The 72,089-nt window shown below is 41.9% G+C and overlaps 1 protein-coding gene across 1 annotated transcript; it reads left to right on the top strand.

The window, feature by feature from the left end:
• Positions 1–46,681: 46,681 nt before the first annotated feature.
• On the top strand, positions 46,682–66,595 carry LOC131815654 (octapeptide-repeat protein T2-like). Its single transcript, XM_059147428.1, has 2 exons — positions 46,682–46,840; positions 66,089–66,595. Exons 1-2 carry the CDS (start codon positions 46,682–46,684, stop codon positions 66,593–66,595), a joined length of 666 nt encoding a protein of 221 aa, XP_059003411.1.
• The last annotated feature ends 5,494 nt before the right edge of the window (positions 66,596–72,089 follow it).

Genomic DNA, 72,089 nt, shown 5'->3' with positions numbered 1-72,089 from the left:
ACAAGCCAAATCCCAGGGGCTTAGGCTGAAACAATATGTGACGGGAATGTAATACTCCAAATGGTTTTCAGTTAGTTCTGGTTTCCATTTATCTTTCTTTCTTGGCAGGTAGGGCAAGGGTGAGAGGAAAACAGGACAGGTGGAGAGTGGAATTTGATTGAATTACCTGCCAGGACTTCAGAAACCCACACAAAGGAAACTCACAACTCAACTTGGCATCTCTTTAGGAACCGTTCTTTGAAGGCTGCTGATGGGGATGCTGGTGCTTCAGAAAGCATTAGGCTGTGCTCAGATAATTCACGTGACAGCATGTGTGTAAGAACATATTGTTCTTGGCGAAGGTGTAGAGCACCCGCTGAGATCGGGAGGCCGATAGGGGTCTTTCCCCAGCCTCCCCTCTGCCTGATGGCATTATTTACAACCCTGCCTCCTGGGTCCCTCGGCAGCAACGCCACGGTTTTCTGACCTGTGAAGGTTTGGGATTGCGATACCCATGCAATATTTATTCCTCTCCTTTCTTTCACATTGAACACCTTATCTTGGGCAGTGAGAGTTTGTAACTATTCCCCCTGTTTGGCTTGAAATCTATCATGTAGTGGCTGAGGCCATTCTCCCGACTGTTTGAAATATACAGCTATTACTGACACAAGAATATTTCACCATTATTTCAATAAGATTAGCACGCCCAAATAGGTCAGTCTGTTTCCTCTGTCGTCTGGAATCTGGGAAAACTGATGATTTCTGACATGGATTCACTCAAAGTCCCTCCACCACCCACTAATTTGTAGGTCTTTACTGAGCAACAGTCTCAGGCTTGGCACTTAAAATCCAATCCATGTCTCAACCGTCATATTGTCCTTTGTCATTCCGCACAGCTGTACTACTGGACATCTTTGTATCACGATTCCATCTCAGTGCAGGGGACATAGTAGACACACACCAAATGTATATAAAAAAAATCAATCCATCCACAATAGCCATACTATGGAAAGAACCTAGATGTCCATCAACAGATGAATGGATCAAGAAGATGTGGTATATATACACAATGGAATACTATGCAGCCATCAAAAGAAATGAAATCTTGCCATTTGCGACAACATGGATGGAACTAGAGCGTATCATGCTTAGCGAAATAAGTCAAGCAGAGAAAGACAACTATCATATGATCTCCCTGATATGAGGAAGTGGTGATGCAACATGGGGGCTTAAGTGGGTACGAGAAGAATAAATGAAAGAAGATGGGATTGGGAGGGAGACAAACCATAAGTGACCCTTAATCCCACAAAACAAACTGAGGGTTGCTGGGGGGAGGGGGCTTGGGAGAAGGGGGTGGGAGTATGGACATTGGGGAGGGTATGTTCTTTGGTGAGTGCTGTGAAGTGTGTAAATCTGGTGATTCACAGACCTGTACCCCTGGGGATAAAAATATATGTTTATAAAAAATAAAAAATTTTAAAAAAGGGGAACTACTAAGAAGAGTTATTTCTGGAGGATATTAATAACAAATAAAATATCTTGGACAGAAAAAAAAAATCAATCCAAACTTCTCTCCCATCGTCACATCACGAATAAAGACAGGATCACAGTATCAGTGGTTAATCCAAATAACTGTGCTGATTCTGGGGCCCCCTTTCAGTATCAAAACCTCCAGTCCTATCTATAAAGTAGTATCCTCCATGTTTTTTTGGGAGTTTCCAGGGGATGTCTCATGGGATTCTTAAAAGAAGTTCTGTTTCCTTTGCACTTATGGGTCGCATAGTCCCCACCGGAACACTGCTGATAGTCAACCAGCTGTCTCTGGCATTTCCTTGCTCACTTTCTAAGTTTTACCAGCCTTGAATCCACAGACCCTCCCTGCATCTCCCATAACAACCAAGTGACAATGCTGCCCTACTGCCCTCAAGGTCCGGAAGTGATGAGTGGTCTCTGTGGGTTCTGGTCTAGAGATCACACAGTACTGTATGCCACTGCATTTAGCAAAGCCAGTCTTTTTTTTTTTTTTTTTTAAGATTTTATTTATTCATTTGACAGAGAGAGACAGTGAGAGAGGGAACACAAGCAGGAAGGGTAGGAGAGGGAGAAGCAGACTTCACGCTGAGCAATGATCCCCATGTGGGACTCCATCCCAAGGCCCTGAGATCATGACCCGAGCCCAAGGCAGACTCTTAACTGAGCTACCCAGGCACCCCGCAAAGCTGCTCTTTTTCAGGTAAACAGCCTTTGTGACTAGAACCCAGAACAACTGTGAGATGACAGACAGAAGGGATAAATCAGTTTCATGATAAGCATTCGATTACATTTAGGAAGAATTTCTACACATGTGATATTTAAAATATTTCTAGCAATTAAAAGAGATTGGCACATCGACTAATCTGACAGAAAAGTCTTATGATCCCAGTTTGAATTGTATACTGAGTAATTGATTTTAGATATGTAGCATTTGCTGTACTTGCGTACAATTTTGGAATATTTAAGAAAAATTACTATTTTCTGTAATTATATTTAACTTATTGGATTTACTATACTGGGGGAGGTTTTCATTATCAGAGGCATATATTCGATGAGAAAGTCAAATCTACTTAATTTATAAATTCAGTTTAAAGTATTTAAAGGGTTTTAACTAACTACCTCCAACAAACATTAATCAAAGCCTCTTTCAAGATGCTTGTTAAAATAGAGTAGATTTTATAAGAAGGATTGGAAGATTTATAAGTTATATTCAAGTCCTCAGTGAAAAAAAATTGATGTTTAAACCTGTCATTGAAGTTTATTCAACAAATGTTACTGGGTGTCCTCAGTACATACTCCAAGTGCTGGGAATGGGCACTCAAGGAGCTGATATTCTAGTAGGATGACAGACATACACAGATACATGGTAGAATATTTAGCAAGGTAGAAGATGAAAAAAACCCAAAGGGGAGAAATAAACAGGGCAGAAGACATAGGGTTTGCCACGTGGCCAACGTGAGAAGAGGACTTGCTGCTTTTATAGAAAGAGGTCGGAGAGATGGTCTCACCACCGCTTGGGTGACTTTTGAGGGGGAAACTCTAAGAACTGAGGGAGGGAATCATGACGATCCATATTCAAGGAAGACATTTTCCAGGCAAAACACCCACCCCCCTGGGAGCGCCTGGGTGGCTCGGTTGGATAAGCGTCCAACTCTTGGTTTCTGCTCTGGTCATGGTCTTGGGGTGGTGGGATTGAACCCCGCCTGGGGGGGTCTGTGCTCAAAGTGGAGTCTACTGGAGTTTCTTTCTCTCTCTCTTTCCCACTGCCTCTCTCCTTGCTTTCTCTCTAAGATAAATAAATAAATCTTAAAAAAAAAAAAAGTTTAAAATTTGAGAATAAAAGTACTCCTCATGGGGCGCCTGGGTGGTTCAGTGGGTTAAAGCCTCTGCCTTCAGCTCAGGTCATGATCCCAGGGTCCTGGGATCGAGTCCCACATCAGGCTCTCTGCTCAGCAGGGAGCCTGCTTTCCCACTTTCTCTGCCTGCCTCTCTGCCTACTTGTGATCTCTCTCTGTCAAATAGATAAATAAAAATCTTAAAAAAAAAAAAAAAAAAAACACTCCACATGATGAAGTTTCTCAGGCAGGGACTCCTTGCAGAAGGGGACCTGTCGGGCAGGTAATCACACTGATTGTGTCCTGAGAGCTGATGCTCTTACACCTCCAAGAGGACAGAACCCATCTACCGCCTTCCAGTGACTAGCCTTGTCCCGCTTCCCTACACACACGATTCACCTGCGACCCAAGACCTTAGCTCCTTCTAACTTCCTCCAGAAGCTTCTCCTGAAGAATCCAGCTGCTTCTTACAAACTCTGCCTTTCTAAAATCGGTTCTACGTGACCGTTCCTTGATTGTTCTCACGTGTGTAAACCTGTTTCTCAAATGAGTCACCAGCCACCTGCTGAAGGATCAAGTCTGTCTCTATCAGGCAGGACTCAAGAGAATTAGCCAGTTGAGACTTTTTCCAAGAGGAGGTCAGGCTGATCCTAGGACCGAGCTTTGCTTCAAGAACACTGCTTGCAAAGCACTTATAAAAGTCCTCAACTCTCGTTCAGTGCTGTCCTTCTGATCCTTCCAAGTGTCCCCACAAAGGATCAGGAATTTGTCTCCCTCTTTTGGTAGATGTGTGGGGACAGGCCCAAAGACTATTTGTTGCTAGTGAATTCTGTTTCCTGGGCCAAACAAAAACAACCCAATATTGGTTTGGTTTACTACCCACAATAATTCCACGACCCAAGCAATACGTTGGAACGTATAATTTTGGCAGGTTCCGTTAACATGCATTCCTCATACACTCCCCAAACCCTTATCAGTGATGGGGCTTGATCAATTGCCTTGACTCCATTTTCTCCTTTAATTAGGACTTTCAAAGAAGGTAACAAATGGTTTTTCCAAAGAGGGTAACAGGAGGGACAGGAGAGGCAGGAGGACGTGTGCTGCCTATAGAAAGTAGAATGGACGGTAGTGCTCTGGCCAGCATCTCAGTTTTCTGCATGGATTATAAAATCCCTTAACAGCAGTGGGAAGGGAGTTCAGAATAACTAAACGTTACCATGTGTCACTAATGAGGAGGGTTACAGCAGATTCCATCCCCATTAAGTTATATTACATTGGCGTTCCATGATCATTAACTAAGTGTGCTAGGGGCGCCCGGGTGGCTCAGTGGGTTAAGCCTCTGCCTTCAGCTCAGGTCATGATCCCAGGGTCCTCGGATCGAGCCCTGCATTGGGCTCCTTGCTCAGTGGGGAGCCTGCTTCCCCCTTCTGCCTGCTGCTTCCCCTGTTCATGCTCTCTCTCTCTCTCATTCTCTCTCTTTCTGATAAATAAATAAATAAATAAATAAATCTTTAAAAAACAAAGAGAGAAGAGAATGTCTTCTAAATAAAAATAGACCAAAAAGGCACCACTCTAAACCCCCCACCCCCTTGGTTTTGCTTTTCCCAGCCTTCTCTGAGCATACACTTAAATTACACCAGTATGTGGTGCCCATGACCTGTATACCTTTTGGGTCATATAGATCAGAGTAAAAGATAATTAGTGACTCCTTGTATCTGAGTGTGTATTTTATACTAGAATTTTGGGATAATGAGTGTCCTTTTCTAGAGATTAAGCATTTTTAGATAGTTCTTTATAATATTAGCTTAATATCACTTTTTTTTTTTTTTAAGATTGGGAGAAGTTGAAATCCTAGGGAGTAGGCTGTCTGACTAATCCAATTACATGTCTTTTCTGCCTTTTCCAACTCCAGTCCAACTCTAATGACCTTTCTGACCAGCAGTGGAACTCATGGAGGGTTAGGTGGAGGAAAAGGGTCTGCCCTGCTGCCCATGTGTCAGGAGGGGCTTGCAGTGTATGAATATAGGAAGTTGGCACAGGACAGTGCCCCACTGGACTTGGTAAACATTGAGAGACTGTCAGAGGGAAACAATTTAAGCCTCAAGTGATTTGCTGGAAAGACCTTCACCCGAGAAGCTCCATATACCCTACAGTGGGGTGAATGGTGGCCCTCCAAAAGATACGTCCATGCACAAATCCCTGGAATCTGTGGATGTTATGTCAACTGGAGAAAGGATCTTTGTAGGCATGATTAAGTCAAGGATCTTGAGATATGATTGTGCTAGATTACCTGGGTGGCCCTAAATGCAAAGACAAGAAGAGACAGAAGAGAAAATGCAGACACACAGATGGCAATGGGAAGGTATAAGGAGAAATTATAATGATGTGGCCACAGGCAAGAAAGCCATGGAATGCTGACACCGCTCAAAAGCTGAAAGGATTCTTTCCTAGTACCTCCAGGGGGTATGTGACCTTGCCAACACCTTGATTTGGGACCCATGGCCTCCAAAACTGTGAAGATATTAAGCCACCCAACTTGGGGGGCTTTGTTATGACAGTCCTAGGAAAGTAACAAAGAGCTCATGGAGAAAGGCAGCTCAAGAGGCCGGTGGCCACCAAGGAACTGTGAGGAACCGAGAATTCCTCCCTAAATGCACAGCCCTACAGCTGAGGAGACCAGGAAGCAGAGAGGGGTACCTTGGGACCCCAGAGAGAACCAACAAGTACCAGCTGGTAAACCACCAGCCCAACGGAGAAGGAACTGACATACCCACTTCCTAGTTCCCCAAACTCCACTTCAAGATCCTTCCTGAACTGTGCCCTGAGGGGAAACAGAGCAAAGAATAAGGTCTTCGATCAGATTCTCTGGAAACAGACTCTGAGATGGGCTGTTGCATGCAGAGGGTTTATTGGGGAGCGCTCTGGGGAAACATACCTATTAGGAAAGGAAGGCAGGAAAGAACAGAGGAAAAATGTGATTCTCACTGAGGCCTCAACAAATCCTCTGAAAGCTGAAGCTGAAATGATCCCTCAGAGTCTCCCAAGTGAAAGCAGGGGGCCCAGATCTTCCTTTCTGACAGACAGCGAGTTGTCATTATTGGCCATGAGGTCCTCTTGGGAGAGGCCATGATTTTGTTCAAAGCAGTTCCCTGTTGTTGCAGGGGAGTCCCAGTGAGGGGCAGGGCTGGGAGCAGAGATGCACGCGCTGGAACGGGATGGAAAACACTCTGCCACTAGCAATACTGAACTGTTTTCCAGACCTAGAAGCTGGGGAGTGCGGGAGGGCGGGGGATATTGTGGCATGGCAAAGTAAGATGATTCCAAACCTTCCTGTGTGGGGCTAACTACAATCAGAAACAGCAAGGGAATTCAGAACCCAGGAGGAGTAGATAGCTGGTAGTTTGATTTTATGCAGTAGTAATTGCGCTGGATATGGGAAAGCAATCATGGGTGGGAAGGAACTGCAGGGCACGCTTCCCATTGAACAAGGAGAAGAAAATTGGAGTGGTTACCAGTTTGATCAAATAGCCAAAATAATAATCACTTCTTGGCCTTTTGGCTACGATCAAGTGCAAATAGCCAAAATAAGGGGGAGGGGAGCAAGAAGAAAACAACAATTGAAAATTACCAGTTGATGGAAAATAAAATAAGAAGCCTAATATCAAGGATGTTAGTTGCTCAAGAAAAGGTGGAAAATCAAGTTTCCCCTATGAAAGTGGCAGAGATTGTTAAAATGGGTTATACACATACATACTTGTTCACTGCTGTTATATGAAATTTATGAGAAACACACGTGTGGGGTATCTCTTATTTGCCCATCCTGATTCACTGTTCCCTTTCTCCACTTTGCAGTCTTATCTGAGGGGCTGACCTGTAGAGATTCCAACATAGGGCTCCTTTTTTGCCTTGTTTCCAGTTCGTTTCAGCCTCTGGGAGGAGTAAGGAGAGATCAGGGGGAGGCAGGGGAATGGGGTCCTTCCTTCTAAGGTCAGCCTAGACTGCTATGTGAAATTCCTGCCCTTTCCAAGATAACTGGTGACTCCATTCTCTATTCTTCCAAATTCCAGTACTCTCTCCCCCTTGCCCCTCTGGGTCTAGGGTTTTAAGAAAGCCTCTACTCTCTCTAGGTAATCACTCCATGCTTGTGATTCCCTTACACCCATACCTCATAAAGAATGTGCCATCTGTTTTCCTATCTGGATTATCTTGTTTTAACTGTATCACCTGTTTTCTGCTGGGACTTGGATGATAACTGGTTCCAGAAATGGCGCAAGAAAAAGGCCCTCAAAATGAACTGGGTTGGTCATATATTCAAGGGGTGCAGGAATATCTTTGTTGCTGGATGAAAATAGAATATGAGTGAACTATGGAATTCAACAATTCAAATGATCACTGGTGGCTAGAACAGGCCAAAAGGAAGGAGACAGAGAGGCATTGGGAGCACATGAGCCTGTGATAAATAGGAATAGTAAAGATAATGGAGAACACACGCTTCCTCTTACATCTTAGGGAGCATCCACAAAGAAAGGAGGATCCTGGCTGGCCCAAGCAGTAGAACACATGAAACTCTTGATCTTGGGGTTGTGAGTTCAAGCCCTGCCTTGGGTCTAGAGATTATTTAAAAGTAAAATGTTAAAAAAAGAAAAACCAACCTGAAAGTTCACACAGAGAAAAAGAGAAATAAAAAATCATGGACACATGAGAACGTTCCTGAAATATCATGGACACACTGAGAATGGTCATGGAAAATCAGGTGGCTCTCCAGCAGTTCTGAAGGATGCTTCATGTCCTGTGGTCCTAGGAAAGGTGTGGCTGAGGGCTAAGCCCACAGTATGAGCATAGAGCATAGGAAGAGCTCCAACTAAATGCTTTAAGCACAACCAAGCCGTTTAGACTATGGTAAGGATACTAATACTGAGACCCTAAGATCCCAACTGGGATTAGCAGTTTCAGTGCCAGAATTTATTAGGAAGATCGTCCTGCAGTAACAAATCTCAGGGAGAAGCCAAAGGCCCCCACTGCAAGCTGTTTTTATGGGCTTAAAAAATTCAGTGCAAAGACCAATATTCAATGTCGCCTTGAGCTCTTACAAGGCATACAACAAGAAAGAACAGGACATCACAATCTCCTCCATGAACCCTTCTATTTCCCCATCATAAATAGTGAAGAGTTCTTTTCAGAAGAAAGAAGGAGAGTTACGTCACAAGAGCCTAAAATGAGTTCACTATTCAGGTGCTGACAAAAATACACAAAGGGAGATAGAACTCACAGTGTTCTTAACGTACGGGACAGACCCGGAGGGGGGTAAAAAAAGGACAGCACAATTAAGATGCTATGAGTCAAAAATTGGCACCATCGCACACTTTGGAAGACAGAAATATCTTTCACATTACTCCTTCCAAAATATCATATGGAAGGTGCCAGAACTGCTTGATGGGAGATTTCTCAGAAACTCTTCTTAGTTCCCATGCTTTGGACTGTGGACCACAAGCCTGAAAATCTGCCTGGCATTCTACAGCCTGAGGTCACCATGATGTTTTCCTGGTCTCTCATATTTTCTCTGTCTATCCTCCTTTCCAATAGATCATTGAGTCTCTGCTGGAACCATGTGCCTAGATCTGGAAGCATAGTTTTATTGTGAGCAATTGCTGCAGGGCGAGGGTGATACTTGTTTATTTGCCAATCCTTTAGGGTGGTCCAGATTCTGTGATAGCTTACAATTCCTAACAACCCTCAATGACTATAATAATGTAGGACACATCCAAAGCCTTTGGTTTATTTTGCTCTCGATGGCTTCATATTTTACTCAACTTGGCCGAAGATGGCCAGGGCTACCACTGCTAAAAGAGTAATCTTGGCTTACCCCAGACATTTTTAAAAGGCAGCTGCTTGAGAATGAACAGAAGACGAAATTTCAAAGGACAAAAACTTCCATTTATTTCCGTGAGATTTTATTTGAAACTTTAATTTTTCCTTAGCAAGTAAGTAACAGGTGGGTGACCATATTCAAAATGTGTGTGCATCTTTTATGTCTGCCATTAAATTGTTTGGTTATTTTGGTGTTCTTTGTACCCATTCCATAACACTTTTAGCTGATACAGGTCTAAACTACGTTAGACAATGTGGCAGAATGTAATGAGTTCACTGAGCAGGAAATAATCCCTTTCATTGTCTGTACGGCTGCTCTCGTTCAGTATCATTTAGTTCCACTTGCAAGGTTAGCTCACTTTTGATCCATATGCTGTGTTTCTCCCTATTACACTGCTCTTTAAGGCAGGAATATTGTTTCTGTATTTTTGTAACCCCCCCAAATTGACACAGTGCCATCCACTAAAGGGTGAAATGAACTCACTCAGACAAGCGAGACGAAGCACCTGCAGTCTTTAGAACGACCCGTGGCACAGTGTGAGCCCTGCTTCCCTGTAGATCGGACGTGTCTGTTGATGGTGGTGATGCCTGTGAGTGGCTGGACGGTGACAGTGGTGACAGACGCAGCTGGGAAAATAGGACTCAGTGGCAAACACAGTCCAAGAAACAGTCAGCTGCAGACACAGACGTACTGTTTGCTTGTGGTGGAATGGGATTCCCAATCCGACCAGGAGCCTTGCCTCGCGCTCTGCATGCCTTCTTTTTTCCATCATTTATCACACGCAGGAGGCATGGACTTGGGACTCACCTGCCCTTACCTGCCATGCTTAATGCACTTGGATGTGGGGCGAGGCCCTAGCATGGTGCTCTACCCTTAGGCAAACAGAGACCCGTGAAGGAGGAGGGAGGCTGGGGAAGGAGGGATTTTGGCAGAATTTTACTTGAATATGTGCAGAGTGCTTTATAATATTTTTCTTGGCTCTGCCACTCAGTAGTTACCTTTAAATTTACTTTATGAGGAACCTCACCCTGAATAACCATTTCAGGTGGAGTTCAAACTCACAAACTTTGCATTACCTGGTCGGCCTGCCCACTGACCCCTGCCAAAGCCATGGGTCAGACTGCCACCTGTCCTTCTGACCCCTTGAATTCTTTGTTTTTCTCTAAGCACTCACCTCATACATAAGCTACACACACACACACACACACACACACACACACACAGCGCCTCCATCCCCAAACACAGTGATTCCCCACTTTCTCAGTGAAAGCAGGCTATAAGGTCAGTCACTGGAAATGCTGACAAAAATTAAAAGGGAAAAGGAAAATCTTTGTGCATGCTAATTCATCAGGTCCATATGATATTTAAAAGTACGTACACTACGAAATAATCCTTTGATACAGAAATATTGCTCTTTTGCTCGCACATTGAAGGAAAAATGGTATCCAAGCTTTTCCCAGAAAACAGCCCCTCTGCCTGCTTTCTGAGACACAGTTCTCTTTGAAGCTGTGTATAATGACGACTCAGAAACACCAGGACATGGGTTTCTGCCCTCATAACACACAGACACTTCTCTCCTTGCTTGCTGGTTGTTCCCATTCATCCTCGAGGGACTCGTGTGTGTTTTCTACCACACATTCACATATTGTTTGCCTTTTTAAAATAATACTTCAGTGGTTTGATTTTTTAAAAATCTGATTACCGTCCACCCCCCACCCCGGGAATAATCACTGCACCTGTTTAGACCTCCTTGCCTTTGAAAAAAAAAAAAAATAGATGATGTCAGGTGCCCCTTCTAAAAATCCAAATTAACACGACTTGAAGTTCTTTTTTTTTTTTTTTTTAAAGATTTTATTTATTTATTTGACAGAGAAAGATCACAAGTACGCAGAGAGGCAGGCAGAAAAGCAGGCTCAGAGTTCGATGCAGGGCTCAATCCCAGGACCCTGAGACCCTGACCTGAGCTGAAGGCAGAGGCATTAACCCACTGAGCCACCCAGGCACCCACAACTTGAAGTTCTTTTGGCCAATGTAGCTTTCCCCAGGGGCATGCAGCTGTTCAAATTCAACTGGTTGAGAAAGCAGGCGCGATGTTAGAGAGTGTCAGGATTCAAAAATACCACAGCACTATCTTTTCCACCCGATCATTTAGGAGGACAAAAGAAATGAACATACCTATGTAGAGGTTCTTTTTGTTTCTTCAAAGACAGAAGCTTAACTCCGCCTCACAAAACATATGCAGAAACTTTGTGATTCAGATAAATAAGAAGCAGGGACAAAATGCGTTCGGGAGTGACGAAATCTTAATAAAAGAACCTGAGTGGCTCTTGATTTACTTCTCATCCTTGGGTCATCTCTTGATCAGCTTACCCCTCTTATCTCTCCTTGGCTCTGTGTTGGGATTTTTTTTTTCTCTTCCCCTTCAAAGTTCTTCTCCACGTGGAAGGAAACAAAGACCAGAGAGCTACAGCCTTATACCATTCTTAGTTAGAAAGTCTGTTTCTACCCACTCAGCATATAAAAAGCCCCAAGAGAAGAGTCTGCAGTTTCCTCCTCGGTTTTCTAGACTCTTCCGAGCTAGTGAGCGATATTAATGGACCCAGACTAGACCTTGCTATCTTCTCCTGAGGACACTGCTGCATGCCCACCAGCTCCCCCAGAAGTGGGGAGCGGTCCTTAAGGGAAGAGGAAGGATGCTTGCTACAGAAGAATGGAAAAGTGAATTCTGGGCGTACCAAAACCACAGAAGCTCACTGTGGACATTTTTGTTCATTTAAAAGTTAACGAATCTGAGGAAAGTGTCCTTTAACTGAAATATTCAGAAATTGGTTTACTATTTAAATAACCAACTACTCAATGCACATTTCTTGAGTCTGTGTTATAATTGCATCAACTTGATGACTATTCTGAGGAACAGATTTCTGCTTTAGAAACATGACTAAAGGGGCGCCATGGTGGCTAAGTCCTTAAGTATCTGCCTTTGGCTCAGGTCATGATTCCAGGGTCCTGGGATTGAGCCCTGCCTTGATCTACTTGCTCAGTGGGGAGCCTGCTTCTCCCTCTCCCTCTTCCTGCTGCTCTGCCTGCTTATGGGCTCACTCTCTCTCAAATAAATAAATAAAATCTTCTAAAAAAAAAAATGACGAAAATTAATCGTACCACATGTCTGTATTTGAGCTGTCCTAATAAGACCACCAATTAATAAATTCATTCACTTTGCTCCTAATCCACTGTTTCAACTATCATTATGTGTGTTTTTTTCCCCCAAACTTTTCCACTGCTTCATTATTTTTTAATCTCCTATAAGAGAAGTAAAGCTGACATGTGCTTAGAATTCAGGGTGGGAACAAAGTCCTAATCACTATTTTACCCTACCAGTAATGGAAGGATCTTCCTTAGGCTATGAATAGTGATGGTTCATGATGAAATAAAGTTCTGTCCCCCTGCTCTTTGCAGAAGATTGCCAATGGCCTACTCTATCTACCGTAACTGCTTTTCCCAGCTGCAGGGGATTAAACAGGTTATAAGATTTTCCTAGCAGTAAACTTTCTGAACAAATAGAACAGGTTTTCATTGCAGTGTTTAGGAATTTTTCAAAGCTTTAATTTTTTTTTTTTTTTTTTTTTTTTTTTTTTTTTTTTTTTTTTTTTTTTTTTAGTTCTTTTCCACTAGGTTTTAATTTGTAAAGTTTTATAAGCAAAATTAACCAGGAGAATCGGATTTTGATTTACAAAAAGTTTCCAATTAGAAAGCCTTAATTAAACAAGGCAGCCTGACCCGCCTTCTTTCCTTTCAAACAGTATGTATGCAAGTATGCCAAGGGGACAGGAGCGGGCTTAGAAAAATCAGAATGAGATTTTCGAGCTTCAATATGGTGAGAGAACTAATGGTGTCAAATGGGTATAGCGTGAACCTTTTTATGAGCTCCAAGTTCCCGTTACAGCCGGGTCACCTGGGACTTAGGGGAGCAACAGGGGTATGCCTGAAAGTTACAAAGAGAACAGTCTTTGCTACAGTAGATCTGAACTAAAACATTGTCTACCAAAACCTTCCCAGCAAAGAGCTGTAGGAGTTTCGGAGTGACGTTAAAAAGCTTGCATCTCTCAAGTCACCTAATGGCCGGCTGTCTCGGGAAAAGGTTAAGTCCAACTCCCATAATGCCTAGCCCCCTCCGCAGAATCCGGTCTCCCACCTACCACTGCCTAACTCAGCAAATCAATATCGAGGACACCCAGTTACAGCTGAATTTTAGATAAACGACAGAGAGTACATTATTCTAACAAGTCGTGTAAGGACATCCCGAATTTTCTCTGGCCGCCCAGCTGCGAGCCATCTCTTCCCATTCTTCACTTTCACCCATTCCATTTGGGGTTAAATTCTAGCACTTAGTGCAGTCCACTCAGGCTAGAATTCTCTGCTCCCAGGTACTCACGTAGCCAGGGATGCCAGATTCAGCAAATAAAAATTGGACGCCCGGGACACCTGGGTGGCTCAGTCGATTAAGCTGCTGCCTTCGGCTCAGGTCATGATCCCAGGGTCCTGGGATCGAGTCCCATATCGGGCCCCTTGCTCAGTGGGGAGCCTGCTTCTCTCTCTGCCTCTGCCTGCCGCTCTGCCCGCTTGTGCGTGCTCTCTCTCTAGGAAAAATAGATAAACAAAATCTTTAAAAAAAAATTAGGACGCCCACTTTTATTTACATTTCGTACAAACAGCAGGTAATGTTTTGGTGTAAATATGTAGCAGGCATGGTATTTAAAAACTTATTTTCTATGTGCAGTGCAAGCGTCAACTGGGTATCTATTATTTGCCTGCGATGCCATAACAAAATACCATAGTCTGGGTCCCTTACACAACAGAAACTTATTTTCTCATGCTTTTGGAGGCTGGAAGCCTAAGACCAAGGTGGTGACCGGGCTTGTTCCTCATGGGGCCTCTTTCCTTGGCTTATGGCTCACATCCCTGATGTCTCTTCCTGCTCCCAGATGGACACGAGTCCTGTTGACTAGGACCCCTACCTTTATGATTTCACTTAATCTTGATCACCTCAAGACCCCACTGATAGTCACATTGGAGGTTATGCTGTCAACACACGCTTCATTTCACCACAGAGCTACCCCTTTCTATGATCTATTATTTGTTTTTTATTTGTCGCCTCCCACTTGAAGGTTAGCTTTGGAAGAGCAAGGGCATTTATTTGAACTGTATCTCTCCCGTGTGTGTGGACCTGGGCGGTGCCTGCCGCATGGTATGCTCTCAATAAATCCCTGTTTAATGTGAATGGTTGACCAGTGGGGAGGAGGACCCCCTTGCTGCAGGCTGGTGGAGCTAACGGGATGAACAAGAGGAGTAAAATTTTGATAACTGTAGAAGATTCTGGAACTGCCTCCAACTTCTGATCACCATATTCTGAAATACTTGAGCAATTCTCAAAAGTCCGTGCATCTGGATGATAATGTTAATAATCTAGCTCATAATGAAGGTTCCTGGGCTCCAACCTTGGATATCCGATTCAATTAGATAAGGATTGGCCATGGAAATCCGCACATTTAAAAAACACCTCAGCCAATCCTGACACAAAGACGATACGCTGAGAGACATAATGCCAGGGTGAGCTCCAGAACCAGTTCCCACCAGGACACGAGGGTGATGGAAATAGCAAGGGGAGAGTGGGTCAGAGAGTTTCCCTAATTACAAACCCTTTGGCTCGCACAAGCTTTTTTTTTTAATTGTTGCTTTTGCCTAAAGCTTGTCACTCAGACGCTTCATTCCTCAAAATCGTTTGCCTGGACCCTGCTGAGTCCCTACCTTCACTTCCCCGGAGTTTCCTCCCAGAGCCCCAGCTGGGGTCTCACGTCGAAGATCCACAGCTGTTTCTGAAAATGGGCAGGGTTGGCCTTCACCTGTGGGGTGAGCTCCACGTGGATAATACCCACTTCAGGGGCCAGGGGAGCTCATCCAGTGAGGGAACTCCCTGAAGGCAGGCAGAGCTAACCAAGACCCAAATGGGCTTGAGGTCTTGAAGGCAAAGACAGGGAGCCACTAAGGCTGAGACTGTATGGAACCTCAGGATGCTGCTGGGGACACAAGACTGGCTGACATTACCCTGAGTCTAGAGCTCTGGTCCCCCTTACTTCCCACCAGGAGGTCCAAAATGATATTGGTTTGTTCTCTTGAAACTCCTCTCTTGCCTGCAGAATTGCAGGATTCCACCTTATCTCATCTGTAGGAACAGACCAGATGTCCTCCCTCCACACGCAGGCAAACACGGCTTTGCTGATTTCTTCCAATTTCGTGTACATTTCTGCATCGCCCTGTCAGTTACCTTCACTTTCTCTCTCCCCTCTGCTGGACCACATCTGGCATCTTCGGGGACTATCCTCTGGAGAAATCTTTTGTTCCCAATCAGATGCCTGAATTGAAGAGAGAAAGAGTGTTCTGATTTAGACCTGCTGGTAACAGATCTCACCAAACTGTAGGCAAACACTTGAACCCTACCTACCTTTTAAGGTCTTATTTGCCTAGCAAATGCAAGACATTTGCCTCCTGTCCACACCCAACCCAGGACCATTTGTTTCTTCTTTACAATTTCAAGTCATGCTTTCGTTTTAACAAATGCCTTGCCGCTTATCAAAAAGGATTTATACCAGCTTCCTGCTCATTTTTGTAGTACCTGTCATTTCGTGTAGCTGTCTAATGTGGGCTGCTTGTGGAAATACTATATTTTCCTCTCGATGTAGTCTACTTAGCTAAAGTCAACATTAATATTTTTAATTTAATGTTTTAAATGGTTTCTTGTGATCTGTAGAGTCACTTTGTTAAGTCGGTTACTAGATTAAATGTAGAACTTCCCCAAACATGGTTTTCTTTTAAATTAGCCATTCAGATTCCACATATATATAATAAAATGAACAAGTAAAGAAAATTCCAGGAAAAAAAAATATTTCCAAAGTATGTGAAGGGGGAGTCCTGCTTTATGAATGCCACATGATCAAGAAATATTTGTTAAATTAATAAAATGAGGGAAATGAAAGCATTGGGTGGTTAGCCACTCAGCCACTAATATGCTTTATGACTTGGAGTTAGTCACTTCACTTCTGTGAACATCATTTATTTCTTTCCCATTATAAAGATTCTGTGTCATGAATAATCAGAAAATGCTTTGAAAACATTAGACTGCAAATGTAATTACTGGTGCCTTTTTTTTTTCTTTCCAGAAAACAGCAAGATGAATTCTTTTACTTGTGCTAATGGCTATCCCCAACAACTGCATATCTCTTTTGCTCACCGCAGATGACTCACCTTTGAATCTATGTACTGACCCAAGGGACAATGCTGGGGGGAGGCTTTGTAGGGATGCCAAGCAATGGGTTCCCAGAGATGCTATGCGGGTGGCCGGATCCTCCGTCCCTCTGATGTCAATATCCCTATTTCTGCTTCCTCCCCAGAATCTCACCCATCTAGATGAAGGCAAGAAGCATGTGTCACTTGCAATCTGTGTCGACTTGCAAAGATGGGAGCTCTCCACATCTTTTCTGCCTGTGAACAGCAAACCGGGAAGTCACTGACTTGCGGTCTCTTTCCTGTCAGACTCCACACACCATTGGTATGTTTCCTGTTATAAGCAAGCTAAGATGGAATGCTAGAGAACCTCTCCAGGCCAGTGGTCAGTCATTCAAGCATGCACACACAATTAGCTCCTGAATGATATGGTTCTCACTTAAAAAAAAAAATAGCCTTTTCATATTCAGATTCCATTTTCAGTTCATGGTGGTGACATAGAAATCCACACGTAATATGATCAGAGTCTTCAAAGGATGGATCATAGAGGAAGGCTATTGGAAGAGAGGCCGCCGAGGAGAAAAGTGGGCATGATGCTTCGGAGAGGAAGGAGTTCCAGATTATGATGAAAAGCAGAAAAGAGAAAATCACTTGCCCTTCCTGTATCAGTTAGGTTTTTTTGCCATATAACAAACCACCCCAAGGCCCAGTGATTTCAAACAGGAAACATTTATTGCTGATTACCACCCAACCAGTCTTCTGGGAGACCTGCCAACTGGTGACTTGTACTAGGTTGACTCAGGCAGGTCATGAAACATTGAAGAGTTGGTGTGCATCACTCAGGGACAGGTTGAGGATGGCCTCACTCAAGTGACTGAGGTGGGTTGGCTATTCCTGGGCAATGGGTTGACTGGGCCATCCATCTCCTGGCTGTTCTTGGGCAATGGGTTGACTGGGCCATCCATCTCCTGTTATCCTGCCTGCTAGCCTGAGCTTCCACGCATGACACTGCAGATTTCCGAGTGAGCAGAAGTGCACAAAACCCTCGGAAGTGTAGGATGGGCCCACCAGCACTTCTGCCTATTGGCCAAAGTAAGTCATAAGACCAGGTCAAATTCAAGAAGTGGGGGGTAAATTCTACCTCTTTACAGGAGGAGCTGTGGCATCCTGTTGCACAGGACATAGATCCAGGGAGGGATGAAAGATCGTTCCCCTGTTTGCCGTCAAGGCACTGTACTTGCCTTGCAGAGGACACGTGAAGGTTCTGTGCCCATTCTTAGGAGCTCCTTTCTATCTGCTAGATGGGATGCTGCCAGATAGATTGGATGGGGGTTCTGTAGAGTACACAAAGTTAGAGCTATGGCTTCCCATGCAAGCCTTGTGAGAGGAGATTGAAAAGCATGTGAGGCAGATTGTAGCAGGAGCCTCTGGGAGGTCTTCAACATATTAAAAAAAATTTAAAAAAGCAAAACAAAACCTACTGGAAAACCCCTTTGTCCTTTATGATGAAGCCTGGTATTTAAATGTCAGGCAAGTGAGCATTTACCTACGTGTCTGGCCCTGGGGGTACAATGGGGAGCCTCACAGCATTCCTGATGTGGGACTAACGGAGGAAAAAAAACGATTACATACGTGCAAACAAAGCAGAAGTCCTGCTGTTTCCCCAGAACTGACCCTTAGTCTTAGCCCTTACAGATTACAGATGTACATTAAACTGCCTGGGCTCTGTCCCATCTTGGCGTGGCTCACACTGTCTTGTCACTCCATGCCGATCTCTCCCAGCAAGCTCTCGAAGGGGTTCTGAACAGGTCCCAGTAGCATGAGGATTATTTTAAGCTGAAGACATTTGAGGATCAACAGCCAAAGGAAGAAGTTTCTTCTGAATTCCCCGTATCCACCTAAAAGCAAAGCCTCCCGAGAGAATTCATCTGCCTCTTATGGGGTTCCGATCATAGGACCCCAAGTAGGGCACCTTGGCATATTGGCTTTTAAGCTGAAGAAGCTTGAGTTGTCAAAAAGAGAGCAAATTAGAGTCACATATGCTAAGCCCCGTGTCACCGAACTGAGAAAAACATATAGTCTCAGCGCTCCCAGCAAGTGAATCTTAAACCAGTCAGGAATCACCTGATCGGCACCAGTGAGGCCACCTACCCGGTCATCCCCTAAAGGAAACTGACCTTGCAATAACCAATCCACTTTTCTTCCTTCATATGACTTCCTTGTTCCCACTCCCCCTACGTATAAAAGTCTTTTCATTTTGTACAGCTCCTCCGAGCTCCTTTCTCTCTGCTAGATAAGATGCTGCCCGATTCATGAATCACTGAGTAAAGCCAATAGGATCTTTAAAATTTACTTTAAAATATAAGATTTGTTTTTCAACAGAGAAAACAACAGAGATGGGGACATCGCTCTGACTCACCCTTCTCCCCTAAAAGAGGTCATAAAACCGTCATGGGAGAGGGGTCCTCCTTATGCCCGGATGAAAAGAGCATCCTCAACTCCCAAGACAAAGGGGCTCTGAGAGGAATTGCTATAACCCCACAGTGCTGCTCTTTCTACACAACCGCCCACTGTTCATCAAACTTAGCCCCCGAATACCCAGGCGTAACTGCTTCACTGTTTCTTCAAGTCCTCGTGTCTTCACGAAGGTTCTCGTGTCATGTAAAACCTATATTAAATAAATTTGTATGCTTTTCTCCTGTTCATCTGTCTTTGTTGGTTTTAATTTTGAGACCCAGCCAGGGACACTAAATAGGTCAAGGAAAATTTTTACCTCCTCTACAAGGTCTTGAGGCAGAGTTTGAAACTCAAAGGCCAATGGGGACCAGGCAAGAAGCCTGAAGGACCAAGACAGGTAGGATATAGGAAAAGTCAGCTTAGCTGTCTTGAAGCTTCTTACAGAGACATCTATATTGGAAAATCTTTTCTTCCAAAGGTGGAAAAATCAGTTTAAGGACAATGATAATGGCTAATGACACAGCCTCAGAGGTGAGGGGGAGGGGAACAGGAAAACACAGTTTCCAAGGAACACAGCTGCTCCCAGGAGCCCCTATAGCATCCGGTGGAACACTCAGCCAGTTTTACCGCATCTCCCCATTTTCGGAGAGAAGCTAGACATGCATATCCTCCTGTGAAATCTCTTCTTTTTAAATGTTGATTAGAGCTTTTCAAGGATCCCACTCTAGGGCAAAGAGGTCTCAAGTGAAGCCTGGAGGGCCAGTTTGAAACCTTAGCTATGGAGACTCTGACACAAAGGATATTATCAGCGGTGTATTTAGAACATCATTTACAATCATTCCAACCTTACGTATTTTTTCCAGCAGATGCATTAGCCACTTGGATGTGGCCATCTTAGGCATTTAGGCCAATGGGAGGTGGTTTGCTTGGTTTAGGAGGTGGTTTGCTTGGGAAGTCACTAGACCACGGCTCTATGCAAGATTGTAGAGACTGAAAATTTGCCCTTAGTGTTATTACCTCTGCAAATTCTCCTGGCTGGGCCTCCATTCCAACAGGGGCCTGGGCTGAGTCTTCCTTTTGGTCCCAGCTGGATTTCAACTAATCATGCCCAAAGACATTAGCTGATAATGGCTTAAAGCCTTACATTTCCAAGAGATATTTAAATTTTAAATGAAGACCCAAAGACGGAGATATCATCTTTTTTCTTCACCGTCCTACTCTTGAGAACCAGAGCATTATTAAGTGAGGAAGCATGGAAGGGAGGAAAAGTCCTCAATAGATCACAGTGACACCATACATTCTTGGATTTTTGAGGTGCATAAGTAAATTAATTTCATCATAACATCACTTTGTTCAGATTCTGAGGGTTATCAGGAATCCCTATTAGTACTCTTTATGACATCCTGCTTTCTTAAGAAAATAAAGCTAATTAATGGGGGTATGTGTGAAATTTCAAAGAAAGAGATTATTTTTTTCATTACTAGGAGCACTGACTTCGTTTACTGGAAAGATTGTGTTTTAATGTGGGCCACTCACACAGATGAGGTTGATTATGAAAAGAGAAATTGTTTGGTTCATTAGGCTTTAATTATAGAGATGAATTATTATGGATGAAAAGAGGGAGCCACAAAATTATGGAGATTGAATTCCAGTTCAATAAACAACTTCAAATATCTTTACTGGAGACATAAGCTAGTCATGTTCTTTTTTTGCCAATTTAATTTGATGTCTGCTGACAAATGATGTTAGAACGTCCCTGGAAAAATCTTAATATCTACAGAGTGTTGGTGGCTATCATTTAAATTATACTTTTTTCCCTAATTATATTTTCTGATGGTAGTATGGAGATAGATAGGTCTTATTTCTGCTTCGATTTATTTTGCGTAATAATGACAAAATGTTATATCCCTGTTTGGCATTCTCCATGAAGCCAAATTGCTTTTATAATAGCTCAGTGGCCTTCAGTGGTCCCCAATGTATGCAAAGATAAGCTAAAAAAAACCCTGAGCTTGACATCTCACGACTCTCCAGATCTGATCCAACCGAAATATCTGTATTCTCGTTCAGTATTGTGTCTGGTTACAAAATTTGTGCTGTACACAAATGCTCTCATCCCCATCCCACACCAACATCATCTGGTTTGCTTCTGAGATTTTAGGCACAGCTCTCCCTACTCTGTATTTTCCCTTTTAAATTCTACTGCCTGAGTCCTCATTTTCAAGGCCCTGTTCGAATTAGGCATCCTTAATCTTCTTTCCTGAGCATGGTATTCTGGGGTGACCCTGCTGCCTGATTTTCTAAAACACATATGACCTACCACATTCTTCTTTAAACCTCTTGCATTATTGGTAGTTTGTACTCTGAACTCTTCCAAGCAGGTTTTAAAACTCTAGTCACAATATTGTCATAATCTTACATTCCTTAATACTTTAAAATGATGGTTTTACAAAATACAGTGAACTCATGACATCTAAAGATTGCAAATTTGAGAGTATCAGAGACTGAATTTTTTTAGGTATGATAATAGTTTACTGTTATGTGGTTATATATTTTTTTAAAGAGCATTTCATTTTTATAGGAACATAACAAATACTTATGAGTGAAGTAATGTAACGTCTAAGATTTGCTTCACATTAATATGGGAAGGTGGTAGGGTTTGGATGAAACATCATTGACCATAGCATCAAGACTGACCATGCTGGGACGCCTGAGTGGCTCAGTTGGTTAAGCAGCTGCCTTGGGCTCAGGTCATGATCCCAGCGTCCTGGGATCGAGTCCCACATGGGGCTCCTTGCTCGGCAGGGAGCCTGCTTCTCCCTCTGCCTCTGTCTGCCACTCTGTCTGTCTGTGTTCGCTCTCTCTCCCTCTCTCTGATAAATAAATAAAATCTTTAAAAAAAAAAAAAAAAGACTGACCATGGTGAGTCAACAAGATTGACCCAAATTGACCTGCCATCATTGATAGTTGTTGAATTAGGGTATTAAGGACTTGTATACTATTCTGTCTACTTTCATATATGTTTAAAACTCTCCAGTATGAAAAAGTCAAAAAAATTAATAAGGAAGATAATAAAATTAAAAATCTTCCTGGCAACATGAGAACACCAGAAGGAGCTGGTGGTCTCAGTCTGGAATGACCACTTGGTCTTCAGTAAGTCACTCAGCTGTACTGAAACTATTTCACTGATTAACTACATTCACTGAATGAAGACATTCCAGCAAATGCTTGAGCCACTTCCAGCTCTAAAACTCTATGAATGTAAGTGTTTAGAAATCAAAGACTGATTTTTGGTAGGTGGAAGGTTATATTAACTAAACTCTCTGGAGTGATCACTTTACCGCCAATGGAATATAACCCCTTTGGGGGGATTGGGAAATAAATACATATAACCTCAGTGGGGCAGAAGTGGGAGATGGCCCAGCAGCTGGGGACAGTGTGATGATGGGTGCTGGATGGATAGTCACAAGCTAAAGGGCCTCCAGTATTGAGTCTGAGAGCAGTGATTTGTCAAGAAAATGTCCTCTCTCTCATGACCAGTAAGCTATAAATGCTTATGGGGACTTGGAGTTTCAGCTCAAGTTCAGCCATGACTGGGGTTCCAAAGTCACTCTGGACGCATGGCCATGTTAAATCTGGGAAACAAAAGAAATGTTGAATTGCAGTGTGGGAGGAGACTCTGCAGACTAAGCGAGGCAGGTGAAGGCCAATCCAACCAGAACAGGGCTGCATTTGATTTTTGGAGAGTCCCCAGCAAATTTTCACTCAGAGACCAAGATGCCCATCTGAGAGCTTTCCTTTCAATTTCAAGCCGTGTCTTTCCATTGAGCCCACTGCAGACCCAGGGAATAAACAGTGTGTCAGCTTCATGATCATCAAAGTCCCTTCAAATCATTGAAGGCAGAGAACAAGTTATCTTGGGACTTGCCATGGTTAACCAGCCTCTTCAAGGAAGGCAAGTTCACACAGATAAACAGCAGAAGACGAAAAACAATACTTGAGCTTCTCTCCGCGTGGTCAGAACGGAGGTATTTGGGTTTTACTGAGCACAAATGTAAGACATCTGGAGGGCAATGGCGTTCGCTATACTTGTCAACATGGTTGACTTTTATAGATCACAAGCTTTGATTACTATAGTCTGTTCTTTAATATGTTAGCTATTACTCCAAAGCACTGCTGAAGCCCCCATGTGCTGGATACCATTTACTGTGCTTACTGGAAAACAAAGTAAAATAAAATCCATTACTCTAACTTTGGATATGTCAGCAGCTAATAGTAGGATGAATAACTATAATTTGTTGAGCACCTGCAATGTGCCAGAAGCCTTCAAAAGATCATCTTTACTGTTTTTGTGCCTTCCTAGGTCTTCTCTCTGATTTCCTGATTCTCTAATGCTCCCTGTTTGCATACTTCCTAACTACAGTTTTTGTCCTAAATGTGGACTCCAGCAAATATGGGGCGGGGGGGACAGTCATTATTAAACTGTGTCTACTTTTCATCTATTTTAAATTTTCCATAAAAAAGAACTTAAGAAAATTTAAAAAAATAGAACAAAATACTTAAATGAGTCTGAATCTGGCTCTTCTATTGAAGGTATGCATGGTCTAATTCTCAAAATCTTTTCCAGTGCTTTGGGTCTTACATTTATTATGATAATGTTATTACTGAATAAATCTATTCTAAAACTTCACTATCATACCTAGTCACCGGATTTACCATTTAATTACTCAATTTTTACTTGGGAACAGCCCAGGCGAGAACCTTGCTTTTACTAACATTAATACACTATCTTAAGTGTATGTCGCAAGAATGCAGACTGATAAATTTAGACATGTTTATTTGTTATAGATCCCTTTCCCTGTCTTAGATATGATGTCACAGGCAGTTTTTGCTAAGGGTCTCATTATCTACAAGGCTTCAATGGTTTATTGTGCTGCTATCTTGAGGAGAATGATCAGACCTCCTTACCCTTCTGAGTCTCTCGATAACATGCATAATGAGAGCAGTAGTGGATAGTTAGGGTTTAGGATAATGGCACCGACAGCTCATAGAATCATATAAAATTAGTTCTCCAGGGTCCTTGCCAACAGCTCACTTGGCAGATTTGGCAAATGAGTTCAAGCTGGGCAAGTGGATGAACTTGCCCAAAATGTCATGGGTATTAAAGCAATGCACACTATCTCTTTCCTGCCTACAGGTGCCTTTTCATAGAGTTCAGCTGTGATCAGAGGTTATGACAAGACTGGGAGTGGAGTGGGAACAAGGATCACGGCAATGTGAGGAACTTGCTTTCAGAAAGAACAAGTGTTATTGGGCCTTACTTCAGTAGGGTTCTTAGACCCGTGGTTTGCAGACTCGAGCAAGCATCAGAATTACCTGGAAGACTTGTTAAAACACAGATCTATGGACCCTCTCCCAGGGTTTCTGATTCATATCCTGATAGAGCCTGAGAATTTGCATGTCTAACTAGGGGACCACCCTTTAAGAACCAGAGCCTCAGGTGGCCACATTGAACTCATGATTCCCAATCATTACCATTGGTAATAATTATTTCATTGCTGTTGACAATATCCTCAACCACAGTTCTCTTCTTGATTGCTCCCTGGGATTCCACAAAGCTCTTTATATGGCATCCCCTAACTGGGTTTTCTCCTTTTTCGTTCTGCTTTTTTCCTGGACTTCTTCCCCTCATCACTGAGGCCCCAGTGAGGTATCTAATTATGAATGGCCCTCTGCTTGGGACTCACCATGCCAGAATGGTTCCTGAACCCTAGGCACCCTAAATGGTAGGAATCTCAATAGGGCTGTTTCTGCTCTGCGATGTGTCGGGAGAGGTTAACAATTGTTTGTGTTTACGATCCTCAACCAAGACAGGCTATATGAATGGTTTCATGCTCTTTGGATACGTTGTTCACTCTGATTCACTCATACGTGCTCCAGCGCTGACTCAGTATGAAAAGATACCCAAAGAGAAATGTTACCTGGTAGTATGACTGGCCCAAAATTGTCAGGACACTGATCAAGAAGCTGATTTGAAGACTGTTTTCCTTTGATGACAGCTTCCTGACCCCCTTCTCTTACAGGGCCCAGATCCAGATGAAAATGCCTCACCTAACTGGCGTGTGTGTTGACTTCCATAGCAAATGAAATTCCAGGTCGGGGACAAGAGGCATGTTGCCATCAACTTTGTCTTTGGTAATGCATGTGGGATCCTGTTTCCACTATCAATGAACCGTGTATTTCAATCTGGCCAGGTATTTTATGACGTCTGTCCAAAGGAAATATGATGGACACACTCCAGAAGTTGTGAATGGGCTTTTCTTTCTTATTTTTTTTTTTAATCCCCTACCCCCGCCAGTGCTACAAAAATCATCACATTCAGAGTAGATGAGAAAGGGATAGATTCAGTCTCCTGGGGAGAAACATTCCAACCCACATAAGAAAAAAGGCCAGTTGTTGAGCCATAAATACTTAAAAATCATAATACCTGGAGATTCCGATTCTTCTTTAGTTCCTTGACTTCTGAACTTGTCGTATGGTTGAATGCTATTTTTTTCCATTGCTTCTCTTCAAATTCAGCCATACTGCACATTACCAAGACTCTGCCTGTGTCGCAGCGCTCTTGAGCAAACTCACGAGTGCACAGGTGAGATGTGGGGTCTGAAATGAAGAGCTGCCAGTGATGGCAGGAGGGGTCACGTTTGAAACAGAGCCTCTCCCGTCCTTCCCCAGACAGCCTTTTCCCCCATGGATCACATTGTATCACTTCTTAGTCATTTTTCAGTCTCTAATTTTTTCCAGCTGTGAGCCAATCGGATGGCTGACACCCCTTTCATGTTTCTTACAGCGTTATCTGGGGATTCATTACTTAAGAAGTCATTTTACCCGTGTGTGAATGTGTGTCCACTCGGAGAATAAAGTTCCTCTTGTGCTATTTGGTATGATGTCAGGCGCAGTTTCTCATTCCCTTCTACAAAGCTTCCCTTCTTCTGATGCAGCAATTAGTCGACTATTAATAAAAAGACATTAGGTTATGCTTATTTATTTTTAAGGAATGACATCATTCCCTGCCTTAATGTCTAGCAATGGAGCAATTCACAGGTCTTTCCATTTATTACATCATGGAAGCAGATTGAACTTGGCAATTACCTTGTAATTTTCACAACAGTGTTGAAAGGGGTGCTGAGAGCGGGGTCACTTGCAAAGGTCTGAATAAACATCTCTGTGGCTATGTGTCTTCTTATTTTGTTAAGCAAATTTGTGCCCAGTGAGAGGTACGTGTGGAGCCCAGTTCAGAGGGCAAATATCTTCACTTTATTCCAGAACAAGGCTACAACTCTCAGTCGGAGAGAACAGACTTGGTAATAGACTTGGTAATTTCCAGTTAGTTAGCCCAGCTGTCAGAAACCATCCAGTAATGAAGGCGCACTAACTGAAACCTACAAACCTCCCATTTCCAAGCTGAACCCATGTAGGAGCTCAACGAGCTGAAACACTCTCATAGATTCATAGGCTTTTGAATGGAAAGGACTTTGAGGCTCAATTTTAGGCTTAAGGGAGTTGAATCCTATGTTACCGAGGAAGTTTGATTAATGCTGAACAGTTAGCAAGTGGGAAGACTGTCTTTATTTCCACTCTGTAATAATACCTCTGTCTTAAATATGCCACCGCTGTAGATGAATAGAGATTTCTCTCCACAAGTGGAACTTAGGATGCCATACTTGAATTATCTAGCTCTGTGTATTGGTTTAAAACAAACTGTCTCTCGTTCCTGGAGGACAAGTCATGAGGCTGCTTCTCACAGTGGATAACTTTGTACCTGTAGTTCAAGGTTCAGTAATAGAACTGTTCATTCCATTGGTGTCAGCACATTAGAGAAATAGAATCACATCCCCTCCCCCCTTTTCGAAAGACTCCATATTTTAAGGGCACAGATTAGTCTTCACCAAAGGGATCAATTTCTTTTTCCCTCAACTCTCGTTATGGTTGAGTGCAAAGCAGTGGCTTTATCAATAAAGGGTCTGATTATGTCAGTCATTAAGAAGATAATCAGATCTATTGCTCAGTGATGAAACTGCCAAAGGTCTAACTAATTGGATATAAAGACATGGCCTTTGACCAAAGCCAGTCAAGAAAAAACTTCTTTCTCACAATCACAGCTTCTGCTTATAGTAAGACCTTGCTGTGTTGGGTAATGACCAGACCCAGAAACTGGTCATTGACTTTACCAATATGTACGTGTCCCTAGAATTGAGACTCAGATTGAAGACATAGATGGAAGTATTTACCCAAGATTGCAAGTGTAAAGAAGGAAAAAGCTTTCTTCGGCCCTCGTAGGGTCTCTGACTAGGTCTGGCATTTAAACCAACAAGGACAGATTAATAGGAGAAAAGCACGTACATTTTATTGAATTTTATGTGTACATGGGAACCTTCACAAAAGACTAAAGACCCAGAGAACTGACCAGATCAAAAGCTTTTATACCTTTTAGACAAAGAATTTGTGAAGAATTGACAAAGACAAAGTGGTTTGGGCTAAGGATAGCAAATAGAGAAGAAGTAACTAGGAAGATAAAGTTAGTTTAACAAGGTTTGTTTATGCAGCCGTCTTGGCCCCCAGGTTCCCCATTTCTGGTGATAAGAATGTCTTCTTTCCTCCTAGTACAGGGAGGGTACCTTTCACTGGGAGTTTTATGACCTCTTTCAGAAAAGAAGGGGGCCTATCAGAGTGGGCTTCCCACTTCTGCTGTATTCTCAAATTCCTTCAGTTTATGGTATTCAGTATGCTAGGGTCCCATATTTTGGGACAGTGTGTCTTGAACCCCATCACAAATAATTACATACTATGAATATGCCTGGAAGATTGTCATCCATCTTAGTAACCTATCCATTTAAAAGATCTGAAGAATTTTGAGTACTCTCATTTGTATAGGACAGAAGAAGATAACTGAATTTATTTGTGACACAGAGATACCACTTTTTTTGGGCAGAATTTTTATTGTTTGCTTTATTGTGATGTTTTCCCATCCACAGAAGAGGAAGCACATTGCCTCACATGAAGTGGACCCACATGTATTTGTGAATGAAAATGTCAAAAAAATTCAAATACATTCTATTACTCAGCCCAAACCCCACATGTCTATAACAAAATGTAATTCATTGGATCAACATGTCAGAGACAAAATCTCTTTCTTTTTCTCTTTTTTAAGATTTTATTTATTTATTTGACAGAGAGAGAGAGATCACAAGTGGACAGAAAGGCAGGGAGAGGGGGAGGGGGAAGCAGGGATCCCAGGACCCTGAGATCATGACCTGAGCTGAAGGCAGAGGCTTTAACCCACTGAGCCACCCAGGTGCCCCCAAAATCTCTTTCAATTGGTTCCCACACCATATGCATAACTAGTGACATCATGTGTTATGGTCTGGGTGTTTGTGTCCCCCTCTCAAATTTCATAAGGTTAAACCTAATCCCCAAGATGATAGTGACAAGACGTGGGGACTTTGGAGGGTGATGTCCTCACAAAAGGGATTAGTGCATTCAAGAAAAAGAAGCTCCAGAGAGATCCCAAGAGCCTTCTAACAAGAGAAAATACAGTAAGTCTGCAACCTGGAAAGGACTCTCATCTGACCATGCTGACACCATGAGCTTGGACTTCCAGGTTCCAGAACTGTGAGAAACAAATATCGGCTGTTAATAAGCACTCAGACTGGGGTATTTTGTTGTAACAGCCCAAACAAATTAAGACACTACACATTGTACTATTTGTGGATCCACTAGAAATTTGTCACTCAAGGAGGGATCCAAAGAGACACAGTATCGAATTTGCTGAAAGCTTATGAGAAAACCCAGAATATTGGTTCCCAACCAAGACCTACTGAACCAGAATCTGCATTTTAACAAGCTCTGCAGGTGATTCATATGCAAGATAAAGTTTGAGAAGTACCATCTTAGAGGAGTGATTCTCAAGATTGGACAGACATTGGAATAATCCAAAGTCCTAGAAGAAAAATGGATGCCTAAGTGCCTCTTTCAAATATCCTGATTTGCTTGGCATGAGGATACAGTCTGGGATTTGAGGTTCAAACGTGTAGCAAAGTCTTCCAATCTGGGCCCTAAAGTAGTGTTTCCCAAACTTCTGGGATAAAAAGCACCTAGAGATATTTCTTAAAAATTCAAACTCTCAGGCATCATCCTGGACGCACTATCTCAGTATCTCCAAGAGCCAAGTCTTGGAGGTCTCATATTTACAGGTGCCCCCTCATGATTCTGATCATCTGGAACATTTGAAAAATACTGCTTTAGAGTGATTTGAAAACACAGAGCCCAAGAAAGGAGTAGTATCTCTGGAAACAATGTGCTTTCGGGCTCTTTGCAGCCTTGGCATTACTATGTCCTCATTAAATAGCTCATTCATGAGGAACAAGTATGGATTTATTGGGCTTGGTTCACTAATAATTTGTTTGGACTATTATTATCCTCTATATTTTAGAGAGGATCTTTGAATTCATTCTTTATCCATTCAGCAAATATTTGTCAAAGCTGTATTTACTAGACGATGTTCTAAACAGTGAAGGTAGAATGCTGAATAAGACAGACAAAACCTCTATTCCAGAAGAGATAAAGCAAAAGTAGTAAACAGGTGCTATGAAGAAGTAAAACCCATGAATGTAATAAAAAGTGACTGGGGATAAAAGTAGATTTGCTCTAGATAGGTTAGTGGAGAAGCCTTCTGCCAGTTGAGATTTAAGCTGAGGATTAAAAGATGAGAATCTCCAAAAAAGTAATAAAGTAGCCAGGAAAAGTGTGCTCAAGACAGAGCAAATAGTGAGTGCAGAAGGCTTGAGCTGGAACTGCAAAGTGTGTTCTCAGAACAGGTCAAGATTGAAGTGCCATAGCTAATACAGATGGTTCAAGATGAACCTGCAGAAACACATATGGAGTCAGATCATGCAGGTCCTAACTGACCCTGGTGAAGGGTTTATTCTAAGAACAATGGGAAGTTACTAGACAGTTTCATGGGAGGTGATACGATTCGGAGGCTCTTTGAAGAAAGGATTAGCATGGCCAAAGTGGGAGCCATAACTTCAGCTAGGCAGTGTTGTACTTGTTCAGATAAGAGGTGAGAGTGATTTGGTCTAGAAGAATAGGGATGGAAAAAAATTGCACCCATCCCCAAATATATGCTCTACTGACATATTTCTAAGAGTTGGTTTACTTCTCAGGATAAAAAAAAAGAAAAAGAAAGAAAACTGATTTGTTTTTACTGTGTTCATAGTTTTGTTTTATTTTATTTTATTTTATTTTATTTTATTTTATTTTATTTTATTTTATTTTATAGAAGTCTGATTTGTCTTTCCAGCCAGCAGATATAAATTCTTGCCAGTTTGGGTGTGAGACCAAGGAAGGACTGTTCACTCATTGCTGATAAGCTTTTCACGATGGTTTAGTTAAAGATTTTTCATTCATAAATCTCTAGAGTATTTGCTTTTCCTGATTTTTTTTTTCAAGCTTTGGTTTTGAAGCCCGTCTAATGCTCTTTGTCAATTGTGCAATGCTTTCCATGTGAGTGGAAGGAGAATTCATACCATTTTGAGTGGTTAAGTGCCTTTAAATGATTTAAAATGCTGGGAAGATATTTAGCTCTTTGGCAAGGGGATTTGGAGAACATGTTATTTCCAGCTGTGGGTTAGATCCATATTTGGAAGGAGAAATTCTATAAAGAATATCCCAGAATACATCCAGGTGTTTTTAAAAGCTGCAAGAAAATATCGCAGCTAAGAAGAATCTTTCATTGTTCCTTCAAGATGCCACACTTCTTCCTCAGGGAAAATGGATACCATCACCGTGCTTCTGAAAGGACTCTTGGACTCGTTCCAGTAAGCCACGATGCAAAGCAGGCTTTTGAGAACATTAAAAGCAGGAAACTGGAGGGAGAGTGTGTGGGCATTGGCAAAGGTGCTAAAGATGAACAAGACTTAACTTTGTAAAGCAAGAAGTCTGGGGTAGGTGGTAGAAAATTCCATTCTGGAAGAATGAGGGTTGTAAAGAATGGGGTTGGAAATGAAGACTCCAGAAGCAATAAGCCATTACATTGACGGTGCTACATTCGGGGCGGGGGTTGGAGGGGAGCAGGACTATGTCATTATGCCTCAAGTGACATAGTTGCTCTTGGGACATGCCCAAGTTACCAGCTCACAAATGGTTACACTCAACATTACTATAGGGGGGGTTGTTAGACTGCATGCCTGGATTTTAAGGTTGACCTCCAAGAGGACAATCAGACAACACATTCCCTTGTGCTGCTTTCAGAGAGAGGACTTGGGGTGATTGGATCATGGACCATTCCAGACTGAAGACTGAATTAAGTCTACTGGGCTGTGATCCAATTAATAGTAAAGCAATTCAACATAATTGACCCCAGAGTAGTTGATTCAGTGACACATGGATAGCACTTTGACAGCTTAGCAGTGAGATCAGGGAAGGAAATTAATATGTGATTTAAGTAAATTCAGGCACCTGAAAGTTTAATAGACTTAGACACTTTCATCTTTTGTTATTGGATTGAATCTGGCCCAGTTGGGAGTTACTGAAAAATTGATTGCAATAAACTGGCCTCCGTGATCTGCCACTTTGAGGCTCAAGACTTCTTCCTGGATCACCTACGGGAAATGACATAACAAAAGCACCAGCGCACACTTGTGTATTTAACTTACACAGACCAACCTTGTGTTCCTTCCTAAGAGGGTGGCTGTAAAGTGTGATAAATGGTGAAAAGTTTTGGAACCAAAAGCTTAGAAATTCCAGAAAGACATGGGTTGGACATAGTTCAAGCAATACACTTTTAATTAATGCGAGAAATTGATATTGAGCTGGTTTCGACTAGATTTGAGTTTTATATTTGATTCAGTGTTATTCATGGCCGCTATAGGGACCTGGGTTCTTTGCTTAATTCTGCCTTGAGATGCCTGTTTGTGTTTTGGCATTTGGACTCTGTGCTGCTCTGCTCTGTCCTCCCACACCCTGTGTGTGTATGGGTCATGATATGGTAAATGTGCAACGTAAAGCATTAAATGCTTTTCATTGGCTTTTTAAAATTAGAAGTGATACATAAGTATAAGATTTCAGGCCATATGGAAGTAAATGAAGTAAAAAGTTAAAGGGTATTTTAAATTTAAATAGCAATTATGGAATGACTCTCCCAAAATTCTGTACCAATTTATATTCTCACATACAGTATATGAGAGGGTTCTTTGTTTTCCCTTATCTGTGCCAAGAGTGGGTAGGACGGTTCAGTGTGCCCCGGTCTCTACTTGAGGTTATTTGTTGTTGTTGATGCTTTTTAAGATTTATTCATTTTTAAAGAGAAAGAGAGACGGTTTTCTTCTGATTTTACTGATTTTCTTTCCTTCTTTTTTTAAAAAATATTTTATTTATTTATTTGACAGACAGAGATCACATGTAGGCAGAGAGGCAGGCAGAGAGAGAGGGAGAAGCAGGCTTCCCACCAAAAGAGAGCCTGACATGGGGCTCAATTTCAGGACCCTGAGATCATGACCCAAGCCAAAAGCAGAGGCTTAACCCACTGAGCCACCCAGGTGCTCCCACTGATTTTCTTTTTAATGGTCTTCAGTGTTTATTTCATTAATTCCTATCTTAATCTTTATCACTTCCTTGCTTCTGCTTGCTTGGTGTTTACTTTTTTCTTTAAGATTTATTTATGCATTTGTATTTATATGTAATTGTATAATTATAATTATATTATATTTATATGTAGTGGGGAAAGGGGCAGAGGGAGAAGGAGAGAGGGAATCTCAGGTAGACTCCCCACTGAGAACGGTGCCCAACGTGGGACTCCATTCCACATCCCCAAGATCATGATCTGAGCTGAAACCAAGAGGCACTCAACCGACTGAGCCACTCAGGTGGTCCCTTACATTAACTTTTTTTTTTTTTTTAAAGAATTTTTATTTATTTGACAGACAGAGATCACAAGTAGGCAGAGAGGCAGGCAGAGAGAGGAGGAAGCAGGCTCCCCGCTGAGGAGAGAGCCCTACGCGGGGCTCGATCCCAGGACCCTGGGACCATGACCTGAGCCGAAGGCAGCGGCTTAACCCACTGAGCCACCCAGGTGCCCCTACATTAACTTTTATTACCAAAATATAGTTTTGTCTTAAGCTTGATTCCTCTAAAAGCAGATGCTGAGATAAGGATTGGAATGTAAGTCATTTATTTTGGAAATAATCTCAGGACATGCCTACAGGCAAGTGAGGAGGTAAAAGAAGCATGGGAAGGAAGTCAATATAGGCTTTGTTAAAGAGCAGGTCACGATTTAGAGTAGAGGAACCAAGGACAACTGGGGCCCAAGTCTGTTGGAGATGACTGTGAGATATGTAATATACACTTGTGAGTTTTTCCACAGGAAAGATGTAAATTAGTGACATCCATTTCCAGTCCATGATTGATTGAGGGTTGCTTCTGTGGGTGTTAGTTCCATTCCAATCTTCGGGGTCCCACTCTAAGTATAGGCTCAGCAAGCTACTGTGACCAAAAAAAGCCCCTGGGCAGAGAGTCATGAGTATTTAACAATACAAAGCCAGCATTTCAGAATGTATGTGCCAAAAAGATATGGGTAGGGCAGCAACAGCATCTGCTATTAGAGTTGGGCTTGGGTAGACCCGATATGACTCCAAGTTCCACCCTCCCCCACAAACAAACAGTGCTGAACAAATATAGCCCTCCCAGAAATCCTAGTTAAGAAAATCTAATCCAAGACTGAGCAGATAAGCAAACATCACTGTCAGTAGATGTGGCTATGAGCCATGACTTCAAACATGCTTGCACGGATTCCTTTGATCTCTTGTTTTCCCGTGATCGACCATGAGGTGAAGATGCCCCCAGGCACTTTTTGGTCCAAGGAGAGGGTGAAGTGAGACAGACCTGAATCCCAGCTGAGTCCTAGGGCCCAGCCCAGCCTAGCCAAATGCCATCTAACGTAGAATCACCCTAGTCTGCAGACCTGTGAGCAAGAAAAATAAATGCTGATTATTATAGGCCACTGCTTTTCAGAGTTTTGTGTTATGCAGCATTACTACAACAACAGCTGCCTGATATAATAGTCAAGAGGATAGATTTAACAGAGTGATGAGAACAGAACAATAGGGGCACCTGGGTGGCACAGTTGGTTAAGCAGTCAACTGGTTGCAGCTCAGGTCCTGATCTCAGGGTCATTAGATCAAACCCCGTGTTGGGGTCCACACTCAGTATGGAGTCTACTTGAAATTCTATCTCCCTCTCCCACTTGTGCATGCTCTCTCTCACTCTCTTTAAAATAAATAAATCTTTAAATATGTATATTTAAAGATACATATATATACACACACACATATATATACATATATGTAATTACAATCCTTGCAAAACAGAGTACACATCACAGATTATTTTGAAAAGAAGACAGAATCAACTAGAAAGCTTGTGAATTAGAAATTTTATTACAAAAATCTAAAGCTCAGTTATATGGACCAAGAGCAGCATGGATACACATAAAAAGAAAAAAAGAATAAATTTACAAGCTAATAGATTGCATCAAAAACTTAATCTGATGTTCAGCACCAACAAAGGAAAAGATAATTATGAAATAAAAATTAAAACATGCTGAGTAGAAGGGTGAAGAAAAGGGAAAATGGAAAGTAGTGACAGAGATTTAAAAAAGAAGAAGAAGAAAGCCAGAATTAAGTGCCCTTCAAATGTTGAGCAGGACTGAATGAAAAAAGACCATCACGTAGATACATTATGGGAAAATTTAGTTAAAATGAGAATTTGAGAGAGGGAAAAAACAAACAAACAAGGATATCTGCAAAGGACCAAAAAAAAAAAAAAAAAAAAAAGGATTAATACCAATATTCTTAACAGCAACACTAGATTTAAAAAAAATGAGAAAAAAAACTTTGATAAACTAGGAACAGAGGAAACTTCATTAACTCACTAAAGTTATTCCTATTGCAAACATTATACTTTAATAGTGAAACACTTAAACTATTCCTTCTGTAGCTTCTCAGTTTTAATTTTCAATTTCAAATGTCATATATGGGTCTCCAATCAAACTATCCACCTATATATCCACCAATATGAATGTTTTGAGCGGTTGTATAGTATTTCACTCGACCCATGGATATATTCTGATTTATTTAATCAGCCTCTATTTAGTGGGGATTCGTTGTTTCTAATTTATAATCAATACAGTGTGCTTCTGTGAATTTCGGTTGAAATTTCTCACAGTCTCTGATTGGATGTTATCAATATCTTTAACGTTGACTAAATTTGTGATTGAAAAGTAAATCTTGTGGGTTTTTAAAAAAGTATTCTTTGAAAGCACTAAGGAAGCCAAAGAACATTCTGTATTTATTCATTCGGCAAATAGTGTCTACCACGCGCCGCCATGTCTGTTCTCTGGACTTGGCATGTGTACATTACTGTAACAGACATAATTCATTGCCCTCCTGCATTCTGTGTATTTTTCTTTTATGAGCTCCTTACTAATCTGCTCATCTTGTTCCTTTTGATTTTTAAACACTAGGTGTACATAGGGATTTTTAAATTATTAAATTATTATTTAATTACTGTAACACTTAAAAAACGATAAGGTTCTGTGTATATTTCAGCTTTTACATTACTGTAACAGACATAATTCATTGCCCTCATGCATTCTGTGTATTTTTCTTTTATGAGCTCCTTACTAATCTGCTCATCTTGTTCCTTTTGATTTTTAAACACTAGGTGTACATAGGGATTTTTAAATTATTAAATTATTATTTAATTACTGTAACACTTAAAAAACGATAAGGTTCTGTGTATATTTCAGCTTTTATAGTTCTTTTGTTGCAGCTCAAGAAAGTTTTGATTTTATGTAGGCACACCTTTCAATGTCTCCGTATAGTTTTCTACTTTCTTATCCTAGGATAATAGAAACAGTCATTTACATTTTCTTCTGTAATCATTAAGCTTTTTAACTTTAAATTGTATCCAGTAATGTACAAAACAGATTTATTTGTTGGCTGGACCTGACCTAAGGGCCATGTATAACCATGAATTATGGTGGGTACATTGTTTGGTAATGAGATAGCAATTTTCCCTATGAAAGGGTTTGTTTTATTCCTGCATCAAATTCTTACTGTGTTTAAAAAAAAAAAAAAAAATGGTGCTGTCAATAGGACAGCTTCAAGCCACTTAAACCAAAAGACTTCTCTTGGAAGCCAAGTTGCTGCCTGTAGAATAAGGTCTAAAATCCTTAAGAGACTTGTTGACCCTGCCCTGTAACGACAGCTCCCTGGACGTGGTATGTCCTCTTCCTTGGAGCCCTCAATGCATCATGCTTGCCTGAATCGAATTCAGTTGGCTGACACCTACTGTCCCTCAGGTCTCTCAGCTCAATCCCATCTTCCTCAGGAGAAGTAAGCAGCTAGTTTATAAATATTTATCGGACCACCTACTAAATGCCAGACCTTCTTTGATCACCTTCTTTGCCCCACTCCCCAGCCAACACAGGTGAGATGCCACCTGTAAGGCACCTGTATTACCCAACACACTAAATTACAGTGACCTTGTTACTTGACCATAACAACTGTTAGGTAGGAAGCACGTGTCTTACTTGCGAGGGTAGCCCCAGCCTCTGACATTTACACCAAAGTGAATAAAGATAAAACAGTAAACCAATAAGAATCAGGAGAAAGTATGAGACAATTTCATTTCCTGGAGAGTAAGCAAGGCAAGAGAAAATATGCCCATCCTTCATAGACCTGTGCTATGGGTGGCTTTGAAAGAATCCTCACTCTGATGTCAGAAGAACTTGTTTCAGCTTGTGACACCATTGGGTTCAACCTCTACAATCTTAGACAAACTTTCTCAACTCCAGTTTCCTTTTTCAGTAATTGGCATAATGTCTACAGTCCCCAAATCTCAGGGCAATATCTTGAGCTTTTCTTATGTGCCCCTCATTGAGATGATTTCAGTATTTAAATTACCTAGTGTATCTTCATGCTCCATGGTGGAGGGACCACCATCCTCACTAATAAAGCTGGAGCATTTAAGGACATTGGGCCCAAATGGGGAAGTTGAGAGAATTAGTCTAGTAAGAGTACTTACAAGTTATTTAACAAAACTTAAAGAGGTTAATGAATCAACTCAGTTCACAATCCTTGAAAATAGCAGAGCCGTGATGCTGACCCAGGACTGGCCGAAACCTAAGCACATCACTTAACCGTTCTGTAAGGCTTACTCGAGTTGGGACAAGGCCATCCTAAGTGGATGGGCTCTGTAAACTGTCAAGCTCGGGGCAGGAACCGGTGATGAGGAGCAACCCATCTGCAGGACCAAGAAGGGAATGTTGTATCTGGTTGTGTGTTTGCCTTTGGATGGAATGAATGCCTGGGATTGCAGGTCTGATCCAAGTTCAATGTGTCTGGCCCAAGGTTATTTTTGATTCAAGGCCACTGTGTCCTGGTTTCTATCAACACTGAAATAAACACCACTCTGCAATCTGCACCTTTTATTAATGGTGTGACTCACTTAATGAGGACTTTGCTGACTCACATCAATCTTCCTTCTAGAAGAGGCCCATCAAAGAATTGTCGACAGCAGCCAGCCTGGATCTACTCTGCATCAGCGTTTGGCAGTCCAGCCAGCCTGCCAGCACCTTCTCCCCACAGAAGAGGGGAAAGAGTGAAACCTCAAGACATGATCAGCAGAAACACACACAAGTTTTAAAGGCTCTTTTATTGGCTTTCTCTGGATATTGTTCTTTCTTTATGTATTTATTTATTTAGTTTCTGGTAGCCAAACAGCCATGGATGGGTTCCTCTTAAACCTGATCATAAAATATTCTCCAAATGGGCAAAGGCACTAATCAAAACTGTGAAAGGAAAGGTTCTAATAAGGAAAGAAAGAAATGAGACAAGTGGGATTTTTTTTTTTCCAGTGCAAAGTTCCTCTAATTTTACATTCCAGGCTGACTCATAAAGGAAGAGAATATGCTACCTCCATGACATGTGTTTCAGGGTACATCACAGCCTACATCACAGAATGGTGGTGGCATCAAGATGGCGGCATCAAGATGGCGGCATGGTTTCCCCAGATTCCATTAATCAGGCCTTCTGTCTCTATTCTGTCACACACTGGCCATTTGTTCTTGAAGAATTGCTCTGTGTTTTCATGAAAACAAAAGCCCTTACCCAGCTACCCAGTCCTTATCCAGTTCTTAGGTCTAGTTATGGCCACCATCCACACAGAGTTCTTGGAAAACAGTCCAGGCCATACCCAAGTTTTTGTGGATTCATTTCAGAATAGCCTGTACTTCTTGTTTTATGTGAGAGGTGGCTTGCTTTACTTTACCTTCCTTGTCTTGACCACGAATAACACATTTAGTCTGGGAGCTTGAAAATAATGATGCTACCTTGGAGACCAGCTTCCTTCCCCTTCCCACCATTGCAGCTCTGAATGAACTAAACCAAGAGACCTAAAAGCAGAAAAGAAGTCTTTCAAAGCATCGCAGGCAAGGGGAGGATGCTAATGAAATGTGAAATTATAAACTAGAAATAGTGGAAGGACAGCCTGGGCAGAACTGTAGCTCATCTTCCTCAGAAGGCAGTTTGGACCTTGTAAGAAACTTCTAGGGAAACTTCGCTGCCCCTTCATAATTCCTGTTGCTTCTGGGTCAGAGGAGGCTGGAAGTGAAGGGACACTGAAAAGCTCAAATGGAATGCTTCATTTAGAGGACTCTTTTCAGCCAGTAGGGATGGGTGAAATCGCAGAGCTTCTGTGTGGCTCAGAATGCAGGGTCTCCATAAGCCAAACCTTATCACTCCAGTCTCCCACATGCCCAGTAGGAGCACCTGGGAAGAAGCCATGTGGAATTCAGTTGACCTGGCAGTCAGAATACCTGGACATGAAGCCAGGGGCCAGCCAAGGCAACAGAGGCAGGATAGAGGAGTCTCCTCTATTAGACGGGGCAGTGGCCACCACTTACACACAGCAGGTGGCAAGATGCAGAAAAGCAAAGCTGCAGAGAGGAGGTGACCCTACCAGGATTGCAGTGTTTGAAGCACAACGAAGCCCGGTGTGGCTGTCCAGCTTCTGAACTGGTGACCATCCACTCTGGTTTAGACCAGAGAGGAAGATGTTGTGGAAAAGGGACAGATATGAGACCTGGACACTATTCTAACAAGATGAAAATAAGGGAGGGGGAATAGTGCACTCCAAGGGTAGAGGAAAAATTGGAGGAAATGGTGAGAAACAGTCAGGATGTTGGTGTATTGGCTACCTCTTGCTATCCTCCCCACAAGGGAGATGAACTTTGGCCCACAACTAGGTGGGCTGTGAGCTGTAGGGAACTTCTAGGGACTCTCCAGGAGAAATGTTTTCTGTCTGTGGTCTTCAGTCTAAGCTGACTGAGAGTTTGGGAACCCAGAGGCTAGAGGGAATGAAAACAAGGCAATTTCCACTGGAAACCAAAGGAAAGCAGTTTTAAGGAGTAAACCGAGGATCTGAACTTAATAAGAGATAAAACAATGGCCCCAAATCCCTTCTGAAATACCTTCTGTTAAGAGTTCTTTACCAGATGACACATCCCAGTCTGGAGGGAATGGGCAGTTTACCCAAGATTAACCCTGAAGCCTGTTTCAAACCACTTCAAGGTCATCATCCTTAACTTGAGAGGGGGTCTGGGAAGAGCACAGAGGCTGGTAGGTAAAAGGCCTGGGGGGAAATCTATGGGACGAGATCTTTAGCCGTGGTTACTTGTACATGGAGCTGATTGGGAGCAAGTAGACAGGATTTCTACTAAGTTGTTGAAGGAATTGTGTCCAAAGAGACTGCTAGCTTGGCTACAAATGCCAGAAATTTTCAACTCCTTAGCAACTTCCAACCCTCCAACACAAGAAGAGACATCCCCCAAATCCACCCCAGGTGGGACAACAGAGGAAATGAACAAGGAGCAGAGACTGAGGCTGTGACATGGGACACCAAGCAACCTGCCTGCTGCCAAGAAGGAGGGTCTTTACTCTTCCTGCTTACTGACTTGGGTCATTGTCATAGATCCAACTGAGGAGAGGGAGAGAATTGGGAAGACACGGTAGTCACTGACCAATGACTTTTTCTCCTCTAAAAATATGTTTTTATTTTATTTAAAATTTCACATTTCTTCTCCCTTGGTATAGATTAGTATGGGAAGGACAGAACAGCTGTGGTTGAAATAATAAATTCCTGGTCCATGCGGAACCATACCAGACCTGAGGGTAAGAGTTGTGCATCATTTAGGAATTGTGGAAGGTGGGTGGGATGCGCTAAGTGGGCAGGACTTGAGACCATGTTCCCGTGGGAGAGGAGGATGTCATATGTGTGGGGAAAATAGTCGATGGATATTTGGGTGGCCAAAAGGCAGGCTTAGAAGATCCAGCTAGTTGATTCCAATATTTATCCTCCTCTTTCTCAGAAATAAATGTTTAGCTGAGCACATGGCTACTTGGAATGAAGACTCTCTTTCACAGCTTCTCTGCATTGTAACCACATAATTAAGTCCTGGCCAATGGGTTGTAAGCCAATGTTGTAGATGCAATTTCTGGGAATTCTCCTTAGAGGGAGGGGTCATGTTAATCTCTGGGCTTTCCTCTTCCATGCTGGACTCAATGGAGACAAAATGGATGGTGTTGGAACAGCCATTCTGTTTCTCGGAAATAGATGCTATGACATGGTGGGCAGAGTTGGGGTACCCGACGACTTTGTGACACTGAACTTTCAGAGCATCTCTAGACACGAGAGAAAAAGTAAACTTTAAACTTGTATAAGTCACGACTTTTTTTCCCTCGTTCTTGCAAACTTAATACAACTAAAATACATGCATGTAGCCTGAAGTTACTTGAAATATTCCAATCAATGAATACATGAATCAAAATATAATTTACACCTAGGGAAATACTGCATGAACGAGCAGAAGATAAGCACTGAAACCAGTAAAGTAGAAACTAACATCTAAATCATCCCAAAAATAAGGTAGTAAAAGTCATTATTAAATGAAAAGTTTCATGAGGTAAGTGATGATAATAATTTGAAAATTTCAAAGGATGCATTAGGTCCTACTTATTATGACAATGTTCCTGAGGACTTACCATGTGCCAAGTACTGTTCTAAATGCTGTGTATGGATTATTTCATTTAATTTCCATAGTAACTCTATGATGCTGTCATTATACCTGCATTAGAGATAGGGTAATTTAGACATAGAGCATGTCAGTCCTTTGATCACTGCAATACTCTTGTCAACCCAAACTCAGGAGATGGCAGTACAAAGTATGAAATCAAACGAGTGTTAATTTCTTCATTTAAAAAAAAATTAATTCCCATGTGGTTAACATAAGAGTGTTATATTAGTTTCAGGTGAACAAAATAGTGATTCAACAATTCTATACATTACTCAGTGCTCATCATGACAAGTTCAAGCTTGAATCACCATAAAATATTTCCCCCATCGCCCCACCCACCTCACCTCTGGTGACCATCTGTGTGTTCTCCATAGTTACAAGTCTGTTTCTTAGTTTGTTTCTCCCTCCCCCTGACTTTGATCATTTTATCTTTTAACTGGTGCTATCACTGTGGACGACAGTATGGAGGTTCTCCCAAAATTAAACATTGAACTACCCTCCAATCCAGGAATTGCACTAGTAGGTATTTACCCAAAGAATACAAAAAGATTAATAAAAAGAGATACATGCACCCCCTATGTTTATTGCAGCATTATCTACAATAGCCAAACTACGGAAGAAGCCCAAGTATCCACTGACTGTTCAATGGATATGGAATATTAGAAATACACACACACACACATACACACACACGCACACACATATACACACTGGAATATTAATAAGCCACAAAAAAGAATAAAATTTTGCCATTTACAACAACATGAATGGAGCTAGAGAGTATAATATTAAGCAAAACAAGCCATTTAGGGGCACATGGGTAGCTCAGTGGGTTAAAGCCTCTGCCTTTGTCTCAGGTTGTGATCCCAGGGTCCTGGAATCGAGTCTTGCCTTGGGCTCCCTGCTTAGTGGGGAGTCTGCTTCTCCTTCTCCATCTACCCCTCCTAGCTGGCTGTGCTCCCTCTATCTCTCTTGCTTTTGTGCTCACTCCTTCTCAAACATATAAATAAAACTCTTTAAATTTAGAACAAAGATAATTTTTATACATTCCTAAGAGTAAAGGCATAATCAAAAAGATGAATGATACAATGTGACCATTTAAAAAAAGTCACAAAAATACTATAAACCAGATGAAAATTTAAAAAATATAGAAAGACAGGAAAAAAGATTAAACTCATAATATGTAAAGAGCTCTAAAAATCAATAAAATATAAGAAAACATCTAAAATGGAAAACAGAACATGAATAGACAATTTAGCAAAGAAGAATTATACATGGCCAATAAATACATTTTAAAGTATTATGTAACTCAAAAATCTCAGCAATTTTGACTGATAATCATGAAAAAGAAAAAGATTTCCTGATGTTGACGGGGATAGGGGAAGCATGTACCTGCATAGCATTTCTTCGGGCATAAATTGGTCCAACTTTTGAAAAGTATTTTGGCAATATATATCTAACCTTTAAAAATGTTCCCTCATTTTTAACTAGAAATATTGATTCTCATAATTTATATTTTTTATATAATTGGACATAGGATTTAACTATAAGGATTTTCATACAGTCTTTGTTAATATAAAAAATTGGAAACAACCTAACATTTCAAAATGAATAATATAGCCAATAAAAACTATGTCATTAAAAATGTTTACAAATAGTGGAAAAAAATTATGTATGTGCATGTGTGTGTGTACCTATAACCACATAACCATAGCATAAATCACTATTCATGGCAACCACTAAAACTTGCAAATAGTAATTATCTCTATGTGTGGAATTATGGACCATTTGTTCTCTTTTGTGCTTTTCTGTGTCTCTTAATATTTTCTCTGTGTATTATTTTTATAATAGGAACAGATGTTGCTTTAAGTACTCAATTAAGGATTTAAATAAGGATTTAAAAATGTTCTTGAAGAGTCTATTCAGCTCTTAAAATCAAGATGAAGTCCTTCTATGTCCTAAAATGAATTAATTATCTTAATCACCAAAGACTGTTCCTTCTTTAATATTTCTTTTCTGGGGGCCAACAAGCCAAAAAGCTGGGGATGGCCCTTCATTCCACTCTTGACTTTGGTCTTCCGAACCTAAAACACACGCAGTTTGTCTTTTAGCTCCGCCCAAATCGGACACCCTTCTCTCCATTCCAGCCTATATAATTATAATAAACTAACTAATTTGGGGCTGGAAATGCCCGGATGGGATGCTGTCTCTTCCTACAACCCTTTAAATAACCACATCTCCCCACTCCCCAAACTGGCATGCCAAGTGGCAACTTCCCCGATCGGGGCTTTCCACCACGAGCTGTGCTGTGGTCCTGGGTCATCACAGAGGCACAGGATTTCAGAACCGAACAGGACCTGAATTTTCTGGATTTTCTTGTCCTGTCCCTACATTCTGCCGAAAGAAGAAAGTGAAGCTTTGAGATGCAAGGTGACTGTCCAGCAGCCCAGAGCCTGGAGCTGGGTCTCCAGATCAGTGTTTCCCCGGGCAGTCCTCACCACCCTCCAACTCACCACATGCATTCAAGACGGTTCTTCTCAATCGATGTCAGGCTTCTCCTCTGCCCTTCTGAATGCAGCTCTGACAATAAGGGAGCTCGCAGGAGGAGAGCTGGCAGATTGGGGAGTGGGGGTGTGCAGACTCTGGCTTTTAGCTGAACTTGCTACGTGGCTACAGCTGAACCATAAAGCGAGTCGGTTTTGGCTGCCCCTTCTTTTAATTCGAATTTGCGAAGTAAAGTAATAAAGTATAACAGAAGCTTCCTTTGATTTAAGGCTGCCCGGGGAGAGCCTTGAGTTAGATGGGGCTGTTTATTTAAATAAATGAATGGAACTTTAACAGAACAGCTAATAAACAAGCCCTCCACAAGGTCATGCCAGGCTCCGTGGGACCTGAGGTGTTGGGTCTGAAATCCAGCCAAAGAGGCCAAGGCCTCACACTGGCCTCACAGAAGTCTCCAGTGGTCTCCAGGGGTCCCGCTGGGGTCTGGGGTTTGGAATGCCTTCTGAGAAGCCACACCTGGGGGACAGACAGCAAGAGAGCTTTCTTTTATCCACCCTGGAAGGACAGACAGCCAGGGGACACGGGAAGGCAGCGCCCCAGAACCCTGAGGCACCCAAGTGGCTTTGCTGACACCACAGACCCATCTCCAAGGCTGCCGTGTCCTCCATGAACAGTAAGAATACGACTCCAGTCACAGAACCAGCCGACATTCAAATTTGAATTTTTTAACCCCTTTGATTTGATTCACAGTTATATTCACGTATTGATGTATTATTGGCAAGCTGACCTTAGAATGGCTCCCCGGCCTATGAGGGGGTTTTCTTCCTGAAACCTTGACCCCTGCTTCCCCTCCCATGCAGAATCATCCCTCACCTCCCCCACTCCCACATCTCAAGATCCAGTCGGGAAGCTACGTTCTGCATGTCTTCCTCAACCAACAACCCAGGCCAGACTGAACTTTGTCTCTTTTGTTTCTCTAAGGGACCTGGTTGGACAGCTCTGGCTTGCCAGTGTAATGCATTTATTTTTTTAAGATTTTATTTATTTATTTGACAGACAGAGATCACATGTAGGCAGAGAAGCAGGCAGAGAGAGAGGAGGAAGCAAGCTCCCCGCCAATCAGAGAGCCGGATGCGGGGCTTGATCCCAGGACCCTGGGATCATGACCTGAGCTGAAGGCAGAGGTTTTAACCCACTGAGCCACTCAGGTGCCCCTGTAATGCATTTTTTAATATTGCATTGCTCTGGGCCCAGTACTTCTCCTGTATGGTTTGCCCATAATCAATGTTCGCTAGAAGGACGTGAAGCCAGGAGACTGTAAGCATTGGTGGCCGAGCCTCATCCCAGAGAAAACGTGGGAGGCCTGGACGTGTTGTCACATTATGGGGACATTAGGACCCATCTCTGCTCCCAGAGTGGGATTTGGAATGATTCTGTTTGGTTTTTTTTGGCGAGATAGGCGCACCTCAGGGCTCTACTCCACTTCTCCTGCCGTTTAAAACGAGGTAGGGAGCCCTGGCTGACGTCAAAATTGCTCATGACTTTGCTTTGCGGTGTTTTTACTAAAGCCGTTTTCCTAATAGGCTGTTTACAGTCATTTCCCTTTTGCAGCTGGCCCCAGAGTGAAATGAAAACAAAAAAATGATACCCAGGGGTTTATCAATTTTTCTCCCTTATAAACTGTTAGTGCCTCTCAGCGGGAGAAGTTCACAGTCCCTAATTTATTACTTCTTTCAGCAAGATTTGTCTGCCCGGCTTGACTCACGACATGGAAAAAACCCAGATCCCTCTGGCTGAGCCGGGTGCCCCCTTGCTGAGCCCGGCAACATCACTGCTGGGTCTGTGAAATGTTCCGGGGGGGCTGCAGCTCATGGGGCGCGGGAGCTGTGCAGGGAGAAATGAGGACGCTGTCCTGGGGTGGCTTGATGGGGATTCTGAGGGAGGAGAGAGACTTTGCTTCACCGCCCCCCCAAACACACACATACTTCCTTAGGCTCCTCTTTAATTTTTCCCAGGGAAGAAAACCCTCGGTGATGATGCTGAGCATAGGAGAGGTAGGAAAGGGCCTCCCAGCAGCACCTGAAATTCCAAGTCAGAGTCAAAAGGCAAAAGGAGCAGGGGCACGGATAGACGGGAGAGGAAACTCAGAGGCAGAAAACAAAGGGAATGGGTTTATTGGATTGCTACCCTGATCGAAAGAGGCAGGAGATCAAAGCTGAACCCTATCCGGGTGACATGTGGGATGCCCTTCCCAGATGAGCCATTATCTCAAAGTTACAGTGAGTGACAGGAGGGGGATTTGTGCAAGGGACGGCTTCATCCCTCACCCAGGCACTTTGTTAAAAATACAAGACCACGGGGCGCCTGGGTGGCTCAGTGGGTTAAAGCCTCTGCCTTCGGCTCGGGTCATGGTCTCAGGGTCCTGGGATTGAGCCCCACAGAGCCCTGCATCCGGATCTCTGCTCAGCTGGGAGCCTGCTTCCTCCTCTCTCTGCCTGCCTCTCTACCTGCTTGTGATCTATCAAATAAATAATCTAAAAAAAAAAAAAATACGAGACCACACCTGTGATTGGCTTTAATGACATATTTTCATCATTTAATCATCACTTATTCATTCATTCATTCACTCAAAATGAGTGTCAGCTACAAGCTACAAGAAAACCATCTCAGCTCTCATGGAACTTTCCATCCAGGGGCAGACACGAGTTTAACTAGATTATCCCACCAATGAGCTGTATAATAAAGGGGGATCAGACCTAAACTCAGTTTACACAGCACAGGTCAGAAGGACAGTCCTGTGGAGGTCCCCCTGAATCTGAGACCTAAAGGATGGAAAGACTGAGCCAGAAAAAGAGGTAAATAGAGAAATAAATGCTACGTGGAGAATGGAAGATGTTCAAAATCCCAAGCTTGCTGAGTTCGAGAAACAGAGAAAAGGCCAAGATGGCTAGAGCATATAAGCAAAGAGGAAAGCGGCTTAAACTGAACCTTGAGGGGTTTACAGGAGGTAGATCACGAAACGCCTGGTAGCTCATATTGACAATGACGACTGTTAGCCTGCGGGTAGTGGAAAGCTGTTGGAAAGGCTACCGGAGGGCAAGACGTGATCAGAGAATCCTATTAGAGATATTACTTCATCCGATCTATGAAGATGGATCCAAGGAGATAAAAGACCAGGAGGAAGTTAGTATGGTGGTCTACGTGAGGATTAGTGGTCATTTGTTCTAGTATGCTAGCTTGGGCTGGATAGAGTCTTCATGGCTGTCTAGTTGCTGGCCTGAGCAGGTTTCTGGCAGGAGCGACCAGGTAGATGAGCCTTTGGCTTTCCCCAACCAGTACCTTACTTCTTACCTCCTTTGAGCCAGTTGGGACGGAAGGGGGACATCAAGCTTCTTTCTCTGCAATCCTACCCTCGGGCCACCATCCATCTCCCCACCTTTTACCCAATCCCTGCCTCTCCTCTTATTAGTTGTGGGTCCTTGGCCAAGTGTTTAGTTCCCATAAGCTTTAGTGTCCTCCTCCATAAAAATGTGGGCATGCTGAAAAAATTCAGTGAGCTTCTATCTCTAGAGCTCCGGAACAAAGGAACTCAGTGAATGCAGGTTTACTTCCCCCTCCCGTCCCCTTCGTACTTCTGCCCTATGAGATCTGGAATTTGGTGGATTCCTTTTCCAAATCGAACCTGTCCTGCTTCTCCATTCCTCTGCTCTATCTACTGCTCCATCCTCCACAAATGTGCTTTTCCAGCTCGTTCAGATAAATATTCACTTACTGACTCCGTCCCTCTAGCTAATTCCACTTTCCACGTCCCTTCTCCTCAACTTTCAACACCTATTTTGACCTTATGGTTATTTACGACCTGCATTTACAACGACCTCCTGTTCCCTGGTGGTTGAAGCAGGAAAGTGGCTGAACTTGGGGACAGAGGTGTAGTGCTCGGGAAATACAGAGATGTTGCAAGGTCAAAGACAGGGCAGACAGGGACACCGTCTGGGGCTGGAGCCGATTCAGAAGCCAGAAACCAGAGCCAGGCAAGCTGTTAGGTGAGTGGACGCAGACACAACCTGACAGAGATAAGAGCTCTTGAAGCAAAAGCAAAAACCTTCCGCAGACAGGAAACCTCTTGTTCCCTGCTCGTCACTCTTGTGGCCGGATCCAGTGATAGCCTTCCTCTCCAGCGATGCTGAGTCCCGGCGTCCTGCTCTGCTGCCTACAGTTACCTCCAAGAGAGCAGCCCAGACAGGCAGGTTTTAGGTAGCCGTGCAGTCTGGCTTCTACCAGAGATAGCAGACTTGTTCTCTGGAACCCCCGAGAATGGGGGCCTTCCCAGGGTTTAAAAATATATTTAAATTAAGGAGGAAGTTTAAACGAGTTCACCTCTAAAAGTCCCTCCTGTTCTGGTAGCTTTTCTGTTCAACAGAATGACCTTGATTCTGGTTCCATTAAACTTATTTATTGAATAGGTGGTAAATACATATGGTCAAATGAAATCAAACAGCATGAAAGGGTACATGCCTGAAGCCTTACCTTAATTTGCTGTCCTCAGACAGAATTGTTATAGCAAGTTCTGCAGGTATATGGGGAGTAAATTTTTGATAAATATTTAATTGTAAATAACCATTTATGAACGTAAATGGCGGGGAGACTTTTCCCACCGCTCGCTTACCTCTTAATCATGAGGCTCGAAACTCAGGCTACGCCTGTTTGTAGAATCAACCTCTTCCTGTTTTGGGTCCTCACTGTGCTAAGTATGGATTCAGTCACCAAGTCTGTAAGTTTTCCTGCCTGTGCATGTCTTACTGTCCATACTACAAAATGGTAAACAAAATAATAAAGTGGAAGGAAGAAGCTATAAGGGTAGCATCAAGAATTAATGATATAGAAAACGGCCACCCAAAAACAAGTTATAGCTGATCTATAAAACCAGAGTCCATTCTTCATAGAGACCAACGAAGTAGATAAACCATTAGCAGTTCTGACAAAAAGAAGAAGAAAAAGCGGAAGAAGAAAAACGAAATATTGAAAGCAAGAACAGTAATAGGGTGATAGTTATAGAGAAGATTTAAATTTTAAGAATTTTATACCACTTTATGGCAACAAATTTGAAAATCTAGATAAAATGAATGGTCTCATGGGAAAATAGAAACTCTTTAAGAATGAATACAAAACCTGAATATACTAATAACCATACAAGCAACTGACAAGGCAATCAAAGGTGACCACTAAACCCTGAGCCCAAGGGTTTTACACACAAATTCTATCAAGCTTTCAAGGCTTTGTGTTATTTAATTTATCCTACAGCATAATAAAAGATAAGAAATTTCTCAACTCAACCTGCAAGGTAGTGCATGAGAAAAAAAATGGGGACTAGCCTCATATATGTAGATGTAAATGTTCTAAGACGTAGATTAGCAAATCAATGCAACGGTTTGATCATAGAATGCAAATGGTTTATCTCATTGACCATTGGGCAACCCACTAAGATAATTCATCAAATAGGCTGCTTAAAAGAGAAAAAATAAATATGTTCATCTTAAAAGATGCGAAAGAGAGCATCTGAGGAAATTCAATAGCCCTCTTTGTTAATACTTTTGTAATATTTTTATTAGAATAAAATGCCCTTATTCTCGGGTTGCCTGGGTGGCTCTCAGTGGGTTAAGCATCTGCCTTCAGCTCAGGTCATGATCTCAGGGTTCTCGGATCGAGCCCCACATCGGGCTCTCTGCTTAGCGGGGAGCCTGCTTCCTCCTCTCTCTCTGCCTGCCTCTCTTCCTACTTGTGATCTCTGTTCAAATAAATAAATAAAATATTTTTTAAATGCCCTTATTCTCTAAAATAGAGTCTTTACCAAATCCTATAGTAAAAATCCCACATATCTGTGAAATATTAGAGGCAGTCTTATAACTGGGAACAAAACAAGGATTTCTATTGCTATTGTCACTAAAAATCTTCACCAATGTAATGAGACAAGAAAAAGACTTTTAACTATTGCAGAGGAAGGCACCAAATGCCTATTTCTCACAATGAAAAGTCTAAAAGGAGCCATTTAAAACTTATTATAGGGGCGCCCGGGTGGCTCAGTCGTTAGGCATCTGACTTCAGCTCAGGTCGTGATCCCAGGGTCCTGGGATTGAGCCCCACATCGAGCTCCCTGCTCAGTGGGACGCCTGCTTCTCTCTCTCCCACTCTCCTTGCTTCTGTTCCCTCTCTCGCTGTGTCTCTCTCTGTCAAACAAAATCTTAAAAAAAAATTATTATAAATAATAAGGTGGTTCAAAAAGGGCCAAATAGAAAACAACGTAACAAAACCATTTTTCTTATATGTAAGAAAGTTAAAAAAATTGAATAATGGTAATAAGGCAAATGTTTATATATCATTCCAGTTTGCAAGATGTTAATCCATTTTATCCTCGTAATGATCCTAGGAATTGGCTATCATCATTGGTGCCATCTCACAGATGGAGGAAGGAAGCCACAGAAGGTTAAGCAAGCCAAAGATTGTGCAGCTAAGGAGTGGCAGCAACATGATATCAACCAAGGAAGTCTGGCTGCATTTTCCAAGCTCTGGAAATTACCTTCAGAGTAAAGGTTCTCTTTAAAAATTTTCTAAAGAATACAAGAAGCATTCTGTCACATTAGCAAACGTATTTCCATTGGAGAAAGTTATGTAACCGTATGATGGTAGGATTCAGATTCTGCCCTACACTATCACTTGAACTATGCATGGATGAGAGAACTAACAAAACCCTCTTGAAGGCAATTTGCTAGTATCTATTAAAATAAAAAATAAAGTAGGGATCTGTGCTAAAGAAATCTTTCAGTACAGGAATACTTATAGCCCTTATTCTCTAAAATAGAGTCTTTACCAAACAATTCCAGAATTATTGGGAATAGCATAAAATAGATAACTAAATGTCCCTCAGTCAGAGAACCTTGAAATACAGGATGCAACATCTTTCTTATAAAAAATTATACAACTGTCAAAAGATGTATTGAAATAGAAAAATTACAAAGACGGATTTTCCGATGAACACCACAAACTGTAGAACAGTAAGCACGGGGGCACCTGGGTAGTTCAGTCCTTTAAGCATCTGCTTTTGGCTCGGGGTATGATCCCAGGGTCCTGGGATGGAGCCCCATGCTGGGCTCGCTTCTCCCTCGCCTTCTGCCCCTCCTTTCCAGGCGCTCTTTCTCTCAAATAAATGGATAAAATCTTTTAAAAAACCACAATACGCAGAGAATGATCCTCACTGTGTTTTTTAAAGGTGTAATATATAGACCCATGTGGATATTCATGCACAGAAATGGGACTGGGGGAAGATGGGCCAAACCGTTGGCAGAAATGACTCCCAAGAAGAGGATATAGGGAGAACAAGAATGGAAAACTTTCAGGGTTTTCACTATATGACTCTGCATCAGTTGAATCTCATATAAGAGGAATATATTCTAGAATTTTGATATGTTGTTAAAAAGGACAAACATTTCAAAATTAAAAGTGAAAGATTATTTTCAGAATCAGAACTGAGGAAAGGGAACCTTTTTTTGGCTAAAGAATGCAAGGAGTTGCATCCTTTAGAGGGTTTTGTTTTGCTTTGTTTTTGTTTGATTTTATTTTGCAAAAGGGCTGATCATGTGGATGAGTGCTTGGAAATGCTCATGGCAATACTTAGCAAGGTGAGAGACAAATTCTCGAGGATGAGAATGAATAAGAAGATAACAGAAATCCTGGGAAGGCAAGGAATTTGCCCGGTCACATGAGAATGCTGAGTTGTGTTAGTTTCATTTTGGGAAAGAAGGTGCAAAAGAGATGTTTATTAAGAGTTGTTTTTGAGAATGGCATTAGCCAAGTGAATGGCCCTGCTCTAGAGAAGGCTGTCAATGCTCTTTCTCAGAAGGCAATGGAAAACTGAAAGCATAAGAGTGTTTGTTTGGTGGGGGGGAGATTGGGGTTCAAGACTGGTTGGTTTAAACACCATGCCATCCATGGATGGTAAAAACAAAACAAAACAAAACAAAAAAACACCTTCCACCCCCATATTCAGTAATAGCAGCTACAGGTCAGAAGACAGCAATTAGTGCTGGGGAGAGGGTGATGGTGCCAGTAAAAAAATAAAAAGAAAAAAAATTAAGGCAAAAGATCAGGAAATGAGCACCATTGCTTATGGTTAATAAATCTGGCACTAGAAACGTTTGCCTTAGTATGAATCTTGGCGGTGCAACTGAAAAGCTCTGAGACCTTGGGCAGATTGCTATGTTTTCTTTTCCTTAGTTTACTTACCTTTAAAATGGTGGTGCCATGACTTTCTCACAGGTTTGTTTTGTGTCGTAAATGAAATAGTCTTGTACAGCACTTAGCTCAGGGTTCGGAACATAGTAAATATTCAATAGATACGAGGTATTCAACAATAATAATATTATGACCACCATAGGGACTGGGGAAACAGCAGTCAGACTCCTTCAGGAATTTGGTCTCTAACTCATGGTTGGTTTTGCTTCAGGGCTCATGGAGGAGTAAATAAATGGCTCTTGGGGATGGCCTGGAAAATGCTTGCCAGCTGGGGACACAGTCTAAAGCTGTACTATCCAGCAGCCACTGGTTCACGTGGCTCTAGAGAGCCCGAAATGTGGCTGGTCCAAAGTGAATTGTGCCGTAAGCATAAAACAGTACTCTCGGTTTGAAGACTTAATATGAAAAACAAAGAGTAAAATAAATCATTAATACTTTTCGTGTTGATTACATGTGGAAATCATCATGCATTAGATATAGTGGCTTAAATAAAATATATTGTTAAAACTTCATTCATCTCTTTCATTTGACTTTCTTTAGGTGGCTACGAGGAAGTATTAAATTACATTTCTCTTGTATAATGCTGGGCTATGGTCTATTTGTCTTGTTCAGTGTGTCTTTAGCATTTCCAAACGCTTTCTTTGAGTTTCTGGGGAGGTAGTGAGAAGAAATTCTTTTCTCCATTACTAAAATGGAGAAACTAAGAATTGAAGTGACTTGCCCAAAAACGTTCTATGTTTTCTTTTCCTTAGTTTACTTGCCTTTAAAATAGTGATGCCATGATTTTCCTCACAGGTTTGTGTGTGTCGTAAATGAAATAATCTTGTACAGCACTTAGCTCAGGGTTCAGAACTAGTAAATATTCAATATTCTATGAACACAGGCCCATGTGGAAAAAAAGAATTCACACAGAATGGAAGCCTTCACAGTAAAAGGTGGCAGTATTCCTCCTCTTCCCAGTGTCCCACTCCACAGAGGCAAATACTTTTATTTTTTTCTAAAGATTTATTTATGTATTTGAGGGGAGAGGGGCAGAGGGAGAGAGGGAATTTAAGGAAACTCCATGTTGAGTGTGAAGCCCAATGTGGGGCTCGATCCCAGGACCCTGAGATCACAGCCTGAGCCGAAACCAAGAGTCAGGTGTTTAACTGACTGTGCCACCAGCACCCCAACTCTGAAGATTTTTGTTTAAGATTCCTTTCTGTGCAGCATCTTGCCTTCACCAGAAAAACTTCCAGTCCGGTAAAGAGCTATCGGCCTTCAGAGTCACTCAATTATCTAAGCACAGTCTCTCGCTTAGTACAAGAATTTAGGGTTATTACCAGAAAGAAAGAAGAATTCTTGAGGAAGTAAGAGATGTGTGATTTTAGTCATCTTTTTTCCATAATTGGATTTTTTACAGGCATAGTAGCTGTCCTGGTTTGCAGCACGAAATAACCCAAGTATGAAGTTCTTCCCTTTTATCAAGTTTCCCTCAACTTTTGAATGAGGGATTCTTCTTGGAACAGGATGTGGCCTCCTAAAGTGTATCAATTTTTTCAAAGGTAAAGAGAACCAAAGACCAAATAGAACCTATAATCTTAATTATGAGGAAGTTCATCTTGGAGGCACCGAGTGCTCCATGCAATGTGTGCCCTCCATAATACCCACCACCTGGCTCCCTCAACCTCCCACCCCTGCCCCTTCAAAACCCTCAGGTTGTTTTTCAGAGTCCATAGCCTCTCATGGTTCATCTCCCCCTCCAATTTTCCTCAACTCCCTTCTCCTCTCCATCTCCCCATGTCCTCCGTGTTATTTGTTATGCTCCGCAAATAAGTGATACCATTTGATAATTGACTCCCTCTGCTTGACTTATTTCACTCAGCATAATCTCTTCCAGTCCCACCCATGTTGCTACAAAAGTTGGATATTCATCCTTTCTGATGGAGGCATCATACTCCATAGTGTATATGGACCACATCTTCCTTATCCATTCATCCGTTGAAGGGCATCTTGTACATTTTTAACAGTGATGAGAGGTTGGTAGAGACAAATGATTAAGTCACTAGGGAAATAGGAGGACTTGGTATCATGAAGAGGTAGAAAGGTTTACCTGGACAAGAAGGAGAAATGTTTCTTATTTTAATGGAAGAATGAGAATTGAGTTGGCTTCTCAAGTACAATTTGTTTCTCCATTTCCCATTCTTCCATGATATGTTGTCTCTGTGCCCTTCTCCTGCATCACCTCTAGCCTTGCAACACTGCTTAGCTATATATTAGCTCAACTTTTTTTCTCAAAGGAAAATAACTTATTTCGGTCATCTTCCTATCTTTGTATTTACTCAAATGATGTGTCCAAAGAGACAGCACCCAATATTATTTTCACTAGGACAGCGGACCGGAGACAAGGAAGTGTGCATGTCCTAGAATGTATCATAGGGCTACAAGGCTGCTCTATGACCAAACCTTGGTTTTAGACTGAATTAAACACCATCTCAGTTTAAGAGGTCTCCTGGCAAAATGCTGGCCTACCTTGTGAGTGGATGAGCATGAAATATGGCAGGGGGCAGTTCTCCTTTCTGAGCGTCTGCAATCAAAGGATAAATGAACATGACTGATTTTCCTGAATAAAGCTGGGTTTGCATTTAAGATAAATGGCCAGGCAAGGTGAGGTTTGATGATGAATGAATTGGGATTAGCATCGCAAGCGTGATGGAGAAAGGCTTTCTATTCCTGATACTTAAAATCATTACTCTTGGTTAACATCTGCCACAATTAATCACTCTACCCTCGTGTTTGCTCAGGGTACTTTGTTTGGGTCTCAATTTGAGCCTTGATTTTCATCTACCTTCTATCATCCGTAGATGTATAAAAGCCTGTCTTTTCAGCGGACTGTGATTCCCTGGGGAGCAGGCACTGTTTTAACTAATTTTGTATCATGGTGGAAACTCCAGAATTTCTATAGAGCAGTGGTTTGGGGGATGGCGATTTAAGACAAAACAGTGTAAGGGTCTGTGGGCTGGGTTTACACTGCATTTTCACTGAGATTTTGTATTTCTTTAAGTAGCTTTAAGGGTAGGTGACAAAAGAATAATAAATCTCTGGTAAGCCACCCCTTGGTACCAAAAGACTCCCTAAAATGCCTTGTGCGTACATGGTTGACTTGAATGTATTGATACTTTATCTGAAATTCTTTAAAGGCTAAGGGCACAAAGGAATTTTGTTTTTAAACCCAGCACATCTTTCTCATATGGAGAGCTGCTTCATGTTCTTCGAAGGCATATCTCGACGAGTTCTGATGCCCATGTCCTTCCAAGGCCAATGGCTTCTATTTATAAGTGCCAGCTTCTGGTGTTGCTGAATGTAGGTATGGAATTCAGCCCTGGGGGCTCAGACATAACTGAGTCACTCAGTTCAATAGAGAGAAGGGGCCTGAAGGGACAAGACTGACTGTTGGGGAAAGCCAACTTGAATCAGCCAGGATACGGCATACAGCAGAAAGCAGAAGGGAAGAATTCCCACACCTCCTATACACACACACACACACATACCTCCTCTGGGGGTACAGCTGAAAATGGATTTTGGAGAGGAGAAATATCTAAGGGGCATTTAAATCAGCATCCTCTGAAGTGTGTGCAGCAGACAGAGTGAACTGAACTATGATTTGTACTCCCCAGTGTGAAGGGGCAGAGTTGATGCAGAGCAGAAGCTACCGCACCAGACTCCTTGCAATCTGGGTGGGTCCATATGGTCAGTTTTTGCCAATAAAACATGAGTGAACTGAAGTGTGACCTCTGGGGATGACATGGTTAAATATTGGGTGCTCTAGGTTCAGGTGTCAACAAAAAAAATTTTTTGTTGTTAAGATTAGATAATAAATATCAGTAGACTTTTCAGGCTATGAGGTCTCCACTACAACTAATCAACTCTGCCGTTTAGCTAAAATCAGCCATAGAAAATAGGTAAACAAATGAGCATGGCAGTGTTCCAATAAAACTTTATTTATGGATGTTGAAATTGAATCTTAAAGAATTTTGACATGTCATGCACTGTTATTTGTCTTTTGATTTTTTTTTTTTTAAGCTGCTGAAAAATGTAAAAACCATCCTTAGCTTGAAGACCACACAAAAACTGGCTGTGGGTGAGCTTTGCCCTGTGAGCTTTGGTTTGCCATCCCTGCTCTCACACGACCTCATATGCCCTGGATTCAGCCCATCCACTAGAAGGCTCTGAGGTCCCAGGAAACAGTGGAGTGTCAAGATGGAAGGAAACTGGGGCACCTGGGTGACTCGGTCGTTAAGCGTCTGCCTTCGGCTCAGGTCATGATCCCAGGGTCCTGGGATCGAGCCCCGCATCGGGCTCCCAGCTCAGTGGGGAGCCTGTTCTCCCTCTCTCACTTCCCCTGCTTGTGTTCCCTCTCTTGCTGTCTCTCTTCTCTTTCTCTCTCTGTCAAATAAAGAAATAGAATCTTGGGGGGAAAAAAAAAAGATGGAAGGAAACACCCAAAGTACTCAAGTCAGCTGCCCAAGTAGGATTGTCTTTGGGTGGGTGAGAAGCAAACCATTATTTTGTTAAGCCACAAAGATTTGAGCTAATGTTTGTTACAGGAGCTAATGTTACTTCTCTTACTAAATTTCCTCTTCTCTCTTTTGCTTCAGTGAAAGATTCAAGAACTTCTACGTTGTCCACTAGGCTTTGGGAGGCTTAAAAAGACAAACAAATGGACAGTAGATATCTAGGCTACATGATAGCCTGTGGTACTTACTTTCTTTGAGTTAATATTAATTCCTTTCTTTCTCTTTCAAAGGAAGAAGCTTTCCCTTGGACAATAGGTCTCTCTCTTTCTCTCTTTCTCACACATCTTTAATCCCTTTGCTTTTGGCTGATTCTATTCCTCCTGCCTGCAAAAATCGTATGATCTTCCCTATCCTTTAAAGTAAAAACAGAGAAAATCTGTTTCATTGACTCCTACTAACTTCTCAATCTCATGACTTCTCTCTTTTCAGAGCAATTTTAGGTTCACAGCAAAATTGAATGGAAGGCACAGATATTTTCTATATATTCTCTGCCGCCTTCCTTCAACTCCTGCCAGGCCATGCACAGCCTCCAGCATTACTGGCATCCCCCACCACAATGGTGCATTAGTTATAATAAATGAACCTACATCATAATCACCCAGAATCCACAGTTTACATTAGGGCTCACTCTTGGCGTTGCACATTCTATGGGTCTGGACGAGTATATCGAATATTATAATATTATCCAGAGCAGTTTCACTGCCCTAAAACAGAATTCTTCCCCAGGTAGACCAGTTGTCCCAGGCTAGAGTACACACGTCTCCAGAAAAATGAGAACTTCCTGTAAGTCTTGAGTGTTATAGGAGATCCTACAGGAGGCAAGCAGGAATTTCTTCTTCCATTCACACCTAAGGAATCTCCAGGAAGAGGGCTCAAGCAGCCTGCATTCTCTGAAATTCTAGTGACAGCAAATTAGACATAATCAGAGAGAAAGGATTGCCAGTCAACTCTCCTTTTGCCCAGCTATTTTGGTATTTTGCCACAGTCAAGTTCTGAAATGCTGCATTTCCAGCCATGGCCCAGAGCATTTTTAGCTCAGTTTCACAATCTCTATTTTTAAAAAAAGAAGAAAGAAAAAGTACTCTACCTATTCATCCCTCCCTTCCCTTTTGCCCTTGGAAACTACTGATCTTTTTCCAGTGTCCATAGTTTTACTTTTTCCAGAACATCGGAGATCCAGAATCATACAGGATACAGACTTTTCAGATGGGCTTTCTTCACTTAGTGATGCACACTCAACTTTTCTCTATGTCTGTTCATGGTTAGCACATTTCCTTTTGGTGCTGAATATTGTACCGTTGTCGGAATGGACCACAGTTTAATCCGTTTACCCACTGAAGATCGTCTGGTTGTGTGACTTGTCTTTTTAACCACTCAGGTTTTGAGCCATTGCTTGATATACATTCAGTTTCTGTTACCTTTTGCAGTCAGGTGTCAGTCCCATTCACACCACAGTAACAGTTCCTGAGGCTACCGATGATTCCTACTGGGCAATTCAGTGGCCTTGTCTAAGCCTTTCTCCACCCTAACTTCACAGTCCTTGCCATCCTAGAGCCCTCGTGTCCTCAATCCGGGAATATTCTACCTTATTATGTATAACCTTAGATCCTGCCTGGAATTATTCATTAGACACTGGTGCTGTGTACTTACAGTAAAGAAAAGGTAGACTGTACCCGAACTTGAGCATTGGTTCAGGCAAGAGAGAAGTCCGTGCCATTTGCTAGAAATGTCGTCCCATGAGCACCTGTGTGCTGTCGTGAGTTAAAAGGATCACTTAGTCACCCCTAGAGACACTTTGTCACCCCCGACAAAGCCAACTGCTTCAGAAAGTAGATAAAAATGAATGAAAACAGGAGAAATGCCAGAAATGCAAGGAAAAAGAACAAAGTAATTATTGATATACCTCTGTCACAATATTTACATAGTATTAGATGAAATTAAATGAAATCACTGATACCTGATGTCTTTTGATCTACAAAAGTGCCACTTGCCTCCTCGATGGTCTTTCAGGTGAAGCACTGTTTTGTTTTGTTTCGTTTTCCAGTGGCTTGGACTTAAAGATCTAAGACTTATCTTATTCATGTTATACCTCTAAAGCTTGGCACGTAGTGGGGTGCATCGTGAATCAGAATTCAGTTGAAGGCAATGAGTGTACATCAGAAAATCCGGATTTGGGTCCTCACTCTACCACGACTGTCAGTGTTAACATAGATTAAGTATTGGAGTCAATGTTCTTTATCTGTAAAATGGGGATGGTTTTTGCAATATCTCCCTCAAACACTTCTTGAAAGGATCAAAAAACATTGTATAGATGGCAGCGTTTTATCAACTATGAAAGCCTATGGATCTTTATATAATTTACAGCCAGGATTCACTCATAGATACTGATGAGCAAACATTGAAATGTTACCAGTGTGACCCGTTATGTTTTCCTGTTTCACAGGTCCTATTTTTTACTCAAAATAGGACTGAGAAGGGACACACCAGGTGACACACATGTGATGAATATCTACTTCTAGAACCTGGGTCTTTTGCTTAAACCCACCCCTTCTTGAATTGCTTAGACAGACCATTGTGAACTATAAATTCCACACTACTTTTTTAAGTAGGGTTTTTAAAAAGCTGAGCTATTTTCATACTCATTCAAAAACTGTTTGACCTTGAGCAGTTTATGAGTGAGATTTTTCAACACTGAAATATTCCATCAGCAACTCCCCAAAGCCAAGGATTCTTCTAGACACTGGGAGATTTGCTCATGCTTTCAAGCCAAGCCCATCCAGGCACAGATCAGCAGAAGATCTCCTTGATCCTCTCTGCTGCCCAGCTGAAAGTTTCTTGACTCTCTTCCAAGGAATCTTTTTTACCTCTATTTTATTAAAATTCATTTTTATCATATTACAACCTTTCAAGAAGACATGCAGTGCCACAGGAAAATAAATAGAGCCAATCTATTTTGTATCATCAAAGTCCTTAAATGATGAAGATATGAAATACCAATTTCTTTTCTTTTTCCTGTTCATCATTGTGTGGAAGGATTATTGAGGCTAATTGAAGCCTGTTACATTTTTCTGCTATTGATGTGGATTTTAGCTGAAGTGGAATGTAACATATCGTCTATGAAGGGAGATTACTTTTACAAATTAAACCAATGTATCTTACTGAGTTCTATTTCCAGAAATGTGACCTTATTACACTTCATAATTTAAAATGAGAGCAATAAAGACATGCTAGCCACCATGACTTCTAATAATGCCTGCTGGATTTGAATTAAGTTTGGTCTTGACCATTAAAACATCTCAAGGTACCCTGTGGGGACTGTGATGAAAAGCTCCCCACTGTATCAGTTGTTCCTGGCCATTCCAGACAAGATAGCAGCCTTCCTCTGTTCTTAGTAAATAAAAGACTCTTGAGTATTCTTATTGTTGCTATGAAAGAGGAAAATAGGATTCTCACTATAGCTGCCTGCAAGGTGAGAAAGAAGAAAAGGAAGGAAAAGTGAGGGGAAGAAAAGAAAGACAGCAGGCTGGGAATCCGGATTTATTTTGAAGAGGGGGAAGTGGTGGGAAAACAGGGGAAAAGAAGAGCCCAAAGGGTGGGGTGCAGGGAGGCTGGAGCCTGGGGTGGATGCCTAGCAGAAGGAGCCACGGTGGAAGAGTAAGGGTGTCCCGGATGAGCTGGGCTGAAGGAGGTAGGAGCTGTGCCCGAAGTTCTAGGAAAAACCATTGGAAGTTTTTAGGGCATCAGGAAAGGGGCTGAGGTTAGGAAGGAGCAGACATGGATGGATAAACAAATGGAATTGATTAAAAAAATAATAGTAAGGTTGTTCAAATAGGCCAGGTGAGCAGGACAATGCAAAACTTTTAAGAACCTACTTTCTCCTGGAATGGCTTCCCCTTCACACCAAAGTATTAGAAAACTGGTGCAAAAGCAAACAAACAAACAAACAAACAAACAAAAAAAACTGGTGCACTCAGGACACCTGATCTCAGACTGTTATACAAAGGTAAACATATAGAGAGATGTAGGTAAGGGATTTAAGGGGAAAGCACTGATTAAAAATCAAGTCTTTCATTTAGAGCCTCATTGGATGCATCTCTGGGACATTTTCTCTCCAATTCACATTCACTTTCTGTGTGTGGTCTCCCATCGTAGGGTGATGCAAATGCCTTTATAATCCTCTATGTCTGGAGGGACTTGACCCCAGCCAGAATAAATTTCAAATACTCTGGAGTCTCAGAAACAAACCTGCATTTGAGAATCCCACACTTCCAGCTCCTTTCTTGTTCTGCTTTGTAGTGCAGAATGTAGTGGTCATATTGTAAAACACCAAATGTCCAGAGACGATCTAGGACTGTGGTGATGGATGGGATTTCAAACATCACCTTGCCAAGTCTCAAACCAAACAACTCACTGAGGTATGTTGCCCTTAAGAGTGGACAGAATTTAAAGCATTCTTCTGCCCCACAGGTACACCAGTTCAGGCATGTTTATTAAACAGTTCTTCATCTTTAAAATATAAATATCAACAGTACCTACTTTGCAGGGGTGTTGTGAGAATTGGATAAAAAAAAAAATCCATGGAAAATATGCCAAGCTCTAGATCTGACAGTCAATATTCAAGGATTATTAGTAAATATTACCATTGCTGCTAATATTCCTAATTACTACTGCTATAATTTCTATTCTTATTAGACCACTCACTCAGCACCTTCTCCCTGGGTATTGCCCTTTTCTCTACCATTTATCTGTTTGCAATTAAAGTAACCATATTTATGCAATGGTGCTTTTCTTCTCTAGCCACTTTTTCCCTTTACTATAGTTCATGTTCCAAAATTGTGTGTTGCTAATCTGAATTCAATCAGTGGGTCCCTTCTAAGTAAATTTTATTTTTATCTATTTATGTATCTATTTCTTTATTTATTGGGGGAGGGCCTGAAGGAGAGGAAGAGAGAGGATCTTAAGCAGGCTGTAGAACCTGAAGCAGGGCATGGTCTCAAACCTGAGACCATAACCTGAGCCGAATCAAGAGTTGGACACAATCGACTGAACGACCCAGACACCCCTAAGTAAATTTTAATTTGAGAACAAATGACAGCCAACGCACTCTTTTCCACATGGCTGAACCCGTAGCATGTAAAGACGGATGATATCATTGGTTGCTTTCTATAATTATAGAAAACTCAGAGACGTGGTCCATGGCATTGCTTTCTCAGTCTTTACTGAGCACCAGAATTACCATAAAGACTTGAAAAAATATATACCACTGACACCTGCTCCTGTTTCTGATTCTGTGGCAGGGTCTGAGAATATGTACTTATGATAAGATTTCAGGTAATGTTGATGGTCTCGGTACCACACTTTAGGAAACACTTGTATATAATAACCTCAAATGATAAATAGATAGATATCTAGATATCTAACCTCAACACCTTCCTAAGACTCAGATATCCTCAAATGACAATACAGTCCCAAGTCCTAAGACTCAGATGTGTCCTTCTTTTGATTTCATGAAATACTCCAGGATCATTCTAATAAGGTCCCTTTCTTGCAAAAATTTGTTTGGTGATTTTGTTCTAAGACTCAGATGAGTCCTTCTTTTGATTTCATGAAATACTCCAGGATCGTTCTAATAACGTCCCTTCCTTGCCAAAATTTGTTTGGTGATTTTGCAAACCAAAATATCATGAAAGAGTTTTTGGTGGGCAATATAGTCCTTGTACTTGAAAAGCTAATTCTTTGTATTTCATCTCAGACTTCCAGGTGGCATTCATAAGTGTACTCGGTATGGAAAAGGAGGAGTCTCCTCTTCAGAATACAAAGAGGACTTCAAAATGAAACTAAGGAGACCTACCTCCAGGAAGACACCATCACTGGGATATATGATGCCCATGTAATTCCATGTGCAGCCAGAGTGGAGGACCACCATTTTAACTCATTGGGAAAAGGGCTTCCGAAGGCACTTCTAGCCAACACCTGTGTTCACAGGACCTCACTGCAGCCTGGCACGTGAAATAAGCCCGGGCTTGGACAGTAATACAGATTTAGATTTGAGCCCCAGGTTGACCATTACTAGCTGGGTGGCCTTGGGGAAATTACTCAACATTTCTGAGCTTCAGTTATCTCATCTGTTTAATGGATGAAAGAACAGAATCACTCTACAGGTTTGTAGTCCCACTGAATGATAAATGGTGGAGAGCACACCCTGGAATTTTGGAGCTTTTGTGGAAAGTGAATCAGCAGCCTTATCTTTTTTGGGAGGGGTGGGGAATGAGATCAACAAGATGAAGGTTTAGTGGAAGAGGTTACACAGAGAGCATAATGGCTGTAGTTGTGTGTCTGGTGATCAGTCCAGGGGGATAATTTGGGCTCTTTCCTTGTCCCTGTACACCCACAACCATATCAAACTCCCCTGCTAGGAGGAACAGAATCCCAACCCTTACTTATAATTCTTATTGTACCACTGAACCCTCATCTTTTGTCTTTTTATTCCTTTCTACTCAGTGACTTTAATTCCTGATCAGAGGACAGCTTGACCAAAACATTTCCTGCCTGGGACAATCAAATGACCTCTGGAGAAAGCTCTGGTATTCCTCCATTCCCTTGTTATATCCCCAACACAGACACCTCTGGGATATAGCTGGTGAGCAGACAGCAGTGGGTCCCCAGTCAGGGGTAACCCCTGACTGTCTTACCAATTTTCTTACCATCATGGGAAGTCTCCTGAGCCTAATTGGCTGGGCCACACCAGCTGAGACCTACCAGGTGTCGCCCTAAGGTAATTAGGCTGATTTTTAAAGAATAAACATGTCAGAACCTTGGCATCCTGATGTGTGCTGTCCCCTTTTAAGCAAGAGCTCTGCAAGGCTGTACATAATCAGTGATGTCTTGGTATAGATGTCTCTGAAATCCTTTCATGCCCCCAAAGCTACAGCATGTCCTCTATAATATTGTTACTGGTGACAAATCTTCATTTGCTCAGAGTAGATTTGATTTTGGAAAATAGCTAAGAGCTATTGATTCCCAAGCCTGGTGAGAAGGAGGGTGATCAAGCAGGGTAATAGCACTTTGGGTAATAAACAAGTGTGACTTTGAGATTGATTTTTGGGGGCACGGATCATAAACCGATTCCGCGAGAAATCAGAAATGCAGGCATATGAGCTTTCCCAAATATGCTTCCTCCCTGAGTGAATGAGGAGTGAACTAATAAATGCTGAGTGCCTACTGTGTAACAGATGCTTTATATATATAGTCTTTAAATATATAATCTCGCAATTATACCATATGATCAACATTTGCAAAAGAGGGAACAGACTCCCAGAGCAATAACCTATCCAGTCTCACAGAGGTAATGAATGGCAGGATCAAGACCAGACTTTAAGCCACCTAAGTGCAAACACTCATGCTCTGGGACTTACCCAGGGGGGCTTTGCCCTCCGCTCCTTTCTCAGCCTCCTGATTCTGTCCCCATTCTCTTCTCTGAACCTCTCAGCTTCTCACTGGGCACCCTCCACCTTTTCTAGGTAATTTGCCTAACGAGATAAAACTTTCAAATAAGCCCAGTCGTTTTCACAGTCTAAAATGGCAAGATGTAGCAATTACTCCTATTTTTCTTGCAAATCACCCAAAGCAAAAGCAAACAGCCAAAAAACAATGACAGGCCAAAAAAACTCTGTCCTTGATGTAAATGGGAGACATCAGTAACCTCAAATGACAATACCTGGATTCTTGTTATTTGCAGTAGTTCTGTTCTGTAAAGTCTCTGAGAACACCAAATTGGTGCATACTGAACCATTGCTCCCAAGGGAAACACAGGGTTAGGGTCCTGCAAGCCTCTGGTCACAGCATTTTCATCAGTCAATCAATACACTGTTGATGTTTAATTTTTATTTATTTTTAAAATTTCTTTTCAGTGTTCCAGAATTCATTGTTTATGCCCCACACCCAGTGCTCCACGCAATATGTCCCCTCCATAATACCCACCACCAGGCTCACCCAACCTCCAATCCCACCTCCCCTCCAAAACCCTCAGATTGTTTTTCAGAGTCCACAGTCTCTCATGGTTCATCTTCCCTTCCAATTTCCCCCAACTCCATTCTCCTCTCCATCTCCCCATGTCCTCCATGTTATTCCTTATGCTCCACAAATAAGTGAAACCATATGATAATTGACTCTCTCTGCTTGACTTATTTCACTCAGGATAATCTCTTCCAGTCCCATCCATGTTGATACAAAAGTTGGGTATTCATCCTTTCTGATGGAGGCATAATACTCCATAGTGTATATGGACACATCTTCCTTATCCATTAGTCCATTGAAGGTTATCTTTTATGCCTGTTTTAGTTTAAAAACTCCTTATTTAGTATATATATTGTCGAATTATTATCATTGAACTCATGGCCAACAGCACTATAACTCATGGCTGGTCAAAGCTTATCTAAATCCTGTAGTTCATCCATAGGGCACAGCACAGCCTATTTGCACTTGAGAACACTGGGCACCACTTCAACACCAAGTGTGGGGCCATTTTCAACAGCAAAGTCACCACCAACAACTCCAAAATGCAAATAACATGGCACAAATAGGCCATTAAAAGGGGTATTCATTTGCAGTATAAAAGCTGAACTAGGAAAGCAGAGGGTCATCCAGTTCATCCTCAGCTGGGAATGTGTGTGTTGAGCGAATCCATGCTTGTCACTCTCAGCATGTTCGTGGCTGAGCACAAAAGTGCCACAGGTATGATTTGGGGGTTACAAATGTATTTTAGCAAAGGGGCAAATTCGGAAACACAGAATCCATGCATCATGAGGATCTCCTGGATATGACAGTGAAATGAAGATCGGACTTTGGAGAAGGGGCAGAGAGGGCACCCGAAGCTACAAGTCTCGGATGAAGCTGGCAGAGCACTTTTTCAGTGGAAACAGGAGTGATGGGGACAAAATCAAGAGCCCTGTCTTTGGAAAAATAGAAATAAGTGAGCAAGTTGGTAGAAGAAATTTATCTCAACTTGATCTGACACTATATAGAAACAAGATGGGGCAGAATGAGGAATCACATAGGCAAGCCATTCTGCAGGGAGTGAGGCAGAGTGAAGGAGGAAGACCTCTGGGCTACCAGTAGCTTGTGCACTGCAAACCCAAAGTATATACTAGAAGAGCTTGCTCACTGTTTAGATCTGTTATCATGAGGAGAATTTCTGCAAGCCCAGAGCACTTGCCTTCCTCCCCTACCCAATCAGGGAACTCATGCAAAAGGCAAGCCAGGTGAAGAATTCGCCTGCTCAATGAAAAGCAAGAAAAAGACAACAAACACAAAAAACAAACAAAAGATGAGGAGCATCCACCAACAAAATTTTGCCATACCATGGGGCTAAGGAAAATTAACCTAGTGTATCATCATTCAACCAAACCCTGGATGAAGCAGTCACCTTTATTAGATAAAAGCACAGAGTATACATACAAGAGCTCAGGAAAGATAAGTGAGATGATAGAAGGAAATAAAACACTAATTGGAAGTTATTCAGAAGACGAATGAAAGAAAACAAAGTCCACAAAGGCCACCCATTAGGAGTAGCACACAGGGAAATAAGCACCATTGCAAATGTGGTAAGGAGTGTGGTAAGGAGCGTGGTAAGGAGCGTGGTAAGGACTGTGGTAAGGAGTGTGGTAAGGAGTGTGGTAAGGACTGTGGTAAGGAGCGTGGTAAGGAGCGTGGTAAGGAGCGTGATAAGGAGCGTGGTAAGGAGCGTGGTAAGGAGCGTGGTAAGGAGCGTAGTAAGGAGCGTGGTAAGGACTGTGGTAAGGAGCATGGTAAGGAGCGTGGTAAGGAGCGTGGTAAGGAGCGTGGTAAGGAGCGTGGTAAGGACTGTGGTAAGGAGTGTGGTAAGGAGTGTGGTAAGGAGCGTGGTAAGGAGCGTGGTAAGGAGCGTGGTAAGGAGCGTGGTAAGGAGCGTGGTAAGGAGCGTGGTAAGGACTGTGGTAAGGAGCGTGGTAAGGAGCGTGGTAAGGAGCGTGGTAAGGAGTGTGGTAAGGAGCGTGGTAAGGAGCGTGGTAAGGACTGTGGTAAGGAGTGTGGTAAGGAGTGTGGACAACAGGAACAAGGAAAACAAGGACAATGAAATGTTAGAATCAGAGTTTCAAGGGATGGAGGAGGAAAAAATAAACAAGAATGACGTAAATGATATACTTTAAAAATAATTGGTATTAAAAAAAAAGAACTATCAGAGGATAAACCTTTGCTAACTAGACATAAATGGGGGGAGGACTCGTGAAATTGCAAGGCTAAGGTTAAAATAACAGCAGGTAATGGTTCAGAACACAAAGTAAATTAAAACCCTAAATACATCAAATGTAATCACTGGCAATAATTTGAAGGAAAAGCTCAGATACTATTGTAGCTGTGGAAACCGAGGTAAGACATTATTTAAAGATGGAATATGAAGGGTGCCTGGGTGGCTCAGTGGGTTAAGCCTCTGCCTTTGGTGTAGGTCATGATCTCAGGGTCCTGGAATTGAGCCCCGCATTGGGCTCTCTGCTCAGCAGGGAGCCTGCTTCCTCCTCTCTCTCTGCCTACTTGTGATCTCTCTCTTTGTCATATAAATAAATAAATAAAACTTTTAAAAAAAGGATGGAATATCAAGTCATCGAGCTGTAAGTATATTTATAAGTATATTTACCTAAATAAATTAAACACTGAAAATAAAGTCAACTAAAACTGGGGGGTTGAAGCTAAAGGGAAAAGTGGAAAAAGTGTATCAGACCAATTTTGTCAAGTTTCTTTTGCAGATAATTAAATATCTACATAGATATTTAAAGACCATACACAATTGTATAATAATGTATCTTTATGTTTACAAAAGTGTTTTACGAACTAAAGTATACTATTTCCAAATTAGTGAAACACACTTCAGATGCCAAGAAAATTCACCATACAGTTTTTTTTTAAAATAAGATATCAAGAAAAACATAAGACTTAACACAAGATGTATTATAAAACTAAAACCAAACTTATTTATTGTGATATAAATGGGCAACGCTCACTCTTTTTAAAGAAAGAGGGGCGCCTTGGTGGCTCAGTCAGTTAAGTGTCTGCCTTCAGCTTGGGTCATGGTCCCAGGGCCCTAGGATCGAGTCCCGCAGCAGTCTCTGCTCAGCAGGGAGTCTGCTTCTCCCTCTCCTTCTGCCCCTCCTGCTTGTGCTCTCTCTCTCAAATAAATAAAATCTTATAATAAATAAGTTAAATAAATAAAATAAAAAATAAGTTAAAAAGGAAAAAATAAGTTAAAAAGAAAAAAGCCTCTGAGCACAGAGCAAAACCTCAGTTTTACTGTGCAAATAGTTGAATCTAAAACAAAATGACCAAGAGAAGTTGAATCATCAAAGACAGGCAAATAAAAATCCAAACGAAAAATTGGTCTTGATCCAAATAACAGACAAAATTATATTCTAGGTAGAAGGACCTCAGTGAATCAAAGACAAACATTTTAAAATAATAAGTTCAATTTGCTATGAAGCCCTAATAGTTATTGGCTATTTACCAAATAACAGTGTTATTATTGTTATTATGTATTATTATTATATTATATAGGAAATGAATAGGCAGTAGTTCAGAAACCTTTCTCTGCTCACTATTAAACAGAGTTAAAAAGTAATTACAAAGCTAATATGGAAAAAATACCCACCTCTCTGGAAATATTAAAAAATTGAAATAAGCATTATTAATTGCAAAGAGCTACAAAAGTAAAGATAAGAATATCCTATATACCAAACCTATGGGACAGGGCCAAAGTGGAAGCTGGAGGAAAATCTTTAACATGTACACTAATAAACCAGAGAAACATGAAAGCAGCTTAAATTGTTCACCTGACATCTTGTAACTCATAAAATAAAGCAAAATCAGTCAACAAACAGGAATAAGGAAGACAGAAAAAGCCCTACTTCCGGTAAAATAAATTTCCCATTAATCAAATGCATACTTTAAACTGAAATTATTTAAAAATTATTAAGAATTAAAAATTATTACAGTGTTCTTGCTGTAAGGAAGAGCATTCCCCAGAAATGAAAACTAAAATACTTGACCACTAAGAATTATGTTTTTTTAAGATTCCATATTGAAAAAAATTATAAAGTTAAGATGAAGAAAAATGAGAGGGGGGAAAAAGACTCCATCTACTACAAAGTAGTTGTCTTAATATATTTTTAAAAATCGATAGGATAAAGATGAAGAGTGTAAGTTAAAAATTGGGCAAGCATTATGAAAAGATATTTCAGAGGGGCACCTGGGTGGCTCAGTGGGTTAAAGCCTCTGCCTTCAGCTCCGGACATGATCCCAGGGTCCTGGGATCAAGCCCCGCATCGGGCTCTCAGCTCGGCAGGGAGCCTGCTTCTTCCTCTCTCTCTACCTGCCTCTCTGCCTACTTGTGATCTCTGTCTCTCTGTCAAATAAATAAATAAATAGATAGATATTTCAGAAAGAGAAATATAAATATCTCTCAAAACTAGGAAGACATGTCTGGCTTCACTGACAATTGGAGAAATTAAAACAAAACTCTAATATCCCTTTTTTTAAGCTATCAGGAAGAGAAAAGACCAAGTGTTAGCTAAGGCACATCTTCCAAAGTTGTGAGGAGAGACCCTCCTGCGTAGTGAAAACTGTTCTATTGACAACAACTTGACTATGACAAAAAATTAAAATCCCTTTGTCCTTGACGCAGAAGTTCTACTTCTTGGAAGGCAGCTATGAAATTCACTCACAAGCTTGTGAAATAAAACATAGACAAGTTTATTATAGCATTGTGTCTAAGAGCAAAATAATTGAAACAGCTTAAATAGCCATCAGCAGAATGTGAGCTAAATATATTTAGAAACATCCATACAATGTATACAATATACTAAAACATGAAAGGACTCTAATTATGCTAATCTGGAGCCCGCTTTTAAGATTTATTATTGAATGTGAAAAGCAAAAAGGTGCTTGGCTGGCTAGGTTGGTAGAGCACGTGACTGTTGATTTCTGGGTTCAGAGTTCAAGCCCCATGTTGGATGTAGAGCTTACAAAAAGAGAGAGAGAGTTCTTTGTAAATTTGGGGCACCTGGCTGGCTTAGTTGATAGAGTATGCAACTCTTGATCTTGGGGTGGGGAGTTCAAGCCCCATCTTGGGTACAGAGGTTGCTTAAATATTGCTTAAAAATAAAATCTTTTGGGGGCACCTGGGTGGCTCAGTAGGTTAAAGCCTCTGCCTTCCACTCAGGTCATGATCTCAGAGTCCTGGGATTAAGCCCTACATCAGGCTCTCTGCTCAGTTGGAAGCCTGCTTCCCTTCCTCTCTCTCTGCCTGCCTCTCTGCCTACTTGTGATCTCTACCTGTCAAATAAATAAATAAAATCTTTAAAAAATATTAAAAAATGAGTATTTCAAATTGAAAAGTGGGGGTAGAGTTTGGAGTTTAGCTGAAGGACACAGAGACACCAAGTGCAATATATCGTTGGCAGGAAGTTCTGCAGAACTGGTGAGAACCAGATTGTGCCCTCCTTGTCTCTGTCTATGGGTCCTCCTCTCTGGCCTCAGGTCCCTTCTCCCAGGCACCCTCTGTATGCACATGGCCCAACTTCACTGTCAGCTCCAGGGCTCACAACCCTATGACTCAGAGTTCCAGCCCTGCAGGGGCAGGGTTGATTGATTCCAGTCTGGAAGATAAATCAGTTTCCCCTAAATCCAAGCTCTTCTCTTTGTCAAGGGGTAGCTAGGGGGATGGAAAACACACATAAACCCATTCCCTGAAAGTCCATTCCTTCAGCAGAGTATGGGACTGGAGATAATTTACACACAAGAGGAAATAGGAGCGAGAGTGTGTGTGTGTGTCTATGTGTGGGTGAGTGTGTGTGTGTGTGTGTGTGTGTGTGTGTGTGTGAGCGTGTGCCCATGCATGTGCTGAAGCGATGCTAGGATATGGAGGTCCAGTATAAAAAGGGTAGGAGAGAGCACTGACTTTGAAATCACACATTTCTGTTCACATTCCTGTTCTGCTGCCCATCAGCTATGTAATTTTGGGCTAACAAACACATTGACCTCTCTTGCAGGATTGGTACAAAGACTGGAGGTGATACCGTTTAAAATGGCAGGCATGGAGTGGGTGCTTAACAAACAGTAGGTGTTGTCATGGACAAATTTTAAAGAACTCTAGGGGCCTCTGGATGGATCCGTTGGTTAAGCAGCCGACTCTTGATCTCAGAATCCTGGGGTGGAGCCCTGAGCCAGGCTCTGTGCTTGGTGGGGAGTCTGCTTGAGATTCTCTCTCTCCCCCACCTTCTCCTCCTCCCTTTGCTTGCTCTCTTTCTCTCTCTCAAATAAGTAAATAAATAAATAAATATTTAAAAATAATAATAAAAGAACTCCATTTAGTAATGGGTATAGTCGGCTTACGAAGACTTAAAAGCACTCAAGACCCAAGAAAAGCCAGTGTTTCAGTTCAAGTCTGAAGGCAGGAAAATGCTGATGTCCCAGTTTGAAGATAGTCAAGTAGGAGGAATTCTCTTACTCGGGGGACAGACAGATTTTTTGTTCTGCTCAGGCCTTCACCTGATTTTTCCAGACCCACCTACCATGGGGAGGGTAGTTGTTCCACCAAGCCTACTGATTCAAATGTTCATCTCATCTAAAAACATCCTCCTGGAAGTGCCCAGAATCATGTTTGACCAAACAGCTGGATACCCAGTGGCCCTGGTGAGATGAAACATGAAATCAATGAGTACGTAGGAAATAAATTCATAAAAACTAGCAAGCCTCCCTGAGAGTCTGGTGTAGGGTGTGAAGGAAGTCCTCGAGGACAGATTAATGCAGAATCTAATGCTATGAAACTGCAAAGCAACCAAAGGGGAATTTACCTGGTGCTATCGATGGGGGACAGGATGGGGTACCAGTGAATGGGACAGATAGCTTAGGCAAGCCTGGGCAAACTTGGAGTAGCATGACAGAGGCTTCCACAGCCAATTAGGATTTAGAATGAAAGCATAATTATCTTTATTCATCTATTGTCCAAGCTAAACTAGACATCCCTATGGAGAGAGTGAAGGTTAAGGGATTTGTGAAATCTGTGTGGATGTTTCTGAACAAGAAGTTCTGTTCTTCTGAATGCTGAGTGTGGGGTGTCAGGGTGTCCATGTGGCTCTCTTGCCATATTCATGGTGATTATCCCATCCCCGGCACCGGGAGTAAAGCAGTAACCATCAAAGGACAGGAAGTTCCCTTCAGACTAAACTGGCCTTGTTCTTCCAGAGAGCACTGCCTGAGGGCTGAAGGTAGAGATTTAGTACTCATTTGGCCATATGATGTTAATATGTAGAGCCGTGATATGGAATGAGACCACCTAATGAAGTGGCTCTCAGCCCTGAGTGCACGTAAGGGTCACCTGGGAAGCTTTTGAAACCTGCCAAAGCCAGAGATCCACAGCTGGTGATTCTAATTTCCCTAGTCTGAGACCCATGCCTCCCTGCATTTAGAAGCCTTCCCAGATGGTGCCAATACACAGAGCTGAGAACACCCAACCCGGGGAAGGAAAGAGGAATCTCAACCAAACTGTGAAGCAGTCAATATTGGAGATTGATTTGAGTATT

Source organism: Mustela lutreola, chromosome 15 (genome assembly GCF_030435805.1).
Source record: "Mustela lutreola isolate mMusLut2 chromosome 15, mMusLut2.pri, whole genome shotgun sequence".
Lineage (NCBI taxonomy): Eukaryota > Metazoa > Chordata > Mammalia > Carnivora > Mustelidae > Mustela > Mustela lutreola.
The sequence above is the reverse complement of the archived record's forward strand: the minus strand, read 5'-3'. Positions and strand labels throughout refer to the sequence as shown.

Bases quoted from the DNA above. Each gene is read 5' to 3' on its own strand.
- LOC131815654 (XM_059147428.1), top strand. From the start codon at position 46,682: ATGACGACTGTTAGCCTGCGGGTAGTGGAAAGCTGTTGGAAAGGCTAC. The intron at 46,841-66,088 runs GTGAGGATTAGT...AAATGTGGTAAG, and splicing joins AAGTTAGTATGGTGGTCTAC to GAGTGTGGTAAGGAGCGTGG.